Source organism: Protopterus annectens, chromosome 9.part0, assembly GCF_019279795.1.
Source record: "Protopterus annectens isolate FY-2018-M chromosome 9.part0, PAN1.0, whole genome shotgun sequence".
NCBI classification, from domain to species: Eukaryota; Metazoa; Chordata; order Ceratodontiformes; family Protopteridae; genus Protopterus; species Protopterus annectens.
The window spans coordinates 243,690,433-243,762,521 of NC_056743.1; positions in this window are offsets into that span (position 1 = coordinate 243,690,433).

The window sequence follows — 72,089 nt, forward strand, 5'->3', positions numbered from 1 at the left end:
CCATTATGTAGTTCTTGAATAATTGTGGGCAGATATTCTTATAATGTGTGGTGTCTGTATATGAGAGTGGATAATGTAGTGTAGTGCTACTAAATTTAGGGATATTGCTAGAGTGATAACTTGTGGTGTTGTAAAGAATTATGAAAAGACAGACTAGATTTAGTTGTGTGATAGTCATGATTATATAGTTTAAGTTGGTTCTAGGTGGGGGGTCTGAATAGGAATTATAGGGTTGCACCATATGTGGATGGGGAAGTAGTGTGGGTGATGTAAAAATGCCTATTGGGAATGAGAGTGATTGGGAGTATTTGTGTGGAGCAAGTTGGTGTGGTATAAGGTGATATGACTTGAGGAGCTGTGATTGGTGGAGGTGATGTGAGGTTGAGCTGTGGGTGTGGCTGTGATTACTATAAATGTAGAGGTAGTGGGGGCGGAAGGGAATAGGGGGCAGGGCAGGGGAGCGGAGAGAGCCCGAGCATTAGCATGGGCGAATGGAGCGGGGCAGAGCCCAAAAGACAAGAGAAAAAAGTAAGTATTACTTTACAAATCTGAACACTTTAAACAAATTCCTGAGGTCTAATGGCTTACCAGCAAGCAGAATGTAATTGCTGAAGAGCACTTGTGTCCTGGTGGGAGACTAGAAATTTAAAGATGGCTCTATGCTCAGCAGGATTCTAATATAGATTTAGTATTGGGGGAGGGAGATAGCACAAGGGGTGTAAACCAGGTGGAATGCAAAGAAACCAGAGAGGTAATCAGTGGAAATCAGTGAAGGCCTCAGAGGGGGTAAGTAATAACTCAAACTACCTGTAAAGTGAAGGAGAGAAGAGACAGCAAGGTTTATTAAGGTTAGGAGTGTGTCTTCACATTGACTTGCTGATTAGTAACCAGTTTGTGCACAGATTAGAGTAGGGAGATACATTAGCAATGAAGGGGAATGTATAAAGATGCAAATAAACAGGTGGGCCTCCATGTGATACAAACTAAGGCAGAAAGCACTGAGAGGGCTGCTTGATGGTTAATTTAGTCACAGGGATGTGAATTAAATATATACTGTCTATTGGACAATTAGGATTACTGTACTAGCTGGGTGGGGGGAGGACACAAGGCTACAACAGTCAGTTTTTTAGCAAGCTGAGAACTACTAAGAAATATTGCTAATGTAATAGCTTCACTCTCATAAAACATACAAGTAGAATGCCTGGGCGGACTGACCCTGCTCTTGAGGCTAAAAATGTATATTCTTGTTTAGTTTGCAGTACTGATTCTTTCTTATACTGTATGAATGGAGTGGTAGCCGCAGACTGCAGATTTGCTTGAGTGTGTTCCTACTCTTGAGGCTCAAAATGTATATCCTTGTTTAGTTTGCAGTACTGATATGACTATTGGATCAACTGTGACAGTATAACATTCAATATTCTGAATGTTAGTTCTGCATTTTATTTTATTTTTCTGTGTATTCAATTGTTTCATTGGTCTGTGTCTCTCAGTAATTATTTGTTTTTCTATTTAATTGTGTCATAGAATACTGCGGTCTCTCTCTGTCTCTGCAGTTAGTGGGGGATATTGTGTTTCACTTCATTGATATTCAGTGTTAAACTCTTAGCCTAGAGGGTTTCTGTGTATTTATAAGTGTTAGTCACATATCTTTGAATTTACTACTGCTCATTTTCTGAGTTGTTTGGCTTCTGCTACATACCTACAATCAACTGCATTACTAGCTGCGTTAAGTACAAACTTGCAGTGCTAAAGATTGCACTGCATTTTATTTTATTTTTCTGTGTCTTCAATTTGTTTCATTGGTCTGTGTCTCTCAGTAGTTATTTATTTTTCTATTTAATTGTTTCATAGAATACTGTGGTTTCTCTCTGTCTCTGCAGTTAGTTTCCTGCCCGCCCTCCCTGTTCTTGTTTTGGAATTAATCTCGGTGGCTTTGGAATACCCATCCTTCCTGTAAATTTGTGTTTGTACACTCCTCCTGCGTCTCATTTTCTCACAAAACCGAGTACAGTGAGATCATATTTTGACTCCAGACACTCCTACCAATCCCATTTGTTCAGCTCTATCCTAGCTCTATTCCAGTATAGTGTCACTAGCTCATTCTACCTGATACAGAGAAAACATTTGTGAAGGGCAAGCCACATAGGTCCTTAATTATGAATTATCTTCTGTTTCTCCTTTTCCCTTTCCAAAAAAATCCTAAGCTTGTTTCCTATCTTTCCTGTAACTAGTTTAGTCCAGATACAAATTTGCTGTATCCAGGACTGTTTTTAAGCTTCTGAGCCCCAAAAGCCTTTCTGTGTTGGAGGGAAGCCTTCTAGCTTATCAGTGGGAATGGTAAGCACTAGTAGCCTACCTACTACAAGAGTGGTTTCTGGCCCAGAAATTGTAGTTTATTGGCCGTTTGGCAGTTTTTCCATCTCTTTCAACTTTCTCATTTAAAAGGCTGCATTTGCACTTGTTTCCCACCTTTCCTGTAACTAGCCTGATCCAGATACAGATTTGCTGTATCCAGTACTATTTGTAAGCTTCTGAGCCCCCCATCCCCAAGCCGTTCTGTATTGGAGGGAAGCCTTCTAGTTTATCAGTGGGAGTGGTAAGCACTAGAGAGCCTATCTACCACAAAAGTGGTTTCTGGCCCAGAAATTGTAGTTTATTGTCCGTTGGGCAGTTTTTCCATCTCTTTCAACTTACTGATTTAAAAACCCGCATTTGCTCTTGTTTCCCATCTTTCCTGTAACTAGCCTAGTTCAGATACAGATTTGCTGTATCCAGGACTGTTTGTAAGCTTCTGAGCCCCCAAGCCTTACTGTGTTGGAGGGAATCATTCTAGCTTATCAGTGGGAGTGGTAAGCACTAGGTAGCCTATCTACCACAAGATCCAGATACAGATTCTTAGTTTTCGCACTTGAATTTGCTTATTCATGCTCAGCACTTGTTCAGAACTTGTTGTTAGCACTAAATAAGCTAGAAATTACTACAGCACTCAACCTCCCCCTTTACCTAAGGAAAAACAGTTTTTGTACTTACTTTCCTCACTTGCTTAGAGAAAAATAGCTCTTATACTCACTTTCCTCACTTGTCTAGAGGAACTTAGTTTTTTATTCAGGCATGTCCAAGGGTAAGCTCCCAGTGTTCTTTCGTGTCTATCTGATGAATCCAGGCATCTTGTGACAATGTAGCAATTGCCTCATGTACACAGATAACCCTCTCCTCCTACCACCCAAGACCACAACCTGTGAGAGATGCACTTATCTAGCCAAACTGGAGGTAAAGCTCTCTCCAACCAAGGCTGAACTTGACAGTCAAGAGGAGAAGGTAAACACTTGCACCACATCACACTCATCACATAGTCCCACTAAACCTACACCACCAAAATCCACACATAAAAACACAAAAATATTTGCAGAGGCTCTCAGTAATAACCTGCTCAAGCAACAGAGACCTCCAAACAGAAACGCAAGCAACATCCACCCCTCAACACAACCCAAATGACACATAGCCCACAGACTCAGTGTCCGAATAAACCACAGCCCATAAGGCAAACAAACGTACCCAACACACTAGTCATAGGTGACTCTATAGTCAGACACACTGATGTCCCACTCACCAGGCAAAACAAGGAGAAGGTTACTGTCAGCTGCCTGTCGGGTGCCAGGATCCGCCACATAACCCACGCACTCAGGTCACACCACAACAAGTACAAATATGACTCTGTCATTGTCCATGTTGGTGTGTACAACCTGAGATGTACCTCCCTGGACTACAAGAAAAGAGACATGGAAGAGCTCTCCAATCTTGTAGCCAAGGCAGGTATTACCCTAGTCCTGAGTAGCACCCTTCCATTGCCCAGAATGATACCGCAGTACAAGGACAAAATGATTGACTTCAACAATTGGCAAATCTTCTGGTGTCATTCTAAGGGGATCCAGTATCTGTCTACCTGGGATGACAGGGTCGACAGACCAAGATGCTTTGCCAGAGATGGCCTGCACCTGTCCCCCCTGGGATTCCAGATACTGGCTAAGGCTCTTGCCGTCCCTATAGTGCCTTTTTTAGGCAAGGTTCAAATGACAAATTCACCACTGTAACAGGAACAGGCAAGCAAAAAGTGAGAGTAATCCTACTCAATGCTAGAAGTCTAAATCTCAAAATGCACTCACTCAAGGCACTCGTTAAAATGGAGAACATTGATTTCTTTGCAGTGACTGAGACCTGGTTCAAGGCTGTAGAGAGCACCCCTGCATTACCAGGCTATAACTCATACCACACTTTTCGGCCATCTAACTGGGACCAGAACACCAAATGTGGAGGTGTGTCCATATTCATTAAGGATACCACGCCTCCAGGCTAGTTGCGCAGCATAATGCATCCAAGGTTATCCAAGTGCAACTAACTCTGGGCAAAACTGCAATCCAAATTGTAGCTTGCTACAGATCCCCCACCATGCCCCAGGATTCCCACTCCTCTTTTCTTGATATACTGAAAAATATTAGGGTTCAACCAAACACCCTAATAATGGGCAATTTCTAATACCCCACCATTAACTGGGAAAATTACTCATGTACCAACTCCTTTGCTTAAAACTTTCTGGAATTCATAAATTCCAATGCCTTGGATCAACTTATCCACACCTCCAACAGGGGCGACAATATCCTAGACCTAGCCATTACCAACATGAGTGACCGGTGTTCCACACCTAAAATCAACTTCTCATTGGTCAGATCCAACCATAAGCTAATCACCCTAGATATCTGCATCCCACCCCCACCCACCATTAAGGAAACCATGGTAAAAAATTTCTCCAAAGCCAACTTCATGCTTCTTAAGACAGAAGTGGCGAACCTCATGACACCCATGCAGATCAACAATACAGTTACGACTGCTGAATCCTACCCAAATTCACTCTATAAGCACTTACATGAGTGTATGGATTGTGCTATCCCAAACAGAACCAAGATGCTATCCTCCAAAAAAGGAAGCCAATCTGGTGGTTCCCTGCCATAAACAAACTCTACAACAGACGGAAGAAACTGTTGCAAAAGAGAGTAAAATCCCATGAGTGGAAGAGCTGCCTGGTCAGCCTCAGTAAGAAACTGAGATCCCTTATAAGATCCTCCAAAGCTAGCTATGAAAACAAAATCACCACTGATTCTAAGGGCAACCACAAAGCATTCTATATCTATGTCAAGAATGTCAATGGCAACACCCAGATCTGCTCTGAGTTACAGCACAACGGCATGAAAATTACAGAACCAACTGATATTACCAACATCCTGCCAGATAGGTTCAGTGCTACCTTTACCCCCCTCTCACCCGCTAAAGGGCCCATATCTGTACAAGAAGAGTCCCTGTAATCACATCTGTGCAAATAACAGCTGCACTCTCCAAAATAAAAAAAAAACAGCATCCATGGGACCGGACAACATCCCAGGCTGCGTTTTACATGAAGTTCAGAACGAACTGGCTCCCCACCTAAGCACCATGTTCAATCATAGTCTCACGTCAGGCTTTGTGCCCACTGAATGGTGCACAGCAACAGTTATCCCACTCCACAAAGGAGGAGCCACCACGGATAATGGGAACTATCGCCCTATTAGCCTGAAGAGCCTGGTCTGCAAGGCCATGGAACGTATCATCATGGAACTTATAAACAAAGACATTGGTAACTTCCAAATTCTGGACCCCACCCAAATCGGGTTTATGAAAGGCAGAACATGCCTTCTGAACCTCATTGACTTCTTTGAGGCAGTCATCAAAGCTGTAGATGAAGATAAGGTGGTTCACACAGCCTATCTTGACCTCAGCAAGGCTTTAGACACCATCCCCCATTCTGCAGTTATAGCTAAACTCACTAAACTAAGTATAAATCCCTACATCACAAGATGGGTTGTCAACTGGCTCACTGTAAAAGTTGCAGACTCCAAATCTGACTTCAAACCAGTGACAAGCGGAATACCACAGGGTTCAGTCCTGGGACCTCTCCTCTTTGGTATCTACTTCTCTGAAGTACAGGCTAACACAAAAGGCCTCTGGCTAATGAAGTTCACAGATGACTGCAAAGTAGGAGCCGTAGTCAAGTCCCCAAATGATGTGGACATCCTACAGAAGGGCCTCACTGAGACTGATGCCTGGTGTCAGAGGCATAGCCTCAAGCTCAATGCCAAAAAGTGCATTTTCTTCTCCTTTCGTAAAAATTGTGTACCCATGAACTACCACAAAAATGTCAGTCTACTTAATGCCGAATGTGTGATAAGAGACTTTGGGACCCAGGTGGACAGTAGTCTCTCCTTTGATAATTACATCACCACAGTAGTCAGGAAATCCTTCTATGCGGCACACCTCATCACAAAAGGGTTCTCATACAGGAGAAAAGAGGTCATTGTTCCTCTCTACTCGGCACTCATTAGACCCATTATAGAGTACAATGCCCCTTTTGGAATGTACCTCACAAGACATCTGCAGCAGCTGGAAAGGCCACAAAAGTACCTCACAAAGAGGATTACTGACCTCAAACAGATGCCCTACACTGACCATCCCAAAAAACTCCAGCTTTACTCCATAGCATATCGTCTACTCTGAGGAGATCTCTGCCTAGCATATAAAGCTATGTTAAACCCAGAGCTGTTGGACATGCTACACCTTAAGAAATCCCAATCCCTCTGAGCTGCACACTCTAGAGACCTAAACCTTGTCACCACAATAAACAGGACAAGTTGGAGGGATATATTTCTGTCCCAGAGACTTCCTATACTCTGGAACAAGCTACCCATCTATGTCAAGCAAAGTTCCTCATTAGCACTCTTCAAGAAAAATCTTGATGAGTGGATGGGAAATAGGAAATACACCCCAGGGTTCACTTATGTGGCTCTGCTCGACAGGGGCACAGGAAATTAACTTTCTTGGGTGGCGTAAGCCAGGGAACCTTGTTGGCTAGGCTTACTTAGGCCCTTGCGCTGATAGCCTAGTACCTACCTATGAACCTATGGTGCTGTGTTTGATTTAGTTTTTATTACACATGCTGGAGCATGGGAATCAAGGATACTTAGGAATTTAGTGTTAAAGTGATCTATGGCCTCCTCTAATGGTAGATTTTTTAGTTTTGACCAGTCAGCTGCTTTTAGTTCATTTAGGAATATATCAGTGTCAAAGTTTTCCTGTTTCCAAGTCTTTTATATTTGGTCTGGTGAGGGTTTCCTGCCTTATGTTTTATGATATAGGCTAGTAAATGGTCACTAAGGTCATGAGGGAGAGTGGCAGCTGTGTACAGTTGGGGTTGGTTATTAACTAGGATCCAATCTAGCACATTGTCCCTGCTGGTCAGTTTGTTTATCCTAGTGGAAGAGGTTATGATCTGTTCAAACCCAGATAAGTTTATAGGGCTAAGGGGGGGGGGGGTTCATAGGAGCAGGGGTGCCAGTCAGTACTGAAGTCACCAAGAAGTATGGTTTCTTGGGGATAGGTAGTGGATAACCAGTATAGGATATTCTCTAGGCATTTAAGTTAATGCCTGGTGGAATGTAAGCACAGACGATGTTCAAACATTTGTTCTGGCTAATCTGTAGTTTGGTTATGAGGAGTTCTGCATTATTGAATTGGGGTGGTTGAATGGTGTCTCTATGAACAGTTAGGGTATTTTTGTAAAGGACTGCTATGCCACCTCATTTCCTTGTAGTACGGTCTAACCAGTAAATATTATATCCTGGAGGTAGTATCTCATTATCAGTAGTACTAGGTTAGTACGGTATAACCGGTGAATATTATATCCTGGAGGTAGTATCTCATTATCAGTAGTACTAGGTTAGTATGGTCTAACCAGTAAATATTATATCCTGGAGGTAGTATCTCATTATCAGTAGTACTAGGTTAGTACGGTCTAACCAGTAAATATTATATCCTGGAGGTAGTATCTCATTATCAGTAGTACTAGGTTAGTACAGTCTAACCAGTGAATATTATATCCTGGAGGTAGTATCTCATTATCAGTAGTACTAGGTTAGTACAGTCTAACCGGTGAATATTATATCCTGGAGGTAGTATCTCATTATCAGTAGTACTAAGTTACTACGTTCTAACCGGTGAATATTATATCTTGGAGGTAGTATCTCATTATCAGTAGTACTAGGTTAGTACGGTCTAACGGTGAATATTATATCTTGGAGGTAGTATCTCATTATCAGTAGTACTAGGTTAGTATGGTATAACCGGTGAATATTATATCCTGGAGGTAGTATCTCATTATCAGTGGTACTAGGTTAGTACGGTCTAACCAGTGAATATTATATCCTGGGGTAGTATCTCATTATCAGTAGTACTAGGTTATTACGGTCTAACCGGTGAATATTATATCCTGGAGGTAGTATCTCATTATCAGTAGTACTAGGTTAGTACAGTCTAACCAGTGAATATTATATCCTGGAGGTAGTATCTCATTATCAGTAGTACTAGGTTAGTACGGTATAACCGGTGAATATTATATCCTGGAGGTAGTGTCTCATTATCAGTAGTACTAGGTTAGTACGGTCTAACCAGTGAATATTATATCCTGGAGGTAGTATCTCATTATCAGTAGTACTAGGTTAGTACGGTCTAACCAGTGAATATTATATCCTGGAGGTAGTATCTCATTATCAGTAGTACTAGGTTAGTACGGTCTAACCAGTGAATATTATATCCTGGGGGTAGTATATCATTATCAGTAGTACTAGGTTAGTACGGTCTAACCAGTGAATATTATATCCTAGAGGTAGTATCTCATTATCAGTAGTACTAGGTTACTACGGTCTAACCAGTGAATATTATATCCTGGAGGTAGTATCTCATTATCAGTAGTACTAGGTTAGTATGGTCTAACTGGTGAATATTATATCCTAGAGGTAGTATCTCATTATCAGTAGTACTAGGTTAGTACGGTCTAACCGGTGAATATTGTATCCTGGAGGTAGTATCTCATTATCAGTAGTACTAGGTTAGTATGGTCTAACCGGTGAATATTATATCCTGGAGGTAGTAGCTCATTATCAGTAGTACTAGGTTAGTACGGTCTAACCGGTGAATATTATATCCTGGAGGTAGTATCTCATTATCAGTAGTACTAGGTTAGTACAGTCTAACCAGTGAATATTATATCCTGGAGGTAGTATCTCATTATCAGTAGTACTAGGTTAGTACAGTCTAACCAGTGAATATTATATCCTGGAGGTAGTATCTCATTATCAGTAGTACTAGGTTAGTACGGTCTAACAAGTGAATATTATATCCTGGAGGTAGTATCTCATTATCAGTAGTACTAGGTTAGTACAGTCTAACCAGTGAATATTATATCCTGGAGGTAATATCTCATTATCAGTAGTACTAGGTTAGTACAGTCTAACCAGTGAATATTATATCCTGGAGGTAATATCTCATTATCAGTAGTACTAGGTTAGTACAGTCTAATGGTGAATATTATATCTTGGAGGTAGTATCTCATTATCAGTAGTACTAGGTTATTATGGTCTAACTGCTGAATATTATATCCTGGAGGTAGTATCTCATTATCAGTAGTACTAGGTTAGTATGGTCTAACCAGTGAATATTATATCCTGGAGGTAGTATCTCATTATCAGTAGTACTAGGTTAGTACGGTCTAACTGGTGAATATTATATCCTGGAGGTAGTATCTCATTATCAGTAGTACTAGGTTAGTACAGTCTAACGGTGAATATTATATCTTGGAGGTAGTATCTCATTATCAGTAGTACTAGGTTATTATGGTCTAACTGCTGAATATTATATCCTGGAGGTAGTATCTCATTATCAGTAGTACTAGGTTAGTACAGTCTAACCTGTGAATATTATATCCTGGAGGTAGTATCTCATTATCAGTAGTACTAGGTTAGTACGGTCTAACCAGTAAATATTATATCCTGGAGGTAGTATCTCATTATCAGTAGTACTAGGTTAGTACGGTCTAACTGGTGAATATTATACCCTGGAGGTAGTATCTCATTATCAGTAGTACTAGGTTAGTACGGTCTAACCAGTGAATATTATATCCTGGAGGTAGTATCTCATTATCAGTAGTACTAGGTTAGTACGGTCTAACCAATGAATATTATATCCTGGAGGTAGTATCTCATTATCAGTAGTACTAGATTAGTACAGTCTAACCGGTGAATATTATATCCTGGAGGTAGTAACTCATTATCAGTAGTACTAGGTTTTAGCCAGGATTCCGTAAGACACAATGTCTGGGGAGTGGGTTGCTAGGAGGGTGTGTAGGTTGGGAATCTTATTGTTAATACTTCTAATATTTAGGTCAAATGCTAGGAGGGAACTAGTGGAAGTAGAAAGGGGTAGCTTGACTCTGGGGGTTGTAGTAGGGGAGTGAAGGTTATTGAGTGTGGGTGGGCCAGGGTTGGGATGGATGTCCCCATGTGTTATAAGGTTATAGTGACAGGATACTCTAAGCTTTAGGAGTTTGTTTATAAGTTTTATATAGTCTTTGTCTTTAGGATTATGTTTTGTGGCTTTACAGGGGTGATATTTTGTTGAGGGTAGTAGATTCAGTGTGTTGGGGATGGTAAAGTGTTTGGTGTTATGTGTGAAGTTGTGAGTGGCTGTTTGACCATTTAGGTAGTGAATACCATGGTCAAGTTTTTGTTCGTAGGCAAATAGAAATTGTATAGGCAGTAGGGTAATTAGTATTTTTTTACTTGTTTGCATTTTGTTGGGGAGGGCCAATTTTGATGGTTGAGTGTGCTAACAGGGTGTGGAAGAATGGAAGAGAAGGCAATGGGTTAAGGGGGGAGGGTTTTTCAGTGATGTATGAGGCACTGATTGGTACTTAGCATGAGGGGAGTGGCTAAATTTAGTTTAAATGTAGCACTAGTGGGGGCGGGTGGAAATTGGGGGCAGGGAGAGGAGCGGAGCAAGCCAGATGCAGTGAGGGCGAGCGGAGCTAACACTGACTCCAAGTATTTCTTTAGGCTTTTGGTATATATGGTTGTATGTTTGGCTACATTTTTAATTTGTTTTTTGCACTAATTTATAGACTATGTTTAAGCTGTATTTTATACACTTGCAGGTTAATTTTATAGCTGCAGAGTATAATTTTCAGGGCTATGTGAGGGAGAGCAGAGTGAAATTACTGTGTTCAGGGTATTATTTTAGGTGTAAGAAAGAAGATACTGGGGGCAAACTAGCTAATTGTAACAATATGGAGGGAGCCAAATTACTATGGGGGACAGCCTAAAAGGTGTCTTTAGACCCAGGTCAGCAGTATACAGTGCTTGCTTTAAATTATAATCTATGTTCTGTTTTTAAACACAGACAGCAACTTTAACAGTACAATTTGGTGGAAGTTTTTTGCATTAGGAGCCTTATTTAAGGCTTGGGAAGTTTGGTGCTGTTGACCCAGTACGGCTGACTTAAACAGTTTATACAGAAAAACTTTAGAAAAAGTAGTAACCTTAGTTAAGTTTGTTGCTGAGGGTAGACCAGTGTGGCTGTCCATTTTATTTTTATTTTTTTAAAAATTCCCAACTGGATGCAGACCTTCTAACTGTGTGAGCCTTTCAGGGTGGGAGCCGTGAGAAGAGATAATAGCAAGTTTACAGCAGGACAGCCATCTGGGTCGGGAGCACTGGGGAGTTTCAATCAATTCAATCAATTCAGTTATCAGTTTCATACAATATGCCTGGTTGTTTAATAAACAATAATCATGCCCTGGCAGACCTTATCCTCAAACTGGTTAACCAAAGTTTTGCTACTGTTTTTTCCCCTGAAGTTTGGAATGCTGCAGTGGTTATGCCACTAGACAAGGGAGACCTTGCACATGACCAAGGAAATTATAGAGCAATCAGCCTGAAGAGTTTCATCTGCAAAGTCATGGAACAAATTACAATTGACCTTATATAGTATAATGTCAAAAAACTTATTAGAATTGATCATCAGCAGTTTATCTTGGTCAAGGGAAGATCCTGCTTAATGAATTTAGTTAATTTCTCATAGAGGGTTACAAAGGTTGTTGTCATTTCATACCCTGACCTGGCCAAAGAGTTTGACAATATACCCTGTGCTGACATTGTAGGTAAGCTTGAAGTTTTAGAAATAGACCCCTATGTGATAAGATGGATAACAAACTGGCTAAAATACAGAACCCATACAATGCCAGTGATAGGTGCCTCAACAGAAATATGAATGTAACCACAGTTGTCTCCCAGGGCTCAGAGTTGGGCTCCATCTTTTTATCATGTGTTATATTGATCTCCAGACCAGAAACCAAAATCTCTGACTAATGAAGACTGTAGATGACTGAAAACTGGAAGTTATTCTCACTCAAGACCTCTTCTGGTACCTTAACCCTTCATATAAAAACAGATGTACTGTAAATGGGCTGAAATGCAATCCAAAAAAGTGCAATATTGTCACATTTCACAGACAACCCCTCCACTCAGCACATAGCATAGTCAATACCCTACTTCAAAATGAAGATGTTGTTAGGGGCCTTGGATCATGGGTTGTTAATTCCTACTCATTCAATCATCAGGTAATAACAGTACTCAGAAAAAAAAAAAACATTTGCTTAGAGCAGCTAATTGCAAAGAAAATATCATCTAGATCTAAAGAAGTTATTGTTCCCTTATATTGAGAATTAATTAGGTCACATTGAATACAATATTCCCTCTGGGTTGTACTACACTAGACATGTCAAACAAAAAGAAAGACTCTAGAGTTACCTAAGAAGATTATGGGACTGAAGACTCTGAGCTACCAAGAGAGACTAGAAGCTCTGCCCCTTTATTCATTATCTTATAGACTCTTGAGAGGAGAGTTATGCTTTGTCTTCTGTACAATTACAGACCCAGTTGCCAACACAAGCCTAACAGTTACAAAAATATTAGAACTGAGGACATGAATATTTTCCAGTAGATAAATAAAATATGATGGTGAAGCAGATTTCATTACTCCTTGTTTTCTTCACCTTTGGAACAGATTGCATCTACAGATTAAGCAGTGTGATAAACATTTATAACTCATACAGGACCTAGATAATCGGATGTGCATCCATAAATTCACCCTGGGCTTGACTGGCCCAGGACTTCTAGAGGAATGGAGTATGGCCTAAGGGTGGGTCATGGCAAGGTGTAAATGGTCATGAGACTCAACAGTATTAAAATTCCTATGAATCCTATAAAATTGTTAACATTTATTTATCTACCCATGCAGATATTGTCTGTGTCTCTACCAAACTTCTTGACTGGTATGCTGCTTATCTACATTCCTGCAATAATAATGCTGCACTAAACCCATGTTGACTATCATCCAGTACAAAAACTACAGGTGATGAAACATCAAATAAATTCATACCAAGTACTTCTGTAACTAATTGTTTCAACATTTGAAGTGTATTTTCTGTTCCTAACACCAAAATAGTACAACATTATTTATTTATTTTATTTATTTTTTTCTTTATTTAACATTTGTTTACCGGGAAAGTCCGACTTGGAATGAAGCCAATTTTTAGCAGAGACCCTGGGAGAAATGCTCTAGACGTATGTCTTTGTAACATGGGAGGAAATTGGAGCACCCACAGGAAACCCACACAAATGCAGGGAGGACATGCAGACTCTGCACAGAAGGCACTCCAGCCAAGAATCGAATCAGAGAACCTCTTGCTGTGAGGTGACAGTGCTACTACATGCTACTGTTATATCAAATTTTTGGTACGACTTTGGTTGGATATTTCATCATACCTAGATAGTAAATAAGATATGATTTCCCGTGAGGCTTTTGTATGTTAATGATAGTTTTGACTTTATTATTCTGATTTAACACAATCTGATGCCAAAACATGACTCATGTATCTAAGTCACCTCTGTAGCTCTGCTCGACATTGGCACAGGAAAATAATTTTCTTGGGTGGCAAAAACCAGGGTACCTTTTTGGCTGAGCTTGTATTGGACCCAGGGCCAATAGCCTAGTACCTGCCTATAAACCTAAGAGTAGTCACGCACTGTTGACATTTGCATCTCTTCAGCTTCAGTGTTTTTTCTGTCAGCTTGAGAAGCAATTTATTAAGTCTAATACCATGCTTCTACTTGATAGCCCTCAATACCAGAATATCATCCTGTGTTAATAACTTCTAGACCTTAAAGCACCATGTTAATTACAATTTCTAAACCTTTAATCATTTCAGTTACTGATCTTTGAAACTTTCCAGATTGATGATATTCCAAATGGCAATCTGGTTAACTTGTATGTATCCAAAGCATGGAGTTAGTTTCATCCATTTTGATTTGTCAGAATCCTTAATTAGCATCTCATTCTTAGAAGAAAATTCTAACATTATGCATAGTCACAACAACTTCCTCAATGGTTTGAAGTACATAGTTGACCCATTTATTTAAGAATAAGTGATCTATGTATATTTTCTACTTGTCTTTTTATACTAATGTTACCATGCAGCCGACCATTTCTGTTGATTCGCCTTTATAAAATTGCATATAAGCTTTAGGGATCTCTTTGGTGCATATATAACTTGTATTAGTTCAGGTGAAACTGTAATGCAGCCTTCCCTTGGTAAATACCCTGATACGTTAAAAGGAGTAGAACAACAGTATAACGTACAGTAGTATCCTAAGTGTTTTACAGAAGTATTCCAGTTACATTTCTGTTATTACACTTGCTAATATTATCAGAATCTTTAACATTTCTCAGACAATCTGGAAACCTCCTAGATGAGACGAGCATGATGTCAGTACCTCTCTAGAGATTACTGTCATCATTCTGGCTGTTTTCATACCGTCATTTTGAGGAACATTAGAAACATTAATTTTACAAACAGAAACATTTATGCTGCTTCATTCACAAATCTGTAAATTGGTCTATATCAGCCCAATATGAATCCTTTTGTTTGTGACATACATCTCACAAGCATTATGACTCAACATATTTCATTTTTTGACGTGGTTTGCCAAAGACACTTCCCGAAACATTAGTTTGAACTTTCTGTATTTGTACATACAATTAAGAAAATATGTGACCAAATGGCTTAATTTATGGCCTGGACTTATCAGGAGAGTGCTTGGAGATTTATACATGGTTTTAGGCAGTTTTAGTGGTTTAAAATTAGCCCTTAATAGAATTCTACATTTAGCTTAAATGTAAAATGTCTATATTAAGTCTCTTGGACATAAACTTATATAATAGGATCTCAGCTCCTTGAAGTCTGACATGAGTTCTCATTATACACTTCAGCTGTACCGAGCAACATTTCTATTGTACTTTTGACTCAACAACATGTAAACATTACCTTTTAGAAGATTTATTTTGGCTTTTTCACATCTTTGAAAAATGATTCTGACCCCACATAGTCTAAGATTGTTTTCAGTTTTATAATGTACTTTCTCATGCCTGTAAATGCACTCCATGTACCTTGTCTTCTGTTTAACTGCAAATTTTTACCCTAGCACCATCACTAATGCCATAAGATCTCCTACATAGATGCAGAGAAATTCAAGGGACATTGAGTCTTTTAACCATTTACTCATTGCCTGTATCCTCTCTCAAGCTGCAATTCCTTTTACCATGTGGAACATACCAGTTAATCCTTAAGTAAATTTGAGAAAATGTATGTAGTCATCGAAGTTATGCTTAAATAGTGGGTCGCACTGCTAAACTTGCAAAAGTAGTTATTCCAGAGGTTAGGGAGGGGCTGAGTTATAAACCTGTCCCCCTCCATTGTTTATCTTTTTGTTAAGATTTAGGTCCTTGGTTCTATGTTGGTGGAGTCATTGGACTTCTTGAGATACAGGAGGTCCAGGACAACAAAGTTATCATAGAGTAGTTTGAGGTGAGCATATTTGTAGTCCTTAAATTCAGGGGTGTTTGCTGAAGGGGTTTTTTCAAAGTTAAAGGAGAAGGTCACACGTTCATGGTCAGACTTAGCTGAGGAAGGAGACACTAGAGGAATAATGTAAGAGGCATCCATATTTCTAAGAATCAGCTCAAAAATGATGTTTCCTCTAGTAGTTTTTTACTAACTCAAATTTTTCAACATATCCTACAATGTAGGTATAAGTAACTTAATTCATTGAAGGATAGTTAAAATACCCAAAATAATGGAGTTTCTGCTAAAAAGGAGACCATGTTTATTTTTTTTCATTTATTGATCTTTGCTTCACTTTATTTTCACTAAGAGCCTTTATTTAATACACACTCAATTCTTCAGTCAGACCTTTAAGCGTTTTACTTGAATATTCATTTATTCTATACACATTTAATGTTTTAACAAGTGTCAGGTCTGAGCCTGCCTCCAGCTAAATAATTTTTTATGCCACATATGATTCCATCTCTTATCAGTAGATCATACATATACTCAGACACACAGTACTTTACTCTGTATTTAAGTTCATTCACCTAGGCATCAACTGACACTTGGACTCCTTGATTTCTAGTGAAAAATACATTTCTTACACGTAGAAGATTTTTCAGTGGCTTACAATATACCTCGGTACTGCTACCATGTTTCTTTTTCCTCCACTTTGGAGCTAAAAGTATCAAATGTCTATACAACTTTTTTAACAGTGATATAAGGGGACATTCTCTGGATTCAGTAGAATTCTCACTACTCTCATGAACTGAATAACAGAGATTGGTCAATTAGCATAATGGTGAGAAAATGTGATTCAGTGACAGGTACAATAAGAAAAACCTCATTATTGGGTTTTTACCATGTATTTGAATTAAACACTAGTGCTGTTGGATCTGACCATGCTAGTGTTCTGCCTAGAAGACAATGCAATGCATTGGCAAAGGTACCCCACTACACATGAACACACACACACACACACACACACACACACACACACACACACACACACACACACACACACACTCAGACGTCCATCCACACGTGCATACAAACAGTTACAATCTCAACCATTCCCACTCAGGCACCCACACATCAACAGACAAGGCCCCCGAGATGCATACACACTCAGTCACACTTGATCACATTCATAGAAGCACTCAGGCACACATTCACAGACCAGCACACACAGATCTATAATCTTGATTGCCCAGGAAAACATTCACACACACACACACACACACACACACACACACACACACACACACACACACACACACACACACACACACACACAAACACACACACACACACACACACAAACACACTCAAGCAGACTAATTCATATCCCTACAGACATGAGTACATACATGTCTACACATACCATCCATACTAATACTTCCCCATATATTTAATACATTTACCTATAGTGTAAAATCTCCCATAGCAGTGAATACATGACCACCATATTTTGATGATGGTCACTTTGTTTCTCTTAATGTACAATTTTACTTGGCAGAGCAATTCTCTGAATCTCTTTGCCAAGTAAATTGAAAATCACAGGCTTTTTTGGGAGAAAGCAGTTTGGCTAATAAACACTCACCATTCACTTCTGCGTGCAGCTTCATTTGTGAGACCTCTCTCCATGCAGAGTCCTCTATGAGAAAAAAACCTAATAGATAGAGGAGTCTGTGAAACACAAAAGCTTAGCACAATGCAAAATCCTTCCAAATTAGGGCTATGTCATCATGCTAAGCCCTTCAGAATCCCAAGGATTGTACTTTGGATCTTTCCTGGCTTCTTTACAATTCTAACACTTAGATACACATAAAACGGTATAATTCATTGTTTTCAACTTCCAGATGGTATCATACAACTTCAGGCATAATGGTGGTTAAAGTCAAGGCATTTTGAACCAAAATAATGATATGAAGCAAGAGAGACTGGTACTTCCATGAAAAGAAATAGTGCATGCAAGATTAAGCTTCAAGAAGTAATCATTTGATTTTTGTACAAACATACTATACTTTATTTATTTGAATTTGTTTAGCTGGGTACCACTATAATCAATTCTGTCCAAATTTAGACACAACCTGAAGTCAAAAACCAGTCATACAATAGACAAGGGTATAATAACACATAAGTGACAGTAAAACATCACAATGATTGAGAAGTGCTTAGGACACATAGCAAATCAAACGTATTAATTTCCAATACATACAAAAATTTCAAAACATTTGAGAAATTAGAGTATAATAAAGGATCATAGCAGTTCATTTACAGTGGAGAATAGTTAAAGTAGATTTTTAAGTCATGCAGCCTTAGTTAAAGAAGCCGAATGTACATGTTACCTCTTAGTGTGAATTTAGGAGAGAAATGAACTTGGAATAAGAGGATGAGTCTTTAATTCCAGGTGGGAGGGACTGCCACAGTTTGGGCCTGTGAACAGAGAATGTATGATCAGACATATGCATCTTAGATTGTGGTTGTTTTATGGCCTGAGTGGTTCAGGTTTCTTAGGTTGCATGTGCAGGGAAGGATCTAATTAGTTTGGAGGTTAAAGAAGGAAGAGTATGTTCATGTAGGAGTTTGAACACTTGAGATATTGGAGTTCTTTAGTTAACTGGGATCCAGTTAGCCTTTACAGTGTTATACAGTGGTGATCATTTCTTGGGGAGTGTGTAATAAACCTATGTATTTTATTTTTTAGTGTTTGCATGGTGGTGGGGGGTAGTAAAGACTGCTGAATTTGAGTTGAGGGGAGCAGGATGCCCCTTCCTATTGCAGACCTGGTTCAGTGCGAGAGGAAAGGGAATATTTTTGTCTCAGGCAAAGCAGTGGATTAATTTTTTATGTATATTATTCAAATGTAGGTGGAAGTTGAGTGAGTGGTCTAACCAGAGACTGAGGTACGTGAAATAGGAGACTTGCTGAAAGGGATGGCTGTTGTAATCATAGAATGATTACATTTTCTTGAATCAGCTGAGTTTTTGTTTACTACCAAAAAGCAGAGATTTAATTTGGAAGCATTTAGTATCATGTTGGTAGGAGAAATCCAGTCACTGAGGTAATTAAAGTCAGACTGTATATCTTACTGTAATGGAGTTAGGTTGCAGTAGGTGTGGCAGGGGACCATGCTATCTGTGAAGAGGAGGACAGGAAAGTTAGGAAGAACAAGTGAAAGTTTATGTATATAGACAGAGAACAGAAAGGCGACAAGAATAGATCCTTGAGGAACACCTTTGAGTAGCGGAGGGGAAAGAGAGAGAGAGAGAGGGGTTATAGTTTGGAACAAATGGGTGGCATTAGGGCTAATGTCTACTTCTGATAGGTGGGTTATAAGAGGGGAGTGACTAAGCCAAAGGCTCTGGTGAGGTCTTTAAAAACTGTACCAAGGAATACGCGTTTGTTCCTTTACATGAGAATTTCTTTGGACAGAGAACAGATGGCTATGAGTGTGCTCCTCCCTGGCCAGAAGCTATGTTGTTTTTGTGAGAGAAGACATATTTAGTAATATATCTGGTACGGTGGTAGCATTGTTACCTCAAAGTAAGAGGTTCTCCCGTTCGATTCTCGGCTTGGCTTGGAAGTGCCTTCTGTGTGGAGTCTGCATGTCCTCCCCACAGTTGGGTAGCATTCGAAAGACATGCGTGTGTAAATGGGTGTGCCTTCGTTGAAGGTTGGGCGTCGAACTGGCACCTCGGCATTTCGTAAAAATCTACTGCCAATCATTAGTGGACCGGAGTTCCGCTGTGGCGACCCCTTACCAGGAAAAAGCCAAAAGACCAACAACAACATTCTATCAGTTGAAGGAAGACAATTTTCTCAAAGATTTAACACAGAGTTTGAAGGATGGAAATGGGATGTTAATTAGGTTTGTTTGTGTTTGTGCACTGATTTTATTATGTCAGATGTCTATATAATAGGCATGGTGTTGGTATTAAAACACAGACTGAAGATGTGTTTTAGGGGTGCAATAATAAAATCACAACAGTGGTATATGAATAAAGGCTGAAGAGTGTCTATACCTAGGGGGCCTTTCAGCAGTATGTGCTACATTAAAGAGATAATGTCATTGGATGAGATCTGTTGGAAATAAAAGAGAGAACGGTATAGTGGGTTGGATGAGAGAGAGCATTTAAAGGGATGTCTGCAACACATTTGGGGGGGGTTGCAAATATATCTTTGGAAATTATTTGCAGACAAGCTGAAGGAAGTAGTTGTAGAAGTGAGAGGCAAGTTACATCCCAGAATTTTGTAGGGTTGTATTTAAGTGTGTTCTTGAGGTGCATCGTGGAATGACTTTTGTGTCATCTAATATTCATTTTTAATACTGCTCCCGTTTTTCTGAAATGGGATTATATTTCCAAGAGTGCCAAGATTCATCCTCGAGTTTGAGGGTTTTTTAATATTAATGGAAAATGTCTTGGAGACTGGAGAGTGTGTCTAAGACATTCAGCTGGTTTGTTTGGATCATTCTGTGGTATCTGGAATAAGGGGCCAGTCAAAGGAAAGGAGAGCTGAAAACTGTTTTGCAGCATAGGCAGTGGATTTATAGCAGAAGGAGATTCATTATGGTTTTGTTTTGAGAGCCAGGATTAAAATGGAGGAATTGATTCGGTAATGATTGCTAAATGAGGGTGAGTGAACTGTGATGTCGGAGATTGTGTTTGCACTAATGGAAATGATGAGATCAATGAGGGGGTGTTTTTTTTTATTCAGTGAGGTTGTCTAAGACCCCTAAATTAATGGGCTTTAGCTTGTTTAAACATTAGAAATGCAAAAATATGACAAATTACACCACTAAGTTTTATGAAATCAGAAAAACAAATCAACTGCTCTTGCTCATGACTGTGATATGATAGGAATACTCTTGAAAAGGAAAATGTCACATTTTGAAGAAAATAGTGATGAAGAAGAAATTGGGTGGCCATGGTAGTGCAGCGGTTAGCGTTGCCACCTCACAGCAAGGGGTTCTCCAGTTCGATCCTCGGCTGGGGTGCCTTCTGTGAGGAGTCTACATGTCCTTCCTGTGGTCACGTGGGTTTGCTCCGGTTTCCTCCCACATCCCAAAGACAAGCTGTAGGTGGATTGTACACTGTAAATTGGCCCTAGGTGTGAGTGCATCCATGTGTGTGCCTTCTGTGGAAGGTTAGGCGCTGGGGTGGCAACTCGGCACTGTAAAACTCCACTGCCAATCTTGAGCGGACAGGTGATCTGCTGTGGTGACCCCTAACCGGGAAAAAGCTGAAAGAAGAAGTGATGAAGAAGAAATTCATAATGCAGTATAAAAGAAACAATTTCTGGTGCCAAATGGAGTTTTACATCTATGTAATATATGGATAAACTTAAGTTCACATGCTGTCAGTCATGGTGCAGTGAAGAGGTGAAAGATATTATGCGTACCTATCAGAAGCTTTACTCAAACAATAGACTCTTTGGGATGTTACATGACAAATACATTTTACTAACAATAACTTCTTAAAGCTACACTGACTATATCAGTAAAATAGGCATGCACATATGCTGTACGAGGTTCTCCATCTGTAAAGTTTAACTGTTCAGAGTTCAACTCTCTTGTATAATCTTGCATTCCCTGGTATCTAGCCTTTGAATGTATTAAGGAAGGCTAGTTTCCTCAAGGTGTTCTCAGTGTATCCCATCAGAAGGGAGATGATAGTATCAATTCCTTTTATCCTCAGAGACTGCTACATGCTCTGATACTAAGGTACGACTGTAGGCTTTTATAATAATGGGATACCTATAACTCAGTACTGAGCCTCTTTTGCAAATGCTACCAATTATATTATAAGGATCCCAATAGCTCAAAATGCTGCACTCTGTAAGTTAAACTATGACAAATAAGCAGCTGTAAACAGTACTCTATCTAGGACATACTCTCACCTTGTTCTGATCCCTAAAAGTCATCATATTATCTGCTGCGAAAAGTATCACAAATCTCTATTCAGTATTAAAAAGCTCTACATCTTTATAGACTGGCCCTTTTTGATTAACTTTCTGCTAGAGGTAGGGACTGAGAAACGTTTCAGAAGGAAGACAGAGGTAATGCACTGCAATCCTGTGATAGAACTACTGGTGAATAATGGATCGTCAAGGTAGGTGCTGATTCAAACAGACAAAAAGAGGGTATCCCTTGTCATCTACTTTAATATTACTGGTGATGGAGGTACTGACAGAAATACTGAGGAAAGAACTAGAAGTCAGGGAAGATGGACAGAAGGGAAAACAACAAAGCCTTCAGAATGCTTGACGTTGACTGGATCATTATAGTTCAAGATAGTGACAAAGCCATAGAGAAATGAAAGAATTGAAGAAATTCGAAGCTTAGACAAGTCTGCAATGTAACTAAAAAAATAGGGATAGTGAGATCTGCGAAAGAAAGAAAAGAGGGCCGGTTATGAGAGAAGGAAAAACAGGGGAGAAACTGTTTAGAATTAGTGGTATAGAGATGCCTGCGAGAGATAGTAAGAAAGCAGGCTTTCTGAATACGTAGAAAAGGAAATACGTTCATTAACAGGGGGGATAAATGTAATTAGAACTCTAATTATCCCAACAGAGAAACATATGGCATGTGAACGAGATTCATGCACTGTGTGACGGACTCATGTGGGACAGGGAATACAAAGTACAGCAGAGTGATACACAGGGAAGAGGGTAGTTCTGACATGTCATGTGTTTTCATGGATCTATGACTAATCATAGAATCAATTTTCAAACAATGCTCACCAAAATAATCAACATTATATTTCATCATCCGTACCAAAAAAAAAAATGTTTTTGCATAGGAAAAAGATCCCTTCACCCCAGACTCTAGCATCTCTAAATGTACTAAATCTTAGATCACACAACCTTGGAAATAAGGAAAAATGTCCTTACCCCAGTGTTCCATGATCTTGTTCAGTTACACAACTTAATGTCTACGAAACACAGGAAATGATGAAACTAGTTAAACGATTCCCATTTTTTTCACACAGAGTTTCATTATTGCTAGGAAACCCATTTTTCAGGATATGCAGTAGTGTGCATGTTCAATAATGAATGTAGGAAGTCATGGAATCATAGTAGGCTTTGACAGAATTATACAAACAAAATGGAAGTAAAGTGGAGGCAGAAGGCAGAGGAGGAAAGAGTAGGTCAGCAGGGTGCTGAAAGAGTAATGACATGTACAGTGGAGTTTAGGGAGATAAAGGTCCCGGCAGTGAAATTATGTGGTCAAATGGAGGATTCACGTGGTAAAAAGATATTTTATGCCAAGAATGAAAAGAGAAAGGAATAAAAAATGTAGCCAGCTATTAATCCTGGGAAAGGGAAGGGTTTCAATTCAAAGATATACAGGGATTCCAATAAAGATATTAGATAAAGCATCGGGATTGTTGGAGACACTGGATGTTACAAGGGGTGGGTGAGACTCGACAGACAGAAGACACAAGCAACACAAAAAAAGGATAATGAAACTGTGCTAACAGGTAAAAGGGAATTAAAAAGGAGAAAAAAATAAAAATAAAAAGGGAAAGGATACTCTATGTAAACATTTATTAGGAAAGGAAGGTAGTCAGAGAATGTAAAAACTAATGAAAGGCCGAAAAAGGAAAACTGAAGTGAGTGGCAAGGACATTCATGTGCAAGATATAGAATACATGCTAACGATTAAGAAAGATTAGTCCCACATATCACAAGCAAAACAGGATCCCACACCTGTGGATTTTGACTCTATTTTAGTTAACAAAAAAGAAGAGAGGGAGATGATAGATGCCAAAGCTGCAGACAGATGAAAGCAGAGATCACTTTTTATGTTTTGGGGTATTAGTTGGACAAAAGGAATCTGAAAGAATGTCACAGCGGAATGGAGAATACTATTCAAGTAAAAGGGATGGAGTGTATGGGGGCTTGTTTTTTTGTTTGAGCTACATGTAGGGAAGGGACACTGAAGGAAACCGACAAGACTGGTGATGTTAATTTTGTTGGAATTGATATAATGTTGCATTACAAAGGCCTGGAAAGAAGAGGCTATAGATTAAGGAGTAGATTAAGGGGATCCACCTTGGATCCTGGGAACTACTGCCCCATCAGTCTGACAAGCCTGATCTGCAAGGCCATGGAACGTATTATCATGGAACTTATAAACAAAGACATTGGCAACCTTCAAACACTGGACCCCACCCAGTTTCGGTTTGTGAAGAGCCGATCTTGTCTCCTGAACCTGATTGACTTCTTCAAATTAGTCTCCAGAAATGTGAATGAGGGTAAGGTGGTCCACACAGCCTATCTGGACCTCACCAAGGCCTTCGACATCATCACCCGCTCTGGAATCATAGATAAACTTACTAAGCTGGGCATTAATTCCTACATCACTCGATGGGTTGCCAACTGGCTTACTGACAGAACCCACACTGTAAAAGAAGTCAACTCCAAATCCAGCTTTAGACAAGGGACAAGTGGAGCACCTCAGGGTTCAGTCCTGGGACCGCTCTTGTTTGGCATCTACTTCTCTAAAGTACAGGCCAACACTAAGGGACTCTGGCTAACAGAGTTCACAGATGAACGCAAACGAGGAGCCATTATTGAATCCCCAAATTATGTGGATATTCTACAAAAGGACCTTAGAGAAACAGATGCTTGGTGGCAGAGCCATGGGCTCAAGCTAAATGCCAAGAAATGTATAGTTATCCCCTCTGGAAAATAACATGTACCCATGAATTACCACATAGGTGACAGTACACTAAACACTGAAAGTGTGATAAGAGACTTAGGGACACAGGTGGACAGTGGTCTCACCTTTGATAGCCACATCATCACAACAGTCAGGATATCTTTCTATGTGGCACACCTCATCACTAAGGGCTTTTCATCCAGAAAATCCAGAAAAAAGGAGGTCATTGTCCCACTGTACTCATCCCTCATTAGACACATTATAGAATACAGTGCCCCATTTGGTATGTACCTCTCAAGACATCTGCAACAACTGGAAAGGCCGCAGAAATACCTCACTAAAACAATCTCAGACCTAGAGCAGATGCCCTATGCTGACTGTCTAAAAAACTCCAGCTATAATCTGTCACATATAGTCTACTCAGAGGCGATCTCTGCTTAACATACAAGGCCATGTCAAACTCAAAGCTCTTGGACACGCTACACTTAAAGAAATCCCAATACCTCAGAGCCACATGTTCAGGGATCTAAACATTGCCATCACAATGAACAAAACATGCTGGAGGGATAGGTTCCTGACCCAGAGACTCCCCAGACTTTGGAATAGACTTCCCATACATGTCAAGCAGAGCGCCTCTTTGGCCCTCTTCAAAAGGAACCTTGACGATTGGATGGGAGATAGGAAATTCACCCCGGGATCACATCTGCCACCCTGCTAGACAGGGGTCCAGGGAAGTAAATATTATGGGAGGAAAAATCCAGGGAACTGTTATAGCTAGGCTTGTATAGGCCCTAGGGCCAATAGCCTAGTACCAACCTATGAACCTATGTGAAACTAAAGAACTGATGGACAGAAGCAGATGGCAAAATGATGGAGAAAGTCCATTGTAGAAAAAATGGATTCAAGGATGAGATAGAGAAAAAGACATAGGAAATGGACCAATATTCTGCTAGATCTAGAATGAAACAAAAAGAACCAGGGATGTACAGCAAAGGAAAGCAAAAGGGGAGGTAAAATAACTGTAAAAGGAAAATGAGGAAGGAGAGGGGCAATTAAAGAGAGACAACTAGGGTCCTTATAAACTTAGTATTGCAACTCAAATGTGACCTACACACTAGATTTATATAGGGGTGATTTACTGACTGCCTCTATCTATTAAAGACATTGGTGTCATGTCAGGGGTGAATTTTCTATTACCCATCCACTGGGCCAAGTTTGCTTAAAAAGAGTTAGGGAGGAATTATGCTTCACACAGATGGGTGGCCTGTTCCAGAAAATGTGAATTCTCTAAGAAATATATCTGTCTGTCCGACATGTTGCAAGCAAAATTTAGGTCTTTTAATCTAATAGTTCGAATGTTGGTTGTTTTGCAGATGTGCAAAAAATTCAACAAACAGGGTACAGGAATGCCTTGTACTCTAGACAATGATCACCTCTCAGACAAAAGAGACAGGGTTTTGATGTGATTAATATTGGATATTATGTTTACTCCCTGTATTCGTTCTGTATGGAACTTTCGTGGGCGTTCCAGTTGCTGCATGTGTCTGGTCAGGTATATACCGAAGGGGAAATTATACTCTGTGATGGGTCTGATAAGGGTCAAATGCAGTGGTACGATGACTTCTGTAGACCTAGATGATTACTTATACATTGAGCAACATAAAAGGATTTTCTTACTACCTTGGACACATATTATTCAAAGGATAGGTTACTATGTACATGAGTTCTGAGACCCCTGTCTAGTGAATCAACATTTAGGGGTATTTTATTAATGATGTATTTACCCAGCATGTCTGACTTCCCAAAATATACTATAATGCATTTATTGGCATTAAGATTTAAGTCATGGCTTTGGCACAAAGTATTTGTGTTAGACCTTCCTAAAGGGTGCTCTCATCTTGGGAAAATTAAGTGACTGCTCCCAGTTTGTAGTCATCTGCAAACTTGGTCAACCAGAGGTCTTTGACATTGGCTTTGACTTCTGAGAAGTAGATGTCAAAGAGAAGTAAGCCCAGCACAGAGCCCTGAAGGACTAAACTGTTGACCAGCCTCTTTGTCAAGGTCTCCTGACCGATCCTAATGTCTTGGGCTCCATCCTTGAGCCAGCTAGCTATCCTATATGCTATAAATGGTTTATGTCAAGTTCCATAAGTTTGCTGACAATGCCCGATTGGGGTATTCTATCAAATGCTTAAGCCAGATCTATGTAGCCATTATGCATCGCTTTTCCCTCGTTCATTGCCTTAGTGACCTCTTCAAAGAGGTCCACCAGGTTCAGTAAGCATGACCTTCCTTTGACAAATCAAAATTGGGATGGATCCAGAGTCTGGAGGTCTCCTATGTTTTTGTTGATAATTTCCATCATAATTCTTTCCATGACTTTGCAAATAAGGCTAGTCAAACTAATAGGTCTGTAATTTGTGGGATCTGTTAAAGATCCTCCCTTATGAAGGGGGATAACTGCTGCAGTCCTCATTTTTTGTGGCACAAAGCCATTTTAAGACAATAGTGAAATAGTGACCCTAGGGGCCCTGATAAGTCATATTTTAGACAGTTCGGGAGGGCATCCTGGTTGTTATCAGGGTCCACTGAGGCTGTGTTCTTGGCTTTAGTGAGCACAGCCAATACATGCTCCTTAGTTATAGTTGGGGGATTATGTGTGAGAGTATTTCTTGGGGGATGACTGAATCTGTCTGCTAACAGGTTCACTGTGTAACCAGGTTCAGTGAATGTGCCACCATTTACCACCAGTTCAGCACATTACTGTCTGCTGCCCTTGAGGTTTCTGACATACCTAAAGAAGGCTTTATGATTACCTTTCACCTGGAAAGCTATCTTAACATCAACAAGTTGGCTTTGTTTGACCTAATTAGCCCTCTTACTTGGCTATTTAGTTTGATGAGGCAGTTTTTATCTATATGGGAATTACCCTTCCTGACTTTTGCCATATGTTTTCCTTTAGTTGTATATCCTGTTTAATTTGAGTTGCCACCAGAGCAGTTTGTTGCTGGGGCTAGTTCGGGGCTTACTTCTGGTAGGTACAACAGCCTCTCTGCAGCCACTGATGTGGTTGTACAGAGTTTCTGAGAGCAATTCAAAGTAGGCTGCTGTGTTTTCTGGGTATAGAGGGGTACTGAATTTTAACAAACCGTCACTTAATAAAAGGTAGTTTGCCTTAGAATAGTTCCTAACTGTTACTGGTTTTACTGGGGTTACAGAGTTGATTTCAATTTCCAAGGAGGCAGCCATATGGTTGGATCTTACCAGAGGTGTTAAGACATTAGGGGGTACAGCATTCTCCCATATTTGTCAGTATGAGGTCCAGTATGTTGGAGCCTCTACTGGGGGAATTCACTATTTAGTCAAGGGTGTTTGTATTTATGAAGTCCAGGAATCTCTGTGCCTGTAGATTTGAGGCTGTGGAGAATTTCCAGTCTATAGAGGAGTAATTAAAGTCTCTCATGAGTAGGGTCATAGGTTGGATGGTAAGTGTCTGACATAGGTCCAAGTATGCATTATGAGCTTCTTGTGACATGCAGGGTGACGTATAGCTGGCTAGGATATAGTGCAGGATTTTGTCTATAGTGATCTGTACATGGAGGAACTCCAGCACATTATCCTGTTTGATCAGCCTAGGGGTATGCTTGTTACTGATGTATATTGAGGGGTTCCCTTCATATGAGTGAAACTACAAAACCCTGAAACTTCAAAAGCCTGAAAACAAAAGCCTGAAAAGTCAAAAGCCTGAAAACATAAAAAATGCATATACTGAGTTTAAACAACAGAAACCATATTCATTTGCACTAAGTATAAGCAGGGGGGTAATCCCCCCTGCACCCCCACACCCCCTGCTACTTAAATATACCAACTCCAAAATTGGACTTAGTGTAATGAAGTACAATCCTGGAGTTGATATATTTAAGTAGCAGGGAGTGTGAGGGGCGCAGGGGGGCTTGGCCCTCTGCTTATACTTAGTGGAAATTACTATGGTTTCTGTTGTTTAAACTCAGTATATGTATTTTTTTATGTTTTCAGGCTTTTGGGTTTTAGGCTTTTGATTTTTCCAGCTTTTGACATTTCAGGCTTTTGTTTTCAGGCTTATGAGCTTCAGGCTTATGTTAATTCAGTCATATGAAGGGGAACCATATTGAGACATCTCCATCTTTGGCCTTTGTCTGTGCAGTTACTGGTCTAAAAGAGTGGAAGACACTGAAAGTTTAGGCTCTTGGCATTGAGTAGTAACACTCTGGGGTTCAGATGAGATGATTTTGCTGTGTCAGTAAGTTTGTCAAATTGGCATTGCCTAAAATAGGCACTATGGGAGGGATAACATTTTAATCAGTAGTTGAAAGCCTGGAGGGCACATAACCCTTCCCAAAGCAATATGGTCTGTTAACCATGACCTCCAAAGCTGAAAAATACTGAAGCCCCTTAGAACGACACCAGGAAAACAGTCAATAATTAAAATCTCTTCCTCATGTTGTGGCACCAGCCTCAATGATGGTAATATGCTGCTCAATGCTAGTCGCATAACAGCCTCAGACACATAGTCTTAGAGCTCCATAAAATTTCTCTTCATATAATTCATGGAGGTACATCTCAGGTCATTCACATCTACATGAGCCTGTGATGTAATGAGTGTGTGATTTGGTGGATCCTGCCTAACTGCTATCTTCTCTTTGTACAGCCTGGTTAGTGGGGCATCAGTATGTCTTACAATAGAGTCCCCTGTGACAAGAGTCCTGGAAAGTGTGTTTGTTTGGCTTAGGGGCTTAGTGTTTGGTGCTCCACTGAGTGTGACTGTATGTGTGAAATTAGTTGGTGGGTTTTTTTTGAGTGCCTTTGGGCTTGCAGAGATATAATTTTGTGAATGTGAGGTCTAGGTGATCTTTGTTGTTTATGAAGATTGCTTTTAATTGCCTCAGCATACATTAGTCTATGTGTGTGTGCTGCATGCAATGTGAGGTAGTTGTTTTGTGCATGATTTTGACAACTTGATTTCCTCTTGTATGTGACAGTTTAGCCTCCAGTGTCATTGTGTAAGTACACCTCTCGCATACTGTGTCTTCTTTTAAGGATTATGTGGTTATCACTAAATGTGATACAATTGCTACATTTTCTGAAGATGCCCATATCCACCAAAGTAGCTAAAGAAAGTTAGAATATTGCATATCTATGCTGTCCAGTCCTTTGACTGGTGAACTACAAGGGGGTAGTGCACTGGGGTTAGAAGGCTATTAAGGGTGCTTTGTTGGCACAGACTAATAATGGCAGATTATTGGGGCAGATTATGCTAAACAGTATTAAATTCTACTAACTTTAATGTTTATACAGTACTGAATTTTAGTAAATCTATGCTATTGTACTCGATGCCCAACTAGTTACTTTAAACATGTCGACATGGAAGGTATTTGCTCTGTAATTACTGCTTTGCAGGGTAGTTTTACTGACCATTCTATAGGGAAATTTTGCTTTCTAGGATGGAGCTATGGAGCATAATGGGTGGGAAGAGTACTTAAATAGCTCATACAACAAACAACAGATGAAAGAGAGGAGGGAGGGACTTTGGAAATCATATTACCGTAAGGGACAGAGGCTAGAAACATGGCCAAAATTCAAGGAAGAAGCAGACTAGCTAGAGAGAGACCCAGTCAAATAAACCAATACTAGAAATTTTTCAGACACTTTAGCTTAATATTTCGGGGTGAGGGATAGACACGAAGGACAAGGGAACAGAAAATTCAAGAAAGAAGCAGACTAGCTAGAGAGGGATCCAGTCAAATAAAGCCAATATTGGACTCTTTCACAAATTTTAGCTTAATGTCTTAGTGGGGGAAGCAGGCTGGGGTGCCTTCTGTGCGGAGTCTGCATGTCCTCCCTGTGGTCGCGCGGGTTTCCTCTGGGTGCTCCGGTTTCCTCCCACATCCCAAAGACATGCTGTAGGTTAACTGGACACTCAAAAGTTGGCCCTAGGTGTGAGTGTGTGCATGTGTGTGCCTTCTGTGGAAGGTTGGGTGCTGGGCTGGCAGCTCAACATGGTAAAACTTCACTGCCAATCATGAGCGGACAGGTGATCCGCTGTGGAGACCCCTAACCGGGAAAAGCCAAAAGAAGAAAAAGAAGTCTTAGTGGGGGAAGCAGACACAAAGGACAAGAGAACAGCAAATTCAAGGAAGAAGCACACTAGCTAGACAGGGATCCAGTCAAATAAAGCCAATATTGAATCTCCTTCAGAAACTTTAGCTTAACCATAACCCCTCATCTCCTAATCCCTGCCCAACAAACACACCACTAGAAACAGCTTCTATCTTCAATTCCTACTTCATTGAATCCATTAGTAAGATGATAAGTCCTGTTCTAATTCTTGCACTACAAATCCACCTGACCCCTCCTCTAGACAGAATTCTACTAATATATTTTCCCTTAAACCAATTCCTACCAGCTATATTAAATCTCTACTTCGCAAGTTAAAACCCTGTTCCAGATCTGCTGATAATATACATCCCTACTTCCTTCAGATAGCAGCTGACTCTCTAGCCCTCTGAGTCTCTATACTGATAAACTGTTCTATCTCTGAATACAAATTTCCCCTATCTGAAAATAATTCTATACTCTACCTATACATAAAGGAGGTAACTCCATGGAAATCTTCAATTTCAGACCCATTGCCATCCTGTCGCCTCTCTCAAAAATACTGGAAAAATGCATGCATAAGCAAGTCATGGAATAATTTCTTCAAGAAAATCTGCTCACTGCCACACAACATGGCTTTCGTCCAAAACATAGCACAACTACTGTCCTCCTATCCTTTATCAACACTCTTTCTCTGCCCATAGATAACAATAAACTAGTATCATGTTTATTCCTAGATCTCTCTAAAGCACTTGATACAGTCTCTCACTCCTTTCTTCTGGACAAACTCACTAACCTTAACATCGCCACTTCTAACACGGCCCGGTTTACTAGTTACCTCACAAGTATACTACAGTCAGTAAAATGGTTCTCTGTTCTCGCTCCTCCTCTCCCTATAAAAATGAGTGTTCCTCAAGGATCTATTGACTGCAATTGGTCTGTTTCTGCTGTCAATAAATTGGATTTGTGGCTTGGACTTTGGTTTGTGTGGTTCCTGGGCCTCTACCTTCACTACTTTTGGTTCTTGGTTCTTTTCTTTTGGACTTGTTCCTCAGGGATCTATACTTGGTCAACTACTCTTCAATATCTTTACTAATCTACTCTATACTGTCTGCCCTCAGTCTTTCTTTGTCCAATATGCTAATGACTCTACAGTCATAACAACTGCTGACACCCTCTCTGACTTAAATTCTATTCCTCAGAAATCCTTCAACTCTGTTGAAACATGGCACTCTAACAACCAGCTCCTAAACTACCTTAAATCAATTTTTGCTATCTATTCTCTAAAGAAAACACCTACCATAGCTGAACCCAACACAAAACTTCTAGAGGTTATAGGTTCATAGGTAGGTCTTATGCTATCAGCCCTGAAGCCTACATAAGCCTAGCCAAAAAGGTTTCCTGACGTTCGCCACCCAAGAAAATTATTTTCCTGTGCCCCTGTCAAACAGTGCCACAGAAGTGATCCCCAGGGTTAATTTTCTATTTCCTATCCAGTCATCAAGATTTTTCTTAAAGAGGGCCAATGAGGAACTTTGCTTGACATGAATGGATAGTTTGTTCCAGAGTATGGGAATGATCATGTTCTGTTTATTGTGGTGACAAGGTTTAGGTCCCTGGAGCATGTGGTAAGGAGAGATTGGGATTTCTATAAGTGTAGCATGTCCAACAGCTCTGGGTTTGACATAGCTTTGCATGTTAGGCAGAGATCGCCTCTGAGTAGGCGATATGTGATGGAGTAGAGCTGGAGGTTTTTGAGACAGTCTGCCTATGGCATCTGTTTGAGACCAGTAATCCTCTTAGTGAGGTATTTCTGTGGACTTTTCAATTGTTGTAGGTGTCTTGTGAGATACATGCCAAACGGGGAATTGTACTCTATAATGGGTCTGATGAGGGATGAGTAGAGAGGAACAATGACCTCCTTTTTTCTAGAGGAGAACCCTTTTGTGATGAGGTGTGCCACATAGAAGGATTTCCTGACTACTGTGGTGATGTGGTTATCAAAGGGGAGACTACTGTCCACCTGTGTCCTGAGGTCTCTTATCACACTTTCAGTGTTTAGTGAGCTACCACCTATGTGATAGTTCATGGGTACCGAGTTTTTCCCAAAGGAGATGACAATGCACTTCTTGGCACTGAGCCTGACGCCATGACTTTGACACCAAGAATCTGTCTCTCTGAGGCTCTTTTGTAGAATGTCCACATCATTAGATGATTCTATTATGGTTCCCAGTTTGCAGTCATCTGTGAACTTTGTTAGCCAAAGACCTTCTGTGTTGGCCTGCACTTCAGAGAAGTAGATGCAGAACAGGCGAGGACCCAGGACCAAACCCTGTGGTACTCCACTCGTCACTGGTCTGACGATATGATATGATTATGACAGATGACCAACTGAAATTTGATTTGCATGTTATCACTTGGAATAAGAAAACCCATCAAAAACTTGGCATCTTATACAGAAATAAAAAGTTCCTAACTAACAAAGCTAAAGTCTCCCTCTCTCATCCCTATCTCCTACCAAGCGTATTGTACAGCTCTAAGATCATCACCAACCTCCAAATCTCTCTCCTTACTAAGCTTGACAGTACCTGTAACAAAGTAGCCAGATTTGCTGTGAATTAAACCTATAGATCTCATCACTGTCTCTCTTTAAAACACTTAAGCTGGCTAGAATTCCCCCACCTGCTACTCCTCTCTCAGCTTCAGCTTATCCACTCTATCTTGTATCAACCATCTTTCTGTCCCAACTTGTTGTCTCTAATATCCTTCTACACTAGTCATAGGTGACTCGATAGTGAGGCACACCGATGTCCCACACACTAGGTTGAGTAAGGAGAAAGTAACAGTCAGCTGACTGTCATGTGCCAGGATCCACCACATAATGCACGCACTCAGGTCCTTCAACAACAGGTACAAATATGACTCATTGTACATGTGGGTGTGAATGTCCTGAGATGTACCTCCCTGGACTACATGAAAAAGAGACTTGGAGAAGCTCTCGGATTATGTAACCCAGGCGGGTATGACCTTAGCTCTGAGCAGCATCCTACCATCACCCAGAATGATACCACAGTACAAGCAGAAAATGATTGATTTCAACAATTGGCTAAGTTTCTGGTGTCATACTTAGGGGATCCAGTATCTGTCTGCCTGGGATGACATGACTGACAGACCTCAATGCTTTGCCACAGATGGCCTGCATCTGTCACCCTCGGGCTTCAGGATACTGGCCAAGGCTCTTGCCACCACTATAATGCCTTTTTTAGGTGGTGTTCCAAAGACCAAATTACTACCGTAAGAGCTACAAACAAATGCAATCTGAGGGGCATGCTGCTAAATGCTAGAAGTCTAAATCTCAAAATGCACTCGCTCAAAGCACTCCTTAAAATGGAGAACATCAACATTTGTGCTGTAACAAAGACCTGGTTCAAGGCAGCAGAAAACACCCCCACACTATCAGGCTATAACTCTTTCTACCCCTTTTGGCCCCAGAACTTGGACCGAAGCTCCAAAGGTGATGGTGTTTCCATATTCATAAAGGATGCGAGCACCTCCGGACTGGTAGCCCAACATAATACATCAGAGATACTTCAGGTGCAGCTAACATTGGGTAAGACAGCCATTCAGGTCATAGCCTGCTATAGGTCCCCAATCATGTCCTAAGACTCACACTCCATGTTCCTAAACACCCTAAAGAATATTAAGGTCCAACCTAACACTCTCATACTAGGCGACTTCAACTTTCCCATTAACTGGGAAAACTACTTATGTACCGATACACTTGCCTAACATTTCCTGGAGTTCATTAATTCCAATGCCCTGGACCAGCTCGTCCGTACCCCCACTAGAGGTAGCAACATTCTTGACCTGGTCATTACTAACATGGGCGACTGTTACTCTACACCAATAGTCAGCTCCTCCCTGGTTAGATCCGACCACAAACTAATCACCTTGGAAATCCACATCCCTACCACCCCCCACCTCCCCACAAATGTAACCACCATGAAAAACTTGTCCAAACCTAACTCTGGGTTCCTAAAAACAGAGGTGGCTAACTTCATGGCACCCATGCAAATGGAGAATACTTGCATGACTGCCGAATCATACAGCAATGCACTGTACAAACACGTATGCAAATGCATGGATCTCACCATACCCGATAGAACCAAGATGCTCTCCTCCAAAAAAAGGAAGCCAATCTGGTGGTCCCTTCCCATAAACAAACTCTACAACAGAAAGGGGAAACTGATGCAGAATAAGGTGAAGTCCCAAGACTGGAAAAACTCTCTTATCAGCCTCACCAAAAGTTTGAGACCCCTCATCAAATCCTCTAAAGCTAGCTATGAAAACAGAATTGCAGCAGATAGTAAAGACAACCACATGGCCTTCTATAGTTTTGTAAACAATCTCCACGGCAATACCCAGATTTGCTCTTTGCTACTGCTCAATGGTACCTCCTATACCAAGCCAATAGATATTGCCAATATACTGGACGACAGATTCAGTGCCAACTTTACCCCTCTCCCCCCTCCCAAAGGACCAATCACAATACCAGTAGTTTGCCAGGCACAAAATATTACTGCTGCACAGGTTAAAACAGTATTGTCCAAGGCCAAGAACACAGCTTGTATGGGACCTGAATATATCCCTGGCTGTGTTTACACCCCACCTTCTCTAGTTCTTTTACTGTCTGTCTCATCACGATACTTTGTAAATAATGTACTTTCCACCTACATTCACCTCTCCATGCAAATTTGTGTTTAAAAAAGTCATTCTATAACTACATTCTAATGACTAACTACAGTCAAATGAATAGCAACTGTTATTTTACAACCTTACTCTCATCTACCTCTCAGTACAACTAATCATCTGTCTCAACTTGTACCAATCCTAATACAATTGTATGTATGAATATAACTTACAAATGTATGTATGCAATACTTGTTGCCATTTTCTGACTGTACCCTAATATGTTTTACTATGTAATATAAGTTTTTGCTTATTGTCACTTCGTATTATAGATAAGTAATAATACTTTATTGCATATTGTTACTGTGTTTTTGGAGTTTTTCTCCCCAGGCCTCCACTGAAAATGGGCTCCCTGAGGCCAGTGGACCTCCCCGGTCATCAAACTGGAAATAAATAAATAAATAACTACAGAGTGAACTGGCACCTCACTTGTGTGCCCTGTTCAATCACAGCCTCACTTCAGACTTTGTCCCTACAGAATGGTGCACTGCTACAGTCATCCCTCTCCACAAAGGAGGAGTGACTACAGACCCTGGGAACAATCGCCCCATTAGCCTGATGAGTCTGATATGCAAAGGATATAGGGAATCTCCAAACTCTGGATCGCACACAGTTTGGTTTTGTGTGCTCAACTTGGTCGACTTCTTTGAGTCAGTCACCAGAGCCTACCTTGATCTGGCCAAGGCCTTTGATACCATTCCCCACTCAGGAATCATAGAAAAACTCACTAAGCTAGGCATCAACTCATATATCACTAGGTGGGTTGCAAACTGGCTCACAGATAGAGCCCACAGTGTGAAAGTAGCTGACTCCAAGTCAGACTGCCGACTAGTCACGAGTGGAGTCCCACAGGGTTCAGTTCTGGGTCCTCTCCTGTTTGGTATCTACTTCTCTGAAGTCCAGGCCAACATGAAGGGACTCTGGCTGACAAAGTTCGCAGATGATTGCAAGTTGGCAGTTAGTATTAACTCCCCAAGTGATATTGGCAACCTACAGAATGGCCTCACTGAGACCAACGACTGGTATCAGAACCATGGCCTTAAGCTCAATGCCAAAAAATGTGTCGTCATCCCCTTTGGAAAACACCCAGTTCACATAAATTACCAAATTGATGATAGTCTACTGAACACAGAAGGCATTATAAGAGATCTGGGAACACAGGTTGACAGCAACCTCTCTTTTGATCACCACATTGCCACTGTGGTCAGAATGTCCTTCTATGTGGCACATCTCATTACTAAGGGTTTTGCATCCAGGAAGAAAGAGGTCATTGTCTCCCTCTACTCTTCCCTCATTAGGGCATGTACCTCACTAGACAACTGCAACAACTGGAGAAGAGGCAAAAGTATCTCACAAAGAGGATCCTAGGCCTTAAATACTTGTCCTATAAGGACAGACTCAAAAAACTCCAGCTATTCTCTGTCTCATATTACCTACTTAGAGGCGATCTCTGCTTGACTTACAAAGCCATGTCTGACCCAGCTCTGTTAGAAATGCTACATCTAAAGAAATCCCAATCCCTCTGCACCACACACTCCAGAGACCTCAACCTCATTACCACAATCAACAGAACGTACTGGAGGGACAGGTTCATAACCCAGAGACTGCCCATGCTATGGAATAGACTTCCCATATATGTCAAGCAGACTTCACTGACCCTCTTCAAGAGAAATCTTGATGAATGGATGGGAAATAGAAAATTCACCCCAACGATAACTCCAGTGACTCTACTTGACAGAGGCACTGGGAACTAAGGTCGGGTGGCACAATGCCAGGGTAATCCTATGGCTATGCTTGTAAAGGCAAAACAAAATAACCGCAACTAAGAGAAATTAGTCATTTATTCCACAAATTTCAAGATGAGCGCTTTCGTTTGCTGCAAGCAAACTTCATCAGATAATATGTTCACTGATGCCACCTTTTTTATATAAACCAAGAAAAATAAACCGGAAACCAATTATTCAATTAAATCTTGAAATCTTAAAGTTACAAAACACACTATATTAAAACCTTCACTTAGTGAATTAAATGCAATTAAATTCAAAAATAATGCACAAATAAATCCTGCAACCAGAACACTGATTAAAAATGTGTATATGTGCATGAAACATTTTCACAGTTTTCTAAATGATGTGTTTGCTGAGTTGTAAGGTTTTTGAAATTGTTAATAATTATACCAAATCCGATCTCCCTGACAGAATGGCTTTAATGTTGATGTATTCATTTAAGCCTGGTTCTACATTTGACTTTAATCTCAACTGCCACCTTATTTCTTTCTGTAATAAAAGGTTTTTGTAATCACCTCCTCTCATGTTCCTGTCAATCAAGTCCACAATACCGAATTTGAAATCCGGTGGAGAACTACAGAGTGTGGTGTGTTTGTAGAGGGCACTAGTTTCTTTTTTATTTTTGATGATATTCATATGCTCATAGATCCTAGTCTTTAGTGCCCTCTCAGTTTTGCCCACATAGTATGCCGGACAATGAGAGCAAGTTACCAAATACACCAACATTTTGGTCCTGCAATTTCCTCTACAAAATCTGATTTTGTTATTCAAACCATTATTTAAAATAATGTGGTCAACTTGATTAATACGAGAACATTGGCTACATGCCCCACAAGAATGTGTTCCCTCGTTGTGTCTGTACATAGTTGTTCCCCTTTCAAAAAGTTTCTTAAAATTCTGACCAACTTTGTAAATGACCCGTGGTTCATCCCCAGCAAAACCATGAACTTCATGGTTGGTTTTTAAAATGGACCAATTGTTTTGAAGTATCCGAATTACATGGTCCGAAAAGCCATTGTGTTCAATAACACAAGCCCCCTGGAAATCCCTAGATTCCTCTGTTGGACTAACACTAACAGACCATGGTTGTCCCAATAAGGGTTTATATCTGGTCCCCCACCCTTTATAAACCTCCTGTAAAGTCTCACCTACCAAATTTTTAGGGTAGCCCCTCTCAATGAATTTCTCTCCCAAAAACAAAAATTCATGGTGTAAGTCCGTAAATTCTGATGTCATTCTTGCTACCCTCACTGCCTGCCCCTTCACAATGCTCCTTTTTTGATGGTAGGGATGTTGACTGTCAAAATGGAGATAACTATTACACCAGGTGGGTTTCCTATAAATCTGTGACTTAAAACCATCATTGGTTTTACTCAACATAATGTCCAGATAACTAATGCAATTATTCTCTACTTGATGTGTAAAAGAAAGAAAGGTGGTAGAATCATTGATGTACTTAATAAATTCTTCCAACTTATCCACCGTACCTTCCCATATGACAAAAATACCATCCAAAAATCGAAGATAGGTTTTAATATAACTGATAAATGGACTTGAAAAGATAAATCTGTTTTCCCATTCCAATAAAACCAGATTGGCGTATACGGGGGCACAAGCTGCCCCCATAGCTACGCCACTGGTTTGTTTGTAATATTCACCCTCAAAACTAAGAAAGTTATTGTCTAATACCACCTCCATTAATTCAAGGGTTAACAATTTCCTATCCAAAGGTAAATCAGAATACCTGGATAGGCTCTCCTCAAAAAGTTCAAAACCTTCGTGTCTGGGAATGCAAGAAAAAAGATCTTTCACGTCTATGGTGGTGAAAATACAACTTTCAGACCATAAACTTTTGTCAATCTTACCCAAGAAATCCCAAGAATCCCTAACCAAGTGCTTTTGATTAAGAACAATATTCTTAACTGTTCGGTCAATGAAAACCGCTAAAGGATGTGTCTTGGATCTTTTAGCCGATACAATTGGTCTGAAGGGAGGTTGTGTTATAGATTTATGTAACTTGGGGATTCCAAAAAACCCCGGAATGACTGGATAAGTTTGTTTTAAAAAATAATAGGTTGAACTTTTTATTCTGTTTTCTATCCAGTATTCCTCCAATAAAGAATCAATCCTGCCGTAGGCTACTTGGATTTCATTGTAGGACACTGAGGAATAAGTGTTCACATCTGACAATAAAGATGTTAAGGCGTTGGTGTAATCTGTTTGATGAAACATCACTAACCCCCCACCCTTGTCAGGTTCCATATATCTAATGCTATTTTCATTCCTCAAACTATTTAACAACTTCTCTTCCTTCCTAGATAAGTTATAACACATTGAACCATTCTTAAAGCTGTTAAACTTGTCATAAATCTCCTTAGTAACAATATTTTCAAAAGTTGCTATTGTCGGATGTAAAGGAGGATTAAAAATACTTCTTCTCACCAATGACATATTGGTGAGCCCAGTTGTACTATAGGGTTTATTTTTATAAAAAAAGTCTAAGGTTCATTTTCCTAAGAAATAACTTTAATTCAATTAATGTATCAGCAAGATCTCCCCTTTTAGATTTTACAAATTTGAACCCTTTTGAAAAAAGTTCAAAATATGTCTCATCCAAAACATGGTCAGTATAGTTGTAAATTTTATAACCCTTATATTCCGAAATAATGCCATTATATTCAGTTTGAATATGTCCTATTTCTCCCTGTTTCCCCTGTTTCTCCATCCAAAATCCCTCCCAGTTGAATTGGGTGGGGGACCCGGGTCTGAGGGAACATGTATCTTGTTGGCCAGTCTCTCTGATCGTCTCGGACCTAAAAAAGTAGAGTCCAATGGCTCTGAAAAGGAATCAAGTTCATCAAGGCCCCCATTGAACCGATCCCTAGTGTCCCTTCCTATCCTGTCATGATTTTTTCCAATTGGGGAGGATTTGTTGGTATAATATAGCAGATGTGAAGGTGGAACAGTATTGAACCCCCTGTCAGACTTTTGAGAGAGATGTGTAGTGTGAATAGGTCTGGGATACTGTTTCCCTTGTAAAGGCCCCAAGGCCATTAGCCTAATACACACCTATGAACCTACACCAGTCTAGGACTCTCTATAGCTCAGACCAAGACTTACTACAAATCTATAAACCCAAGAGCAAAATTTGTCAAAACCTCTATAGCTACTACCCTACCATTTCATAGAATAAACTTTCATTGGAAATCAGAGCACTCTAACAACTCAAATATTTTAAATCAGCTTAGAAATAATGACAGAGTTAAAGGATATAAAGTGTCAGACAAATTATCCCCCAAGATACAACTGTTTACTGATGACCTAGTAATAACTTCTAATGATATTGAAAATTCAGTAGATCATCTATTACATAATCTAGACTTCTTTGCAAACATATATGGTCTAAAATTCAATCACAACAAAACTCAGGCACTTGTAGTGAATAAAAATGTTACTATGAAACTTAGATCAAAAAGAGACACAAACTGGGAGGGCATGCATATTAAATATCTAGGTATCATTATTGAATCTAATTATAAAAAATCACTCACATCTAATTACCAACAACTTATAAACTCAATTACTAGTCTAACTGACAGTTGGAACAGACTCTTCTTCACATTGTCATGAGCACAAAATTACCAACATGAAAAATAAAGGTCATGCTAAACGCCAGGAGTCTTAGCATGAAACTGCACTCATTGCAAGCATTCCTTGCCCTGAAAGATGCTGACATTTGTGCAGTCACTGAAACCTGGTTCAAAGCTGTGGAGAGCACCCCACCCTTACCAGGTTACTCATCCTACCATACTTTCAGACCCCAAATGGAGGGCTACAAAGCCAAAGGAGGTGGAGTTTCAATATTTATCAAAGATATACACACTTCCAGGCTGGTCAAACGGTATGACGCACAGGAGACACTCCAAGTGCAATTAACTGCTGACAAAACACCTATTCAAATCATAGCTAGCTACAGATACCCAACCATGACTCAGGATGCCCACTCCACCTATCTGGACTTACTTGAATACATTAATATTCAACCCGCTACCCTGATCCTGGGTTACCTTAACTACCCAACCATAGATCAGAAGACCTATTCTAGCCCAGACATAAATACCCAGAGATTCCTCAACTTCGTCAATGCCATTGCATTGGATCAGCTGGTCAACACCCCTACGACAGGTGAAAATATCCTGGACCTGGTCCTAGCCAACATGAGTAGCCACTGTAGCACTCCTACAGTGTCATCCTCCTTAGTAAGATCCGACCATAAAACAATCACTTTTGAAGTCACCATCTCCCCTGGCTTCCCCTTGTCAGGGTCAAATGAAAAAATGTTTCCAAAGATGACAACAATCTCCTCAGAGCAGGTATAAACAGCTTTGCAGCCACCATCCCTTCAGTTGGAACTAGCACTAATGGCCAAGCCTACACCAAAAAACTATATGAGCACCTGCATAGCTGTATGGACTCAGCAATACCTGACAGGACCAAATCATCTTCCTCAAGGAAGTGTAAACCTGCCTGGTGGACAGCAGCAATAAAATACTCTATAACAGAAGAAAAAATTTGCTGTCCAGGGCCAAGAAGGAGCAGGTGCCAAATTGGAAGCAATCTCTTCTTTGTCTGAACAAGCAAATAAGGTCACTGGTGAAATCCTCTAAGGCTAACTTTGAGTCCAAATTGGCCACATCCACCTAGGACAATCACAAGGCCTTCTTCACATATGTCTGCAATCTCAAAGGCAACACCCAAATCTGCTCTGACCCGGTGGTCAATAACACCACATACACAAATGCCACAGATATGTCCTCCTCATCAGTAAACCAGGACATCCCCAGCACCTGCCCCCTCCCCTCATCACCAGGGACCAGGTCCTTAATGCCATCTCAAAGGCAAAAAACACAGTCTCCATGGGACCTGATAACATCCCTGGCTGTATCTTACATGAACTCAAGCATGAGCTCTCAGCTCTGTTAGACACCCTATTCAACCAAAGCCTGAGCTTCATCCCAGCTGAATGGAGGACAGCCACTGTCATCCTTCTACACAAAGGTGGAGCATCCACTGACCCAGGCAGTTATAGGCCCATCAGCCTAACTAGCCTGATCTGCAAGGCCATGGAACACATTATCATGGACCTTATAAACAAGGACATTGGCAACCTTAAAACGCTTGACCACACACAGTTTGGTTTTGTTAAAGGGAGCTCATGCCTGTTAAACTTGGTCGACTCCTTTGAAACAATCACCAAAGCCATGGATGAGGGGAAGATGGTGCACACCACCTACCTCGACCTAGCCAAAGCCTTTGATGCTATTCCCCACTCGGGCATAATAGATAAACTCTCCCAGCTAGGCATCAACCTGTATGTTACCAGATGGGTAGCTAACTGGCTCACTGATAGAACCCACTCAGTCAAAGTAGGGGAAGTCACCTCTAGTAGTAGACCCATAATGAGCGGCGTACCCCAAGGATCAGTCTTGGGGCCTCTACTGTTTGGAATATACTTTTCTGAGGTGGAAGACAAAACCAATGGTCTGTGGCTGACCAAGTTTGCAGATGACTACAAGCTGGGCACTGTCTTAAATTCCCAAGTGATGTGAACATCCTCCAAGAGGGCCTTACCCAAACTAATGACAGGTGCCAGAAGCATGGCCTCAAACTGAATAGGTTCATAGGTAGGTACTAGGCTATCTGCCCAAAGGCATTTATAAGCCTAGCCAGAATGTGTTGGCTTTTGCCACCCCCTTAGATTAGTTCCCTGTGCCTCTGTCCAGCAGATCCATTCAAGGAATCCCCGGGGTAAACTTTCTGTTTCCCATCCACTCATCAAGGTTTCTCTTGAAGAGTGTTAGAGAGGAGCTCTGCCTAATGTAAATTGGAATCTTGTCCCAAAGCATGGGAAGTCTCTGGGACAGGGATCTATCCCCCCAGCACATCCTATTTATTGTTGTGGTGAGGTTTAGATCCCTAGAGCATGTGGCTCAAGGGGATAAGCTTTTCTTTAGGTTGAGCATATCCAGCAGTTCTGAATTGGGCATGGCCTTGTATGTCAGAAAGAGATCACCTCTGAGTAGGCGGTATGCAACTGAGTACCGCTGGAGTTTCTTCAGTTGAGCTGCATAGGGCATCTGTTTGAGGCCAGTGATCCTCTTGGAGAGGTACTTCTGTGGTCTTTCCAGCTGTTGCAGGTGTCTTGTAAGATACATCCCAAATGGGGCGTTGTACTCTATGATGGGTCTGATGAGTCATGAGTAGCAGGACACATTGACCTCTTTTGATCTGGATGAGAACCCTTTTGTGATAAGGTGGGCCACGTAGAAGGAATTTCTAACCACTTTGGCAATGTGATTATTAAAGTTGAGATTACTATCTACTTGGGTCTCCAGATCCCTTATTACGTCTTCCATATTTAGGGGACTACCACCTATATGGTAGTTTGTGGGTACTTTGTTTTTTCCAAAGGGGATGTCTATGCACTTTTTGGCATTTAGCTTGAGGCCATGATTTTGACACCAGATATCCATCTCAGTGAGACTCTTTTGGAGGATGTCTGTGTCAGCCGGAGAGTCAATTATAACCCATAGTTTGCAATCATCAGCGAACTTGGTCAGCCATAGTCCTCCTGTGCTTGCCTGTACCTCTGAGAAGTATATGCTGAACAGGAGGGGTCCTGGGACTGAGCTCTGGGGAGCGCCACTTGTAACCGGTTTAGAGTCAGACCTAGCTCCCGCAACTCTTACCATGTGGGTTCTGTCCGTGAGCCAGTTGGCAACCCATCTTGTGATGTAGGGGTTTATGTTCAGGCTGGTGAGCTTGTCTATAATACCAGAATGGGGAATGGTGTCGAAGGCCTTTGCGAGGTCTAGGTAGGCTGTGTGTACCACCTTTCCCTCATCTATAGCCTTGGTAACTGTCTCAAAGAAGTCCACCATGTTTAGGAGGCATGATCTGCTCTTAACAAAGCCAAACTGGGTAGGGTCCAATGTTTGGAGGTTCCCAATGTCTCTGTTAATGAGTTCCATGATGATGCACTCCATAGCCTTGCAGACCAAGCCAGTCAGGCTTATAGGGCGATAGTTCCTGGGGTCTGTTGTAGCTCCACTTTTGTGGAGTGGAATAATCATTGCTGTGCACCACTCTATGGGTACATAACCTGTGGAGAGGCTGAGTTTGAACAGTGTCTTTAGGCGAGGACTTAGTTCATCTTTGAGCTCATGTAGGACGCAGCCTGGGACACCGTCCAGTCCCATTGCTGCTGTGTTTTTGGCTTTGGAGAGGGCTATTTTAACCTGAGTGTCTGTGATTTCAGGGGGTTTACATTCTTCTGGTATGGTTATGGGCCCTTTTGGGGGTGAGTGGGAGGTGAAGTTTATGCTGAACCTGTCTGCCAGGATGTTGGCGATATCGGTCAGTTCAGAACTTTTTGTACCATTCTGCACTAACTCTGAACAGATCTGAGCATTGCCACTTAGATTCTTGACATAACTAAAGAATGCCTTGTGGTTATCTTTGCAGTCCTTGGTAATTTTTCTTTTGAAACTCGCCTTGGATGATTTTATGAAGGATCGTAGTTTTTTGCTGATACTGATCAGGGATGTCTTCCCTTCTTGGGATTTTACTCTTTTCTGTACTAGTTTCCTCCTTCTATTGTATAGCTTGTTTATGGCAGGAGTCCACCAGACTGGTTTCCTTTTCTTGGAAGAGTGAGTCTTGGTTTTGCTTGGGATAGCACGATCCATGCATTCTTGTAGGTGCCCGTTGAATGCATTAGTAAAAGATTTTGCATCTTGGACAACATTATCCTTTAGCATGAGGGCTTTGAAATGTTCCTCCAAAGTCTTAAGTAACGTGAAGTTTGCTTTTGAAAAGTTTTTCACAGTGGTTTCCTTGTCCAGTGGTGGGGGTAGAATGTGGATATCCAAAGTGATTTGTTTATGGTCGGATCTAACCAGCGAGGGGTTGACCTCCAGTGTGGAGCACCTGTCGCCCATGTTGGTGATGACCAGGTCTGATGTGTTGTCACCTCTGGTGGGAGTGTTGACCTGTTGATCCAGGGTGTTTGAGTTTATAAATTCTAGGAAATGTTGGGCAAGGGAGTTAGTACTTGAGTAGTTCTCCCAGTTAATGTTTGGGTAATTGAAATCACCCAATATTAGGGTATTTGGTAGGACCTTTCTATTTCCCAGTGTTTCCAGAAATGTGGAATGGGGGTCCTGGGACATGATGGATGATTTGTAGCAAGCTACAATTTGAATTGCAGTTTTGCCTGTTGTTAGTTGCACGTGGATGATCTCTGAAGCATTGTGCTGTGCCACTAACCTGGAGGTGTGGGTATCCTTGATGAATATGGATACACCCCTGCCTTTTGTATTTTGGTGCGGGTTCTGTGGCCGAAATGTATGGAGTGCTGGGGTGCTCTCTGGACCCTTAAACCAGGTTTCTGTTACTGCACATATATCGATTTACTCCATACTGAGGAGTGCCTCGAGTGCATGCATTTTGAGATTTAGACTTCTGGCACTGAGTAGCATTAGCCTCAGTTTTTTGTTACTTGTGCTATTTATGGCGGTGGGTTTGTCTTTTGAGCCTTGCCTAAAAAAGGCACTATGGGAGTGGCAAGAGCCTTAGCCAGTATTCGAAAGCCTAAGGGTGACAGGTGCAAGCCATCTCTAGCAAAGCAGTGTGGCTTGTCGAGCATGTCATCCCAAGCGGACAGATACTGGATCCCCTTTGAATGACACCAGAAACTTAGCCAATTGTTGAAATTGATAATTTTTTTCTTTATACTGTGGTATCATTCTTGGTGAGGGCAGGATGCTACTCAGGGTCAGGGTCATACCGGCTTGGGCTACAAGATCAGAGAGCTCTTCCATGTCTCTTTTCATGAGGGTGGTATGGCTCAGGTCATTCACACCAACATGGACAATGAACGAGTCGTATTTGTACTTGTTCTGGAGTGACCTGAGTCCTTGTGTTATGTGGCGGATCCTGGCATCTGGCAGGCAGCTTACAGTAACCTTCTCCTTATTCAGCCTAGTGAATGGGACGTCAGTGCGCCTGACTATAGAGTTACCTATTACTAGTATGTTGGATATGTTATTTTGCCTTAAGGGCTGTGATTGCATGGCACACTGGTTTTGTGAAGTATGTGTTTCATGATTTGTGTTGGGGGGGTGGAGGTTGCTTGGATGTCTGCTTTGATGGTCTCTGTTGCAGATTTTTATTTAGAGCCTCCGAGTATGTTTTTGTGTATTTATGTGTGTTTTTTGCCAGTGCTGGTTTAATGGGTCTGTGTGAGACTGGTGGTGTGATGCAAGTATTTCCCTTCTCCTCTTGACTGTCTGATCCAGCCTTGGTTTGAGAGAGCTTAGCCTCCAGTTTGGCTGTATAATTACATCTCTCACATGTATTAGTGTTTGGAATGCCAAGAAATGCATCATTATCCCCTTTGGGGAAAATGTCATCCCACTAATTATCACATTTATAACAACATACTAAGGATGCAATCAGTCATAAGGGACTTGGGCACCCAGGTTGATAGCAACCTGACTTTTGACCACCATGTTGCCTCCATTGTATGGAAGGCTTTCTACATAGCCCACCTCATAAATAAGGGTATTTCATCCAGGAACAAGGAGGTCATAACATCCCTGTACTCCTCCCTTATCAAACCCACTATTGAATACAATGCCCCCTTCTTCATGTACCTGGCCAAGCACATGCAGCAGGTGGAGAGACCACAGAGGTTCCTGACCAGGAAAATCCAGGGTCTCAAACACCTATCCTATACAGATAAGCTAAAAGCCCTGTCCCTCTACTTAGTCTTATACAGACTGCTCAGAGGTGACCTGTGTCTGGCATACAAGGCCATTGCAGAACCAGCCTTGATGGAGTTGCTGCATATCCATAAGACAAACTCCACTCGCATAACCCACAAGCAAGGCCTTAACCTGGTCTGTGACATTAACAGAACTTGTTAGCGGGACAGATTTGTGTCCCAAATGTGGAATAGACTCCCTCTCCATGTCAAGCAGTGTACCTCACTAGCCCTCTTTAAGAGGAACCTGGATGACTGGATGGGAAACAGAAAATATACCCCTAGGATCCCACCTGTGTCCCTGCTGGACAGGGGAAACAGGAACTGACTTTGAGGGAACATGGGCAAAATTCTTGGCTAGGCTTATAAGGGCCTCCGGGCCAATAACCTAGTATCATCTTATGAACCTATGAAGACAGACTTACTTTAATCAAAATGATACTGTTACCTAAAATCTTATTCATTGGCCAAGTTCTAATAATTCCCCCACCTGTCAAAATTAAACAGAAAATTAATAACTTATTACGTAACTTCCTTTGGTATCCCAAAAAAAACAAGAATTTCTCTTCTCTGGCACACCACAAGTTGGGATGAAGGAGGTATAGGGTTTCCAAATATTGATTTTTATTTAAATTACGCATTTATTAACATAGTGTTGCTTTGGAATAATACTTCTTGTACATCATATTGGAAATCAATACATGAAGCCTTACTTGTTAATAGTAATAAGACTGTTTAAACCATATACTCAAATACATACAAAATCTTTATATGGATTTTAAAATAAAATATACATTTGAAGTAAAAGGTCAAAACTTGTTTTCACACCTCTTATAAACTGGATACTGCTGTTGTTTAAAAAGCTTATGTTTGCTAATCAATTAATTAAGAATTTATTAATAAATAGGTTTCCTATTGCTTACACAAATGAATGTTTGATATCTTTTGATACTCAGAAAATGTTAGAATTTAAGAAGGGTGACCTATTATATAGGAATCAATTTCTCTCAGCTAATAAAATAAGTTCTGCAGACCATCTGATCAGCAGATATAGTTTGCAAAATTGCAATTGGCTGGACATCCAAATTTGTAAGGGTTTTATATATACTAAGCTCATACCCTCATTAGAGGCATACAATAAGAGTAACTTAAAAATCTTGGATTTTATCTCAACAATTATTAATACCTCACCCAAGAAAACTCCATACATATCTGTTATTTATAAAATTCTCAGAAATGATTTTAGCAAAACAGATGTTTATTTCTGTAACTATTCAAGTGAAGTTAGTAGACAAGTATTCTCAGAAAAAAGATAAAAATACTTTCTTTACAGTTGGTGAAGGAATCCACATCTTCCCTGTTCTGGCATGTAAACACAATGAAGTTTTTACATAGATGTTTTTTCACCCCACATTGACGAGCAATAATCATGAGCGGACAGGTGATCCACTGTGGCGACCCCTAACCGGGAAAAGCCAAAAGAAGAAGAAGATTGACGAGCAATAATGTACAAGAAAGATGAAATGAAATGCTGGCGATGGGGACAGCCTGATGCTGACTGGATGCAAATGGTTGTTAATTGCAAAATAATTTCCCCATTTTGGTTAAATTTTAAATATCTTTGTAAAACTCTATGGAATGACAACTCTTTAATTTCTGACTCCCTTGTCCTTCTCAATGTTCCTGAAGTCATTCCTAAAAAACAAACATTTTTACTATTGTCTATCCTCTCTACAGCAAGGAAAATTCTTACTAAAAATTGGAAATCCCAATCTACTCCTGTCTTTAAAATTGAGTTTATTCATCTTGTGAAATACATTTGCAAGAATGAGATTGCTACTATAAAAGCAAGGACTAACAACAACACAACCCATCATTTAATTCCTCGGACAAAATTGTCTAAACTGTTAGAGAAATATTGTGTTCTCCTATGTATATTGCTTTTTTAGTTGTTATGGACATTGTATATAGTTTATTTGTTTTTTTCTTGTTACTATACTGTTAAGTTATTGTGTTATAAAATGAATAACAACATTCTGAGAAAAAAAAGATTTTAAATCAGCCACCAAAGACTATCTAAAAAGTTGCTGGTCATGCCACTCTACTCACTGTCCATAAACTGTCTCCCTCTCCTGTGTAGCTTACTTTCTGTCCTCATTGGTCATTTCTGTTATGTGCTAGATCACTTAGTCATCTTATCTAGGTAATACTTGTCACTCAATCTTAAAATATTTCTGCTTATTTACTACCTGTATGATCCTCACTAACGCTAACTACACATGGCTGTACTTACAAGTCTACATACAGTTTTTGTATATATCTTAAGTTAGAGCGCAACTTAAAAGTCTGTAAATAATTTTTATGCTTTTAGTGTTTCAACTTGAAAATGTTAATTGTTTTTGCTTATAATACTGTTTTCATTTACAATTTTATAGTAATTTTTGTGGAGCTTTCCTCCCTGGGCCTTGCCTGAAAAAGGGCCATCAGTTCAGCCAGACAAATCCCGTCAACAAATGTAAAATAAATAAATAAAATAAATAAATAATGTCTCAGTGTGAGGAGGGGCAGACACAAAGAACAGGGGAACAGAATGCAATTTCTCTGAGCTACAGGTCAATGACCCAAGGCAGGTTAGAATTCCAGAAACTTAAGCTTAATGTCTCAGTGGGGATGGGGCAGACACAAAGAACAGGGGAATAACTGTAGGAGCAAACCAGGAATATCAACAACAAAAAGTAATGCAGCCCAAATCCTGGAGCAGAAAAAACAATTCACTACTGAATTCTACTACAGTTTAAGACACCAAACTATGCAGAAATTTATCAGTAACACTGTTTATGAAAAAAAGCAGCAATAAATGACTACATAAGGCATGGTGCCTCAATCAGTACATTAAATGTAATAAACCACATATAAATAAGATACATTAGCTTGACAGATTCATATCCCCACCTCTGCAACAAATGTCCACTGCATGCCAAGCAAAGTAGCACTGTTGCCACCTTCAAAATAAACCTAGATGACTAGATGTACAGCCTCAAACTCTCCCCTAGTCTGTCTTCTATTGCCTTTGTTGAAGCTGGAGGGAACTTTTTTGAACATGGGTTATTGATTAAGCTTGTTATGGTCTACAGAATGATTTTACTAGTACTTACCTATGAACTATAAGAACTTAAATGTGTAAAAATGAGTAATGTTGTTGTCTTTTACTTGTCCTGCATATGGAAAAAAAAAGTTATGAGTACTTCTGTCTTATGTGCAAAATTGGCACAAAACAATAAAAAAGTGTGCACACTAGCATTTTCTTCCTATGCAAATACATTTACCAGTAAGTCTAATAACTTACAAAGGCACTTAAACATTTTTTCAAAATGTGTAGTTAACCAATCCATTTGCTGATATCATCACTTGATATGACTGTTTTTTTCACCTTTCAAAAAATCTGTACAGTTGTGAAGATGAAGACTATTATGTCTCATGAAGAATAATTTCTGAAAGAGCATACAGATTTGTATGGTATGTGTTCATACCTTTCAAGTGTACCTCATTACGAGGAACGTACCTCATCTGGGGTCTTAACAAGTTCATATTCCTTGAAGTTCCTCGTTGGAAGTGTATGTCACACATTCAGTGTTAGGATTTTTTAACCGATATCCGTGGTAAATATAAATGAATAACATTAATTCATTTAAAGATCTTTTTGTAAGTAAAACCAACATATTTTGGCCATCCTTTGACCTTCCTAGTTGAAGTTGTTAGTAAGCAATTAGTATGTGTTCCACATTTAGTCCATTTGTTCTGCATTATTGTTCTTCATTTTGGAGATGGATTACTGAGGGCTTATGTATGTGTCTCATATTGTTATTTTAACAAAAAGTGTTACTTACTGCAGTTTGGTATGACAACTTTATTCATAAATTTATTAGTAGCATTTTGTATTGCAGTCTTTTGCCTTGCGGAAAATGGAAAAATGGAAAAATATTATTTACTACCTTTCAGTCTTTCTGCAGAGGGCAATCAGTTTAGCTGCAGTAATATTTAATATGCTTTGATATTTTAAAGTTGGGAGCCAGAGCAAATCAGAACAGAAAAAAATACAAGACATTCTTAAGATATCTGAGAAAAACAGTAAAAACACTAATGAACATGTATTTCAACTATCATAATTTACACAAAACTACACAAATAAGCAACAATTATGTTTTTGAAAAAGAAGTCTATACATAACAACATTTTTGCTTTCACAATAAATATCATACAGTGAAAAAAGAAGTACTTAAACTATTTTGTATTTATCATTTCACTAAAATTGACACTTTTTATTGACATTTGGAATAAATTATTATCCTCCTATTACTATTATTAATTTGCGTAGTTGTCTTACACTCTCCAATATATATAATAGAGTCAGGTTGCAATACAAAATGTGTTCATAGGTTCATAGGTTCATAGGTTCATACTAGGCTATCTGCCCTAGGGCATTTATAAGCCTAGCCAGAATGTGTTTGGCTTTCGCCACCCATTTTAAATTAATTTTGCTATGCCCTTTTTCGAGGTTAGTATACTGTGCCTCTGTCTAACAGTGACACAGAAGTGATACCCGGGTTAAACCTACGATCTCCCATCCACTCATCAAGATTCCTCTTGAAGAGAGTCAATGAGGGACTCTGCCTAACCTGGACTGGGATTTTAATCCAGAGTGAAAGGAGCCTCTGGGTTATGAATCTGTCCCTCCAGCATGTCCTATTTATTTCAGTGCTGAGGTTCAAGTCTCTCAAGCGCGTAGCTCGATGGGATTTGGATTTTCTGAGGTGCAGCATGTCCATTAATTCCGGGTTGGACATGGCTTTATACGTCAGGCACAGATCGCCCCTGAACAGGCGGTATGCCACTGAGTAGAGCTGGAGTTTCTTTAACTGGGCAGCATATGGCATCTGTTTGAGCCCTTTGATCCTCTTGGTGAGGTACTTTTGGGGTCTTTCCAGTTGCTGCAGGTGTCTGGTAAGGTACATCCCAAAAGGGGCATTGTACTCAATTATGGGCCTGATGAGGGATGAGTAAAGAGGCACAATGACGTCCCCTGATCTAGATGTGAATCCTTTCATGATTAGGTGGGCTATATAAAATGTTTTTCTAACCACTTTGGCCACGTGGTTGTCAAATGAGAGACTGCTATCAACTTGGGTCCCCAGGTCCCTAATTACTTCTTCTGTACTTAATGGATTACCACCTATGTGGTAATTTGTGGGCACTTTGTTTTTGCCAAAGGGGATGACTATACACTTTTTGGCATTTAGCTTGAGGCCATGGCTCTGGCACCAGTTGTCTGTTTATATGAGGCCCTTTTGGAGGATGCTTCTGTCGGCTGGAGTGTCGATTATGGCGCCCAGTTTGCAGTCATCTGCGAACTTGGTCAGCCACAGTCCTTCCGTGTTGGCCTGTACCTCCGAGAAATATATACTGAACAAGAGAGGTCCCAGGACTGAGCCTTGTGGGACACCACTTGTAATTGGTTTGGAGTCTGACATGGCTCCAGCAATTCTAACCATGTGGGTTCTGTCCTTGAGCCAGTTTGCAACCCATCTAGTGACATAGGGGTTTATATTTAAGCTGGTGAGCTTATCTATAATGCCCGAGTGGGGTATTGTATCGAAGGCTTTTGCGAGGTCCAGGTAGGCTGTGTGGACCACCTTCCCCTCATCAATGGCCTTGGTGACTGTTTCACAGAAATCAACCAGGTTTAAGAGGCAGGATCTGCCCTTAACAAAGCCGAACTGGGTAGGATCAAGTGTCTGTAGGTCCCCAATATCTTTATTTATGAGGTCCATGATGATCCTTTCCATAGCTTTGCAGACGAAGCTAGTCAGGCTTATGGGGCAATAGTTTCCAGGATCCTTTGAGGCACCACCTTTGTGGAGAGGGACCACTGTTGCTGTATGCCACTCTTTGGGTACATATCCTGTAGTAAGGCTGAGATTGAACACTAGTTTTATGTTTGGGTTTAGCTCTTCTTGGAGTTCATGTAGGATGCAGCCCAGGACACCGTCTGGTCCCATTGATGCTGTGTTTTTTGCTTTGGAGAGGGCGGCTCTTACCTGAGCATCTGAGATGTCAGGGGGGCAGCACTCTGCTGGGATAGATATTTGCCCTTTTGGTGGGGAGGGAGGGGAGAAGTTTGCGCTGAACCTGCCATCTAGGATGTTGGCAATGTCTGTGAGTTTGGTGTATTTTTTGTCATTTTGGACTAATTCTAAGCATATCTGGGAATTCCCACCCAGGTTCCTAACAAAACTAAAGAAAGCCTTGTGATTATCCTTAGTGTCCTGTGCAATTTTTCTCTCGAAGCTGGCCTTAGACGATTTTATGAGTGCCCGTAGTTTTTTGCTAATACTGATCAGAGATGCCTTCCCTTTTTGGGATTTTGCTCTATCATTTAGTAGCTTCCTCCTTCTATTGTATAGTTTGTTTATGGCTGGGGTCCACCAGACAGGACGTCTGCCTTTGGAGGATTGGGTCTTGGTTTTATTTGGTATTGCATGATCCATGCATTCCTGAAGATGTTCATAGAATGCATTTATAAAGGATTCTGTGGTCTGGGCTGTATTTTCCACAGGCCCGGGGGCTTTGAAGGATTCCACCTCGGTTTTGAGGAGTGTGAAATTTGCTTTAGAGAAGTTTTTCACTGTGGTTTTCTGGGCAGGAGGTGGGGTCGGGATGTGAATATCCAGTGAGATCAGTTTATGGTCTGATCTTACCAGTGAGGGATACACTTCTGGTCTGGAGCATAGAGTCCCCATGTTGGTGATGATCAGGTCCAGTATGTTTTCCCCTCTTGTGGGAGTGGTAACAAGTTGTTCCATAGCATTTGAGTTTATAAATTCTAGGAACCTTTGGGCTAGGGTGTTGGAGCTAGAGTAATGCTCCCAGTCTATGTTTGGGTAGTTGAAGTCGCCCAATATAATGGTGTTTGGAGAGACCTTCATATTTTCCAGTGTTCTCATGAAGACCGAGTGGGGTTCCTGGGTTTGGGAGGGTGGTCTGTAGCAGGCTATAAACTGGAAGGCAGTTTTACCCACTGTTAATTGTACATGGATAGTCTCTGATGCTTCGTGTGTCATGAGCATGAATGAAACGTTCAAATAATAAAATATTCCTAATTACTAAGGTTGTTACCCTTCAGTGCTCTTTCTTAAAACAAAATAACCTTCAGTGGCCTGATTCTTTACTTTGTCTCCATGACTTTTACTTCCTTTACTGCCATAGCACAGGACTTGCCTAACTGCAGAATTTTCTTCCTCTTAGGTTCATATGATATGGAATTAGATTTATGACCCATTAGCTTCTGTGAAGCTTAACATGCTACTGCTAATCAGTAGGGTCTACCCCCTCCCAGTACCACCTTAGTAATGGGTGCTAACCCTAACCCTACAACTTAACTTAATAAAAAATCTTTGCATAACACTGCTAGCACACAAGACATACTCAGACACACAAACAAAGATTAACCACTCTACAGCTAACCTCTTAACTAATCCTAAAATATGCACACTCGCACACAAACATGCAAAACCTATCATCCACTATCCCTGACCCTAACCCTAACCCTGAGTACCACAGACACACGCGGGCGTGCATGCTCCAGTCCCACTTATCTTTCACAATGAAACAGTCCCTCAACATTTTAAATGTTTGACTGTCTGTACATTCGATATTAAGCACCACCCCCATCACTGGTCAACCAAATGGACATTCATCCAAACTGAGGGAAACCATATATATATATATATATATATATATATATATATATATATATATATATATATATATATATATATATATATATATATATATATATATATATATATATATATATATTCTTTCATGCAAAAAAGAGTATCACAGCTTTGGATTGTCATAAAGAGGTTTACCTGTGCATATCCCTTTTCGTAAGGGAAGTCACTCTTCGACTGGCTACTCATTTATTAAAATGCGAGTAAATATACAATGTATATACTATTATGTGTTTAAATCAGCAGCTACTCTGACAGTTTCATCTAATCACAAATGAGAGGAGTCTTCTATTAATTTTGATTGCTATTGTATAGAGACAGAAATCTTGATTGAGTACTAGATCAGTTTATTCCTAGATCATACTTTTAAGCATTATGTTTAGAATAGTGATGTTTCAAAACAGGTATCTTCCTGTAGCTGACTTTGTTCTATCACTCACAGCTACATTATGATTTCTGTCTTCACGGGTGCTCATAATGCTGTGCTCAAACTATTAACAATAGTCGAGGTGACAATCTATGCTGCCTTGTCATTACTGATCCCGATTAAACTGCCTCTCTCAGCTAATGCAATTACTTCTTCAAAGCTGTCACTTCCAAAAGCTTCTGATAAATTGGTGGGGCAATGTGCTCAGTGAAACCTCTGTATGTGTATTTCTAACTAATTCTCTATAGTAAATATCTAATGTTTGCATGGAATCTGTTAACTATGTATGATCACATATTTGTAACCCAATACAAATTATAATTTTCTCAAAGTGTACCATCTTGTATGTGTTTTGCACTCATAGTCTGCTAGTCTGCTCAACTTATATGTATTACATGGAGCTTTTCTCCACGGGCCTCCACTGAAAAAAGACATATGTCCAGTCAGACCTTCCAGGTAAACAAATGTAAAATAAAATAAAGAAATAAAATAACAACCTTTGTATGCCTTTAACTATGCAAGTAAGAGCGTATCTTTAATGACCAGTAAAAGCACTGGATCATGTTATGCAAGAACATTCCTTTCCAGAGACAGTTGCTAACTGCCTTATCAAATTACTTCTGGAATTTTTCTAAACAATAATCATTAGCATCCAACAATGACAAAAGGGTTCCCTTCTCACATGCTCAGCTGGATAGTAATAATCTGTTAGAAAATAGCTGTTAATTGGTTAAAAGAACTGCCAGGATACACTGTATCTCCCCAGTTTATTATGTTTAGCAGAACTTTATTAATCTCCCTTGTAGGTTAGCTCTTTATTTTGGGTTTTCCATATGTCTGGCTGCTATGAGCTTCACATAATGCATTTGTATGTAACTTTTTTCCAATACTGTAGGTGATTGTTAGATGAATGTACTTTGAAATGGACTTCATGCCATCTTCTCCCCCCAAACCCCAAGACTTTGCACTGATTCTTCTCAGTACCGTATTTAAAATACTGAACCCCTGTAAATCAGGAATGCTTCAGCTATAAACAGCAGTACTTTCCAGTAACTAAGTATTCTGAGATTTATGAATTTATTATCTTTTATTATCCAACAATGAACTTTAAAAGTTAAGCAACTTTTTCAGACTATCTCAATTAATGTACAGATTGTGGAAATGATTTTGGTTCTCATCTGAGGAAAACCCTACATACCAATTAATCTTTGTAAAGCCAAAAAAATCCATTGGCTAATTAACTACATTGTGCCAAGGATCCCTAATGATGCATATTGGTATAATGGTTAATGTGTTTACCTCACATTCACAACATACAGGGTTTGATTCTCTCCTTTGAAAGGAAACTAGGCTAAGCTTAAAATGACCCACAAGGGCAGCTAGCCAAGAACTTACATATGGACTAAATTTAAGTCATGCCCTTTTATACCTGTTTCTTTCAGGTAGAAACATAACCAGTTCATGCTAACCTACAGGCACATAAGCTGTAATTTTAAATGAGATACCAATAACTCAGCATTGTCAGAGAACCCGGTTTGGGTGGACAGTCAACCGAGATGGGTAGGGCTAAGTGCTTGTGACACAACTTCTTTGCATGATGAAGACTAGTGAGGCAGTCACAGACTTAGGGCCACTCAATGGTGGCTGGGTGTAGTAGGGATTCACTATGTTCTCTAAATAGGATAAAGCCTATGAGATGAATTTCCACACCATATCTCTCTCCCCTATGTGGTGGAGTAAATAATAAGAGGGTGAGAGGGTTGGAACTAATTTCTTTGTAAGATGGACTCATCCTTATGTCCAGCCTTTCAGCAGTGCAAACTGACTTACTGAGACACACCCATTAAGGCATGATCCATGGAGAAGAGAAATGCTATGTATTAGTGCCATCTGCCCGTGCTTTCTTCAGGATGATTAGCAAATCACTTCCACAATGATACTAGGCTGTCTTTGAGTGAAGAATTTATGTTCTGTCCATTACCTGTGCCAAGCATAATATTATAGAAGAACACCAGCAGCAAGCAAACATATTAATAAAAGCAAAGAAAAACATCTGTAAATCTGCCATCAAGCCTCTGTACATGGTCAGTGTGCCTGGTCTATGTCTGCTGTATGTGTGCCATCAAGCCTCTGTACATGGTCAGTGTGCATGGTCTATGTCTGCTGTATGTGTGCCATCAAGCCTCTGTACATGGTCAGTGTGCCTGGTCTATGTCTGCTGTATGTGTGCCATCAAGCCTCTGTACATGGTCAGTGTGCCTGGTCTATGTCTGCTGTATGTGTGCCATCAAGCCTCTGTACATGGTCAGTGTGCCTGGTCTATGTCTGCTGTATGTGTGCCATCAAGCCTCTGTACATGGTCAGTGTGCCTGGTCTATGTCTGCTGTATGTGTGCCATCAAGCCTCTGTACATGGTCAGTGTGCCTGGTCTATGTCTGCTGTATGTGTGCCATCAAGCCTCTGTACATGGTCAGTGTGCCTGGTCTATGTCTGCTGTATGTGTGCCATCAAGCCTCTGTACATGGTCAGTGTGCCTGGTCTATGTCTGCTGTATGTGAGCCATCAAGCCTCTGTACATGGTCAGTGTGCATGGTCTATGTCTGCTGTATGTGTGCCATCAAGCCTCTGTACATGGTCAGTGTGCCTGGTCTATGTCTGCTGTATGTGTGCCATCAAGCCTATGTACATGGTCAGTGTGCCTGGTCTATGTCTGCTGTATGTGTGCCTTCAAGCCTCTGTACATGGTCAGTGTGCCTGGTCTATGTCTGCTGTATGTGTGCCATCAAGCCTCTGTACATGGTCAGTGTGCCTGGTCTATGTCTGCTGTATGTGTGCCTTCAAGCCTCTGTACATGGTCAGTGTGCCTGGTCTATGTCTGCTGCATGTGTGCCATCAAGCCTCTGTACATGGTCAGTGTGCCTGGTCTATGTCTGCTGTATGTGTGCCATCAAGCCTCTGTACATGGTCAGTGTGCCTGGTCTATGTCTGCTGTATGTGTGCCATCAAGCCTCTGTACATGGTCAGTGTGCCTGGTCTATGTCTGCTGTATGTGTGCCATCAAGCCTCTGTACATGGTCAGTGTGCCTGGTCTATGTCTGCTGTATGTGTGCCATCAAGCCTCTGTACATGGTCAGTGTGCCTGGTCTATGTCTGCTGTATGTGTGCCATCAAGCCTCTGTACATGGTCAGTGTGCCTGGTCTATGTCTGCTGTATGTGTGCCATCAAGCCTCTGTACATGGTCAGTGTGCCTGGTCTATGTCTGCTGTATGTGAGCCATCAAGCCTCTGTACATGGTCAGTGTGCATGGTCTATGTCTGCTGTATGTGTGCCATCAAGCCTCTGTACATGGTCAGTGTGCCTGGTCTATGTCTGCTGTATGTGTGCCATCAAGCCTATGTACATGGTCAGTGTGCCTGGTCTATGTCTGCTGTATGTGTGCCTTCAAGCCTCTGTACATGGTCAGTGTGCCTGGTCTATGTCTGCTGTATGTGTGCCATCAAGCCTCTGTACATGGTCAGTGTGCCTGGTCTATGTCTGCTGTATGTGTGCCTTCAAGCCTCTGTACATGGTCAGTGTGCCTGGTCTATGTCTGCTGCATGTGTGCCATCAAGCCTCTGTACATGGTCAGTGTGCCTGGTCTATGTCTGCTGTATGTGTGCCATCAAGCCTCTGTACATGGTCAGTGTGCCTGGTCTATGTCTGCTGTATGTGTGCCATCAAGCCTCTGTACATGGTCAGTGTGCCTGGTCTATGTCTGCTGTATGTGTGCCATCAAGCCTCTGTACATGGTCAGTGTGCATGGTCTATGTCTGCTGTATGTGTGCCATCAAGCCTCTGTACATGGTCAGTGTGCCTGGTCTATGTCTGCTGTATGTGTGCCATCAAGCCTCTGTACATGGTCAGTGTGCCTGGTCTATGTCTGCTGTATGTGTGCCATCAAGCCTCTGTACATGGTCAGTGTGCCTGGTCTATGTCTGCTGTATGTGTGCCTTCAAGCCTCTGTACATGGTCAGTGTGCCTGGTCTATGTCTGCTGCATGTGTGCCATCAAGCCTCTGTACATGGTCAGTGTGCCTGGTCTATGTCTGCTGTATGTGTGCCATCAAGCCTCTGTACATGGTCAGTGTGCCTGGTCTATGTCTGCTGTATGTGTGCCATCAAGCCTCTGTACATGGTCAGTGTGCCTGGTCTATGTCTGCTGTATGTGTGCCATCAAGCCTCTGTACATGGTCAGTGTGCATGGTCTATGTCTGCTGTATGTGTGCCATCAAGCCTCTGTACATGGTCAGTGTGCCTGGTCTATGTCTGCTGTATGTGTGCCATCAAGCCTCTGTACATGGTCAGTGTGCCTGGTCTATGTCTGCTGTATGTGTGCCATCAAGCCTCTGTACATGGTCAGTGTGCCTGGTCTATGTCTGCTGTATGTGTGCCATCAAGCCTCTGTACATGGTCAGTGTGCCTGGTCTATGTCTGCTGTATGTGTGCCATCAAGCCTCTGTACATGGTCAGTGTGCCTGGTCTATGTCTGCTGTATGTGTGCCATCAAGCCTCTGTACATGGTCAGTGTGCCTGGTCTATGTCTGCTGTATGTGTGGTTTGAGTCTTGTGTCCATGTCAAACATTAGGGCTATTCTGTCTTATGAATGTCACTAATGTCATGCCTTGCACGTACCATATCTGTGAACGATCCATTCACAGGACTGCACATTATGTTTCTAAATCTGCGCGACAATCTGCATGCTTGTGCACTTTATCTAATGAAATTCATACGCACCAATGACAAAAGTCATTTTACCGCATAAATGTTAACTGCATGGAGTTTTTCTCCAATAGCTCTCCATTGAAAATAGGCCCTAACTCAGAGGGACAGAACAGTAATCAAAATGTATATAAGCTACATAAATAAAAGTTTGGAATGGTACTACACAAGTTGTCTGACAGGAATAAAAACTGCTTTTCTTGTGCTGGTTAATTATTTCTTGCATGATAATATCAGCACCACAAAATAACCTTGTAAAGCTCATCAATAAAATCAAAAACAGCTTTATTCTCCAAGTACAGATAAAATCCAGATAATTTCACAAAATAAAATGTGAACAAGGGTTTAAAAATTCTGGGACAAAATATTTAGGCACATGGGTCACTCAGATAAGACCAAAACACAGCCTGGTTTCAGTGAGAAACACCTTCACCATTGTTAATTGTCATAAACCAAGATATGATGACTCTATTTCAAAATTCTGTGAGTGCTCAGAAGTAAATTGTAATAATGATGGACATGATTCAGTGTACAGTCCCTCAAAGTATGTTACCTCTGTTCCTGTATAACAATTATTGAGCAAAGGATTATAGTTTATTCTTAAATTTTATGCACTTGAATTTAAGAATGTGCAGAACTTTAAGGATTTTTGTCATAAACTCAATTTTGTTTTCCACAATCAACCTGGGGAGAATTCAGGGGCAAGGATTCTGGGTTGCACAAATCTAACCTTCATCCCTTTATTACTAAGTCGGTGGATAGCTTGAGAAAGCACTTCTGCAAGCACTCCATTTTAATAGAGAGTCTGGCCAGTTGTGTACTGGGTTTGTCAATGTGAGTACAAATAGAAGAGGTTTAAAAAGTTTAGTAGCAAAAACAATATTGTCATTGCAACTGCTTATAAGGGGGACAGCACAGTAATCTGGGATATTAAGGAGATATTGAATAATATGAATAATGCCCAATATTACTGCCATTTATCCTTACATCCAATGCTGTGTTTTAAGATGGACATAGAAAATGCTTGTTCTGGGCTTCCCACAAGGGTATTATTACAACTAAAAACAGCTAAAGTCTGAATTACAGCAGTCCCTAGACCTCAAGCAATTTTACAGGTTACTCAAAACACAACAAAATCCCCAGAAAACCCCAGCTAGACATATTGTTTCTGGTTTTGGTTCACTACTGAACAATTATCTTCATTTTTCGGCACACCACGTCTCCCTCCCATCACCTTTGATACCCTCAGTATTACAACAGTCAACACCATTTTTTTTTACAATTAGTAAAGGATACTGAACCTGAACTAGATTAGTTGTTCTATACTTTGGACATTATTGCATTATACAGTGGCATCCCACATTGGAGTGGATTACAAGCCATATCATTAAAGGCAGTGCCATATGACAAACATTTTAACAGTTTTCCATTGGATTTAACAGAACACATATTAACCAAAAACATATTTATTTTCAAAATGCACATCTCCTCCAGTTACAATATATGGCCATGAGTTCATCATATACACCCGTTCGTGATGACCTAGTTACAGAGAACCTGAAAGAACATCTTACTGAACCTCCTAGCCACACTCTAGTTCTTTAAAGTATTGATATGTGGTATAAGTGCCTTAACAATTGTTAACTTGCTTGGACATTAAATGTGGAAGATCTTATAGAATTAATCCAATATTTAAATGAAAATAAGTGGGAGATACAGTTTACCCTTCATGATTTCACACAAATTTCTTTTTTGAATATATTTGCTAATAAAACTCTGGATGGTTCAGTAATTATTATCTTATAGAGGAAGCCATTATCAATAAATTCTGTTCTTCACCCTACCAGTTGCCATCTCTATGATGTCATCAAAATATTCCTAAAGTTTCAGCTTATTAGGGTCTGTAGGATTTGTTCTAATAATTCAGCATATAAGACTAGTTAGCCCCACAAATATGTTCATCGGGATCATAGTTATGACTGTATACAGCATGTTAAAATTTATGCGAATACATTGAACAGGTCACAGTTGTTGATGTATACGAAAAACACATCAAACAAACATTAATAATCACTCTGAGTTAATTTTTATAACAAATATTCATAGAAATTCCTATATGATCATAGACCTGCTGAATAAGTGCAGGTCCACACTATAATGTGACAATCAGCCTGTTTCCCTTGTACTTAAGGGATGTAAAATGACTTTTCAAAAAAGAAATCTCTGGGACACTTTTGGGCACTGTAAGTAACCCTATATGATGGGTACACACACAGAAGAATGCTTGATTGGTTGTAGTCCATGTGGTTCTTGTTCTGTTTGTACATATGTGATTAAAACTGAGAATTTTTCTTCAGCAAATACTAACAAGGTTTTTACTATTAAACATCTGATCAGTTCACATAAAAACGCAAACCGCACACCCACCTTCATGGGGGCTCTCAATAAAAATCTACCCAAACAGCAGAGACCTCCAAGGCAGAAATGTACTCAACCACAACATAACATTAATCACGAGACACATAACTCTCCTAAACAGCGTACCACTCAACCAAAGCCCCTAAGGCAAAACAGACTGCCCAACAAACTAGTCATAGGTGACTTGATAGTGAGGCACAGTGATGTCCCACTTACTAGGTTGAATAAGGAGAAAGTAACAGTCAGCTACCTGTCAGGCACCAGGATCTGCCACATAATGCATGCACTCAGGTCCCTCAACAACAGGTACAAATATGACTTTGTCATTGTACATGTGGGTATGAATGACCTGAGCTGTACCTCCCTGGACTACATAAAGAGACATGGAGGAGCTCTTGGATTATGTAGTCCAGGCGGGTATGACTCTAGCCCTAAGCAACATCCTACCATCGCCCAGAATGATACCACAGTACAAGCAGAAAATGACTGATTTCAACAATTGGCTAAGTTTCTGGTGTCATTCTAAGGGGATCCAGTATCTGTCTGCCTGGGATGACGTGACTTGACAGACCTCAATGCTTTGCCAGTGATAGCCTGCATTTGTCACCCTTGGGCTTCTGGATACTGGCCAAGGCTCTTGCCACCCCTATAATGCCTTTTTTAAGCTGTGTTCCAAAGACCAAATTGCCACCATAACAGCTACAAACAAATGCAATCTGAGGATCATGCTGCTCAACACTAGAAGTCTAAATCTCAAAATGCACTCACTTGAAGCACTCCTTAAAATGGAGAACATCAACATTTGTGCTGTAACAGAGACCTGGTTCAAGGCAGCAGAAAGCACCCCTGTACTACCAGGCTATAACTCATTCTGCACCTTTCGGTCGCAGAACTTCAACCAAAGCTCCATAGGCAGTGGTGTTTCCATATTCATAAAGGATGTGCACAACTCCAGACTAGTAGCTCAACATAACACATGTGAGATACTTCAGGGGCAGCTAACACTGTGTAAGACAGCGATTCAGGTCGTAGCCTGCTATAGGTCCCTAACCATATCCCAAGACTCACACTCCACATTCCTAAGCACCCTGGAAAAGGATAGGGTCCAATCTAACACTCTCATACTGGGTGACTTCAAAGACTCCTCCATTAACTGGGAAAAACTACTCATTTACCAATACACTTGCCCAACATTTCCTGGAATTCATTAATTCCAATGCCCCGGACCAACTCATTCTTACCCTCACTAGAGGTAGCAACATCCTTGACCTGGTCATTACTAACATGTGTGACTGCTGCTCTACACCAATAGTCAACTCCTCCCTGGTTAGATCTGACCACAAACTAATCACCTTGGAAGTCCACATCCCTCCCACTCCCCCCGCAAAGGTAACCACCATGAAAAACTTCTCCAAAGCTAACTTTGGGCTCCTAAAACCAGAGGTGGCTAACTTCACAAAACCCATGCAAATGGAAATCAGTTGCATGACTGCCGAATCATATACCAATGCACTGTAAGAACACGTACACAAATGCATGGATCTCACCATACCCAGCAGAACCAAGATGCTCTCCTCCAAGAAAAGGAAGCCAATCTGGTGGTCCCCTGTCATAAACAAACTCTACAACAGAAGGAGGAAACTGATGCACAATAAGGTGAAGTCCCAAGACTGGAAAAACTCCCTTATCAGCCTCAACAAAAAGTTGAGATGTCTCATCAAATCGTCTAAAGCTAGCTATGAAAACAGAATTGCAGCAGATAGTAAAGACAACCACAAGGCCTTCTATAGTTATGTAAAGAATCTCCACGGCAATACCCAGATTTGCTCTGAGCTACTGTACAATGGTACCACCTATACCGAGCCAACAGATATTGCCAATATACTGGCTAACAGATTCAGTGCCAACATTACCCCTCCCTCCCCCCAAGGGACCAGTTACAATACCAGTAGATTGCCAGGCACCAAATATTACTGCTGCACAGGTTAAAACAGCACTGTCCAAGGCCAAGAATACAGCTTCTATGGGACCTGACAATATCCCTGGCTGTGTTCTACATAAACTACAAAGTGAATTGGCACATCATCTGTGTGCCCTGTTCAATCACAGCCTCACCTCAGGCTTTGTCCCTACCAATTGATGGACTGCTACAGTCATCCCTCTTCACAAAGGAGGAGCAACTACAGACCCTGGGAACTATCGCCCCATTAGCCTGATGAGTCTGATATGCAAAGCTATGGAACGTATCATCATGGACCTAATAAACAAGGATATAGGGAATCTCCAAACTCTGGATCCCACACAGTTTGGTTTTGTGAAGGGTAGATCATGCCTGCTCAACTTGGTCAACTTCTTTGAGTTAGTCACCAGAGCTGTGGATGAAGGCAAGGTGGTTCAGGCAGCCTACCTTGATCTGGTAAAGGCCTTTGATACCATTCCCCATTCAGGAATCATAGAAAAACTCATTAAGCTAGGCAGCAACCCCTATATCACCAGGTGGATTACAAACTGGCTGACAGGTAAAACCCACAGTGTGAAAGTAGCTGTCTCCAAGTCAGACTGTTGACCAGTCACACCTGGAATCCCACAGGGTTCGGTCCTGGGTTCTCTCCTGTTTGGTGTCTGCTTCTCTGAAGTCCAGGCAAACACGAAGGGACTCTGGCTGACAAAGTTCACAAACGATTGCAAGTTGAGAGCTATTATTAACTCCACAAGTGATGTTGACATCCTACAGAAAGGCCTCACTGAGATCAATGAGTGGTGTCAGAACCATGGCCTTAAGCTCAATGCCAAAAAATGTGCTGTCATCCCCTTTAGGAAAAATCCGGTTTCCATGAATTACCACATCGAGGGTAGTCCACTAAACACAGAAGGCGTTATAAGAGATTTGGGAACACAGGTTGATAGCAAACTCTCTTTTGACCACCACATTGCCATTGTGGTCAGATAGTCCTTCTATGTGGCACATCTCATTACTAAGGGTTTTGCATCCAGGAAGAAAGAGGTCATTGTCTCACTCTACTCTTCCCTCATTAGACCAGTCATTGAGTATAATGCCCAATTTGACATGTACCTCACTAAACACCTACAACAACTGGAGAACCCACAAAAGTACCTCACAAAGAGGATCTTAGGCCTTAAACATTTGTCCTATATGGACAGGCTAAAAAAACACCAACTATTCTCTGTCTCATATCGCCTACCTAGAGGCAATCTTTGATTGACTTACAAAGCCATGTCTGACCCAGCTCTGTTAGAAATGCTACATCTAAAGAAATCCCAATCGCTCCGCACCACACACTCCAGAGACCTCAACTTCATACTGCAATCAACAGAACATGCTGGAGGGACAGGTTCATAACCCAGAGACTGCTCATGCTATGGAATAGACTTCCCATACATGTCAAGCAGAGCACATCACTGTCTCTCTTCAAGAGAAATCTTGATGAGTGGATGAGAAATGTAAAATTCACCCCGGGGATCAATCCAGTGGCTCTACTCAACAGAGGCACTGGGAACTAAGGTCAGGTGGCACAATGCCTGGGTAATCCTATGGGCTAGGCTTGTAAAGGCTCCAGGGCCATTAGCCTAGTACACACCTATGAGCCTATGAACCTATAAAGTCTCACTATATGAAGTAAATCACTGACTTACAGAAATCAACAACTATGAACAAGATAGGTCAGAAAGCTTTTGTTCAAAGCTTTTCTGAGTATGTGATACTTTCATATCTGTGCCTCTGAGGCATATAATAAATATTTTCCTCTCCAACAGAAATAGTCTCCGAAATGTGAAAAAAAGACTGCTAACATTACACCCATTCCTAGATAAGGACCTAAATCCCAGTCAGATTTATGCAGAGTAATTACATTCATATATCACAATTGGCTAAAATTCTCAAAAAGGCCAGAGCTGTGCAAATAAAGGCTCATACTGAGGTTTTTTTGTTTGCTAAGTGGTCAGCAACATGGTTGTATAAGGAGGCACAGGGCTACAAATGTACTGTTATGTATTTCAGACAGCATATTCAGATCAATGGATTTAGACAAATGTACTGGTTTATTCATGTATTTAAGGCATTTGCTTCTGTATGCTTAAGTTACTTCTAAATGAACTAGCATATTTTGGTAGAAGCGCAACTCTGGGCTGGTTTTCTAACTAGCTGAACAATATATTTTTCAGTACTAAAGCTGATCATTGTTATTCACAACTAGCTGTCTACTGTCACACATTTTAGTAAGTCTCTTACAACAATGCTTCAAAAATAACATGTTTTTGCATTCAGATAACATGGTCATTTGAGCATCATGGACCTCACCATTTGAGGTCAATAAACATTTAATAAGGTGACGCTACCTAGCCAATGTGCTATCTATCACAACAGCTGCCTCTACTTGCAACTTCAAACACTTGATACTGCCAAAAACAAACTCTGCATATATGGGACGTCACTTTCTCATCCTTTGTGATTCAGGATGACAGCCCATAACCCTTACAGACACACTCCTCACTGGCACATTAATTTGAAAATTGTTTTTAGCAATTAAACAAAGCAAGTACTCTCAGGTCAGCTGTATTCTTGGCTGCATTACTAGTAGCTCCATCCATCATTTTCTATTCTTTATGCCATAGAGCTTCCCTGCCATGAAACCTTGTGCCATGGATCTACTCCATCCATCATTTACTATCCTGTAAATCCATCCATCATTTACTATCCTGTAAATTCTAGATCTTCCCTGTTATGAGGCCTTGTGGCATGGATCTGCTCCATCCATCACTTACTATCCTGTAAATCCTAGATCTTCCCTGTTATGAGGCCTTGTGGCGTGGATCTACTCCATCCATCATTTACTATTCTGTAAATCCATCCATCATTTACTACCCTGTAAATTCTAGATCTTCCCTGTTATGAGGCCTTGAGCCATGGTTCTGCTCCATCCATCACTTACTATCCTGCAAATCCTAGATCTTCCCTGTTAAGAGGCCTTATGCCATGGATACGCTCCATCTATCATTTACTGTCCTCTAAATCCATCCATCACTTACTATCCTGTAAATCCTAGATTTTCCCTCTTAAGGGGCCTTGTGCCATGGATCTGCACTACAAGTACAGTAGAAAAGTTTGTCACTTTAATCTCTTTTTGTAAATGTCTCAAGTACTTCACCAGAAAGCAGAAAGTGACTTCAGTCTGTACTTGATGAGGTCATGCTGATGACCTTTAATTAATTATTACATCATTATGTATCTACATTTTTTTTGGGGGGGGGTTGTACTGCATGGTTGCTCAGTGGGGAAGATTTCTGCCTCACAGATCCAACATACAGTCTTCAAACTTGACGTCAGACTATTCATTGTCTGCATTAAGTTTGTATATTATCTCTATATCTGTTTGGGCTGGCTATTGGTACTTTGGTTTCTCTCAACAAACGCATTTGCTGACTACTCAGCTCTGTGTCTATATATTGCATTTCCACTTGCTGTTGTGCCCAAACTGTGGCTAAAATGGGACTGTGGTACACCAATATCTTGGAAGATCGATTCAGTGCCAACTTCACACCCTCTCACCCCCTAAAGGGCCCATCTCAATACTGAAAGATTGCCAAATTCCAGTAATCATGGCCACACTGGTAAAAAACGCACTCTCCAAAGCTAAGAATATAGCATCCATGGGACCAGACAACATCCCCGGCTGTGTAGTACATGAACTACAAAATGAACTGGCACTTCACCTAAGTGTCATGTTTAATCATAGCCTCACCTCAGGCTTCATGCCCACTGAGTGGTGCACAGCTACAGTTATCCCACTCCACAAGGGGGGATCCACCTTGGATCCTGGGAAGTACTGTCCCATCAGTCTGTCGAGCCTGATCTGCAAGGCCATGGAACGTATTATCAATGAACTTATAAACAAAGACATTGGCAACCTTGAAAAACACAGTACCCCACCCAGTTTGGGTTCGTGAAGGGCCAAACTTGTCTCCTGAACCTGACTGACTTCTTTGAATCAGTTTCCAGAGCCATGGACGAGGGTAAGGCAGTCCACACTGCCTATCTAGTCCTCACCAAGGCCTTCAACACCATCCCCCACTCTGGAATCATAGATAAACTTACTAAGATGGGCATAATTCCCTATATCTAACTCAATGGGTTGCCAACTGGCATACTGACAGAACCCACACTCTAAAAGTAGCTGACTCCAAATCCAACTGGGAGCCATTATTGAATCCTCAAATGATGTGGATATTCTACAAAAGGACCTTTCAGAAACAGATGCTTCATGCCAGAGCCATGGGCTCAAGCTCAGTGCCAAGAAGTGTACAGTTATCCCCTTTGGGAAAAAAAACATGTACCCATGAATTACCACATAGGTGGCAGTACACTAAACACTGAAAGTGCAATAAGAGACTTAGGAACACAGGTGGACAGTGGTCTCACCTTCGATAACCACATTGCCACAACAGTCAAGAAATACTTCTATGTGGCATACCTCATCACTAAGGGCTTTTCATCCAGAAATAAGGAGGTCATTGTCCCACTGTACTCATCTCTCATTAGACCCATCATAGAATACAACATCCCATTTAGTATGTACCTCACAAGACATCTGCAACAACTGGAAAGGACACAGAAACACCTCACTAAAAGAATCACAGGGCTAAAGCAGATGCCCTTTGCTGACCGACTAAAAAAACTCCAGCTATCTTCTACTCAGAGGCGATCTCTGCTTAACATACAAGGCCATGTCAAACTCAGAGCTGTTGGACTGCTACACTTAAAGAAATCCAGGGGTCCATGGAAGTAAATATTGTGGGAAGAAATAGCCAGAGAATTGTTATGGCTAGGCTTGTATAGGCCCTAGGGCCGACAGCCTAGTACCACCCTATTTATTTATCCATTTAATAATTTAATAAAATTAAAGTTTAGCCCTATCACAGTTAATGTGCATGTTTGTAGCCAGTTCTACTGTTACTAGGTCATGCCTGAAAAAAACTCTCATGATCCAGTTCTCTTTACTAGTAATTAATCATTCAATTAATTAAGCATAAATAAATATAAATGGATCAAACCATTCCTGAAGGTCAGGCATTAAACATCTACATCTGTTATGCATGCAGTCAATCAGCTGACAGAAAACTACAGACCTGTGGCAAGGACAGAATGTATGCCTCTGGAGTCTGGTAATGAATTTAAAGAACCTTTTACCTCAAGATCATAGTTCAAGTCCTGCACTATGTGTTGAAGGATTAAAGCAAAAAAATAACAGGTTGTGAGAAATGTCAGCTGAAGCATTACATAAAGTCTGCACATGACAGATATACACACTGCAGGCAATCAGCAGTACTGTTAACGATGTCAGTAATGCCATATAAGGGGGTTAAGGACTGGAAGGATATGACAAACTGTATGGTGCACCACTTGTGTTTGGAGAGCTCAGACCCCACTAACATGGCAATGGTAACATTTTTATATTACAAGCTTATGCTGGGAGAGTGGGAGGGAGGTGATGACTCTTTTTTTATGGGAATTCAGAGGATTTTAGGTTTTCCATACTGTCAATGCACTGAATTCATAACTGTGCTCATTTACTTGGGGTAGGATCTGTCATCAGAGCAATTTTTTTTCACATCTTGTGATGTCCTAATTAAGTTTGTTGTTTCATGAAAGGAATCAGTTAGCAAATATATACACCAAGCTAGTCTTTCATGTTTCATTTCATTCAGCTTTACTTCACTGTTTTATCTTCAGCACTTTACAAATGTATAAGTGAAACACAATAAATAAACAATAGTGAATAAATACAGCTGTGCATAATTTTAAACAGTTTACAAATGCATAAGTGAATCTCAACAAATGAGAGTAATAGTTATTACAAGTGTAAAATATTATCCAAGAAAATGCTGTTTGAGTAAAATGACAGTTGTGACTTGACAGCAACACTGGCCTTTTTTTCTTTTTTGTTTTTGGTTACAGTTGGTAGTGGTTTTACATAGCTTGAGTAAAATGCAAGTTACAGACAAAACAATGCACAATAAACAAATATAAATAAACGAATATGAGCAAATAAAACATGAGCCTGAATATATTCTCAAAATCAAATGTACATCTCTAGTCCTGGATATAATATAGCACAGGATTGTTTGCAATTCTCTGCATGGTATTTAAAGCAAAAAACATATACTTATCTGTCTTTTAGAAGACACATTTTCTTGCTGTGCTTTTCTATGGATATGCAGCAAAACACAAGATCACTAATGGTTGCTACAAGGTATCTAGGACTTCATTTATTGCTATGATAGCCAAGGGGTACAGATAAGACCCCTTACGTTATTATAATATCAATAAATTCTAGTGGAAGCCCTACAATTAGGGTTTCCATCATATTTTATCTAAACATTAAGCAGCTGAAGTAGTTTTGTAGCCCCCATGGTTCAAGTGGTAGGGGATCTGGAACCCCTATGATTTTAGCAAAATATCTACAGATACTACAATGAGAAAAACAGATATTGTGCTGCATAAAACAACCTGTTTTCTCATTAACTCTCCAAACTCACACATTGTAAACTCGAATAACAAAAAGAAGTGTAGTGAGAAAAATAAATAACATCCAACCAGCTGTTTTAAAATATGCTACAATCAGCTTTCCTTAAGGCACAGTGATCTCTGAGTTGCACTGTGGACTGTAGTGAATAGGTTAAGAAGTCAGACCTTTCCATAAAATTCTGTAAATGCACAAGGGTCATCCACAACCCCCTCATTCTCTGGACACTTGCCAAACATAGGTTCTATATGGATCAGGGCATGTTCCCTTGTGGGGGGCTGAGCTTTGTCAAGCATGCAAGGTGTTCCTTTCAGTTTCTTGCTGAGACTGCAAAAAAAGGAGTGCAATACATTTGAGACTTGCAATAGAATGAAATAGCTAACTGCCTAAGGAACAGAAATAGTGCTTCCCACACCCCACCCTGCCCCCAGCATGGAAGGAGTCTGTAGTAGAAGCTCGCTTCTTTAAAAGTCCTCTAACATTAAAGGCTTAATTTGAGTTGAGTCCTCAGAGGTGACCAGGTTATGCAACAATTATTCAAGTTCAGACACTGAGCTAATATATAAAATTGTACATAACAGCCTTTAATGTACATTCATTTAAGCATTTTGAAATGTTGATGGCGTTTTCCCTGTGTCGTATGTAGTTGCTATTCAAGCTGCATTTTTAAAAGTATAGTTAACTAAAATGTGTGCACGTCTTGTATGTTACTAGAACAAAATAGAGCATATTTCCTTTATACAATTCAGGAAAATGGAACCTTTTCATTGTACAAAAAATGGAGCTGGCTGTTTTGTACAATTCCAGTGCACTGCTGTAGATTTGAAACCTATATATTTGTTTTAGATTTGAAAACTCTTCAGTGTAGATTTTAGTCATTCATTAAGTATACTCCCTGTAGCAGAAAAAAACAGGTGCAACACTTGTACTGTTCTATATGTTTCCTTCCAGGTTTGTATTTGTTTAGTTTGCTTGCTTTCATCAGGATTCATTCTCTTTTGAATACATAAAATATCAGAAATTAATAATATTTTTTCAAAAATTACTTTTCACAAAGACTCTACTTATCATTAGAACAGCAGAATCACTCAAAAACACTCCGTTGTTTAAAGCAGACATAAATGAATCAGTAAA